At 32.9% G+C, this 51,473-nt stretch overlaps 2 protein-coding genes across 3 annotated transcripts; both read left to right on the top strand.

Annotated features, from left to right (window-relative positions):
• Positions 1 to 12,027: 12,027 nt before the first annotated feature.
• On the top strand, positions 12,028 to 31,841 carry LOC139511481 (uncharacterized). Of its 2 annotated transcripts, none has more exons than XM_071298257.1 (17): positions 12,028 to 12,254; positions 14,762 to 15,030; positions 15,665 to 15,843; positions 16,231 to 16,468; positions 17,672 to 17,786; positions 18,388 to 18,484; positions 19,467 to 19,556; positions 20,150 to 20,200; positions 21,697 to 21,781; positions 22,291 to 22,350; positions 23,254 to 23,430; positions 24,188 to 24,332; positions 25,180 to 25,288; positions 25,597 to 25,669; positions 26,246 to 26,401; positions 30,109 to 30,242; positions 31,500 to 31,841. In XM_071298257.1, the coding sequence occupies exons 1-17, from the start codon at positions 12,197 to 12,199 to the stop codon at positions 31,798 to 31,800; spliced, it is 2,337 nt and encodes a 778-aa protein (XP_071154358.1). In that variant the 5' UTR covers positions 12,028 to 12,196; the 3' UTR covers positions 31,801 to 31,841. The 2 variants fall into 2 exon arrangements, with proteins under 2 accessions (XP_071154358.1, XP_071154357.1); XM_071298256.1 differs by lacking the exon at positions 12,028 to 12,254 and adding an exon at positions 14,571 to 14,675.
• A 3,093-nt stretch (positions 31,842 to 34,934) lies between these two features.
• Positions 34,935 to 38,730, top strand: LOC139511480 (uncharacterized). The gene is made up of 3 exons (XM_071298255.1): positions 34,935 to 35,053; positions 37,006 to 37,139; positions 38,389 to 38,730. Exons 1-3 carry the CDS (start codon positions 35,003 to 35,005, stop codon positions 38,687 to 38,689), a joined length of 486 nt encoding a protein of 161 aa, XP_071154356.1. The 5' UTR covers positions 34,935 to 35,002; the 3' UTR covers positions 38,690 to 38,730.
• Positions 38,731 to 51,473: the final 12,743 nt, after the last annotated feature.

Below are 51,473 nucleotides of genomic sequence, written 5' to 3'. Positions count from 1 at the left end.
CGAACCCCACCAAAAACTAGGGGTGATCTCAGGTGCTGCGGAAGGGTAAGCAGATCCTGCTCCACATGTTGCACCCGTCATGTTGCTCATGTTATATATAACAAAGCCGGTAAATAGTCTAACAAATGTGTCCCGGCATTGATCATAGGATAAAATGCATGCATTGTCTATAATCTTGTAAACTGTTAAAATCGAGTGACAACAATCTGACTGCAGAACAGAAATGTTCAGAATATCAATTAATTTATTCCCAAAACTTTAGACGGCTTGCTTAATACGTTACAGTATGGAACGCCAAAACTGTCTTGTTATGACCATTTTCATTATATGATGTGCATTTACCTTTATATGATGTGCACTTGTCATTATATGATGTGCATTTACCTTTACATGATGTGCACTTGTCATTGTATGATGTGCAAACACCTTTATATGACGTGCAAATATGCTTATATTATGTGCAAGTATCTATATATGATGTCCAAACATCTCTATATGATGTGCAAATATACTTATATGATGTGCATAAATACTCATATGATGTGCATACATACTCATATGATGTGCATACATACTCATATGATGTGCAAATGTTCTTATATGATGTGCAAACATACTTATATGATGTGCAAACATTCTTGTATGATGTTCAAATATCCTTATATTATGTGCACATATACTTATATTATATGCACATATACTTATATTATGTGCAAATGTACTTGTATGATGTGCAAATATACTTATATAATGTGCAAACATCCTTATATGATGTGCATTTTCCCTTATATTATGTGCAAACATCTTTATATGATGTGGTTGTGTCATTATATTATATGCTTGTAATCTTATATCATGTGGTTCGATTAACTTCATTATATGATGTCGAAACGTCATTATATGATGTGCTTTCATCGTCGTTATGGTCAATGAACATGATTACGATAAGAATGATTACTGTCTACGTCATAACTGATTCCGATCTGCTTCTGCAGAATTAATATAAACCCGGATCAAATATGTAGTTATCGTCTGGAAAATGATTGAGATGTAAAAAGAAAAAAACCTTAACATGTTTGTTTCGAGATTTAAGATGAAAAAAATCACACCAGATATTATTGGAAAATTTTCAAATTGTGAATTGCAAAGTTTAGTTTAAATCAATGGGTCTACAATAATGAACATACGAGGTTTGCAATAATCGGCATACAGTTAAAGTTATTAAATTAAAGAAATGATTCTTTTATGCCATGCTCTATGCTCATTGTACTAGGCTTATATTTGACAATATCTTTATATCTTGCGTTAGCGGCTTTTGTTTTTTAAAGAAGTAAATATATGAATTTCCAGTATGTTCATTGTTTTGTAAAGTTTGCTTTGCTGATCATTTTAGCTGTGGAAGTTTGTCTTTATATATCACTTTTCTGAAGAAAGACACAAAAATGGACAAAAACCGGACATTGATAGGGTAATGACTAATATGATGGACCGGTCATTTGCAACACCCATAAAGAGGGGATAGGAAGAAATTCAGGGAGCCTTTAATTTTGATTTTTTTTAAAAATAAAATGGTGGTATTTAATTGTTTATATTTATAGATTTGACGCAGTATAATGTTTTTGCGATGTGTTCGTTGTCCGTAAATACTTTGTTGCCAGACAAAAACTTTTTAGAAATAATGGGCCAAAACGGCACTTAAAACAAGCAATTCTTATGGTTCTTTGATATGCTGAATCTAGCAATATATTTAGATTTCGGATATTGGACAATATAATAGGTAATTGCCAAATTTCAACTTTTGGAAATCTTAGACCACATTTATTATGTGTCACAAACCTATGATGTGTCAGATATTGAATGATAAATTAATTCAAATTCAGACCTGTATAAAGCTGGAATGGTTATGTCCATACTTGCCCTAACTGTTTAGGGTTTGACCCTCATCGTATTCTGTCCCCCCCCCCCCCCCAAGTAAAAATAATAGTTTCGACTCGAAAGACGTCAATTTTACGCATAGCTCCGCTAGCCTCATCTGTTAAAATCTAAATCCTTATTTTTTCAACAAATACTTTCTTCTAGCAGAGTATGGTTTCATCTGAAACTAGTAATATTGAATGAAGGTGTGATAAATATCAATGAGACCATAACCGGCATATCCAAATTAAATTCAAAGTCGCAAACAACTTCTACACTTGAAGTTCTAGATCCACTATTGACGTGCTATTTTAAACTTATATAATGCAAAAGGAATTTAATGTGTTTTTTTTTGTTTTGTTATTACGAACAAATGTATTGAGAAAGGTGTATGTAATTGTTCTCTGGTGGTTTTTTTTAGGGGGGGGATGTAAAGTTTATGTCTATGGAATGATTGTGTTTTTTTCCCCTATTTCACGGTAATTCCTTGGAAAAAAATAGAGGAATTTCCATCTTTCCTACCCCGTCCCCACCACCAATGGTGAAAATGACAATAATTATAATATACTTATTTTTAAATCTGTTCTTACAATATAAAAAAAAAGAAAAGAAGATGTGGCATGATTGCCAATGAGACAACTCTCCACAAGAGACCAAAATGACACAGAAATTAACAACTATAGGTAACCGTAAGGCCTTCAACAATTCAAACGAGAAAACTATTTTGCTAAGAAAAGGTTTCTCTATAAATAAGTATCAAGATAATAGGCAATAAAACAACAAAACTCATAAGGGCCAAAATTGCCCAAAATGGGACCATAAAACTTACCATAGAATATATTCAGACACATTGCACTATTATTATTTTAATCTATTGAAGTTTAAAAGATAAACGCAAAATATTAAAAGTCACCGCCGTAAATCTTCACTTAGAAAAATTGAAAACACAACTCTCTATCTTTCAGAGACCACCAGGCCTCAGTAAACAAAAAATAAATACAGTGTTTTTATGTTCATTCAGACACAAATCTAATTAAAGTACAGATATTGTGTGTCCAAGCTATGCTTACGCGGATCTGAAAACGCTCCATTCTATTTTATGTTTAAAGACCATTGGGATTCTTGGTTTTGTCGGATTTATATACACCTTCAAAAATGTGAAGGCTGAATTTCATTGGCTGATGTAATATTTACTAGAACAAACAGTATCAAAGGACTGAAGTACTGAAGATCGGATGACCGCAAGTTCTCGCGGATGGTCACACGCACTTGTCTAAAAGAAAATTACATCTCAATACCTGAAAGTGAGGTTAACTTACAGAAATATATTTTTTCTGAGACAAGTTCGTGCTTGGATGATGAATAAATGACAGGGAATTCAACCTCACTATAATCACAATTATATTGTAGTGATACAAATCAGTATACTCTGGTTTGTTGTTATATATTAAATTAATACTTGTATATAACAGTTACATGTATACATAATTTTGATTCAAATGCTATAGCATTCTATTCTACTATTCTAATAATAGTGCAGTGCAAGTGCATGGTGAAAACTCATCTGTAATAATTCGGATTTTCTAATAGTTTGGATTTATGTAGGCATTCATTTTTCCCGCATAAACGTTCTTGAGATATTCTTCCGCATGCGTTAACACAAAAAACACAAAAGTCAAAATATCTGTTGCGACAATACATCGGAATGCCCTCACGGTCATCGTGATGTAAACATGAAGTGTGGGCAGGAGGACGTGTACTTCCTTGTTCCAGGACAAACATATTTTTCGACTTTAATGAAAAAACTCTTTTTTTTTAAATAATATGGTTATCTTTTTGAATTTCATTATTGTTTTATTTTTTCTCTCATTTTCATGGAAACAATTATTTTGATTCCCTCCTGAAAAAGATAAAATATCTTTCAAGAAACTTGGAATCAAACATTTACAAAAAACATGCCCCCCCTTTTCCCCCCAATCACCCCCCCCCCCCCCCCCCAAAAAAATCAATGGTCAGTATGTTAGCCCTGTTCACGGAGTTGTATATCTGAACGGCTTTCCTTTTAAATTACGGGTAACTGTCTAGTGGCGGTGCTTTCATGGTAGCATGTTAGCATCTAGTGTTGATGGTCGTAGGTTCGAATTCCGGCCGGTTCAAAACCAAAGAATTTAAAATTGGTATTTGCTGCTTCACTGCTAAATTAAGGAGTAAAATCGAAGACTTGTTCGGCTCGGAATCAGAATAATCTGTCCGGGTAACACCGTAAGGTAAAATGGATTTCTACGAAGTAGCATGTTAAAAATCCGACTCAGGGTGTCGGTCTATTACAAAACAGGTTAATATTCATTTCACATTAATATGTTCCCATACGAATATGCACCTGTCCCAAGTCAGGAGCCTGTAATTCAGTGGCTGTCGTCTGTTGATGTGTTACATACCAGTATTTGTTCTTCGTTCATTTTTTGTACATAAATAATGCCGTTAGTTTTCTCGTTTAAATTCTTTTACATTTGTCATTTCGGGGCCTTTTATAGCTGATAATGCGGTATGGGCTTTGCTCATTGTTAAAGGCCGTACGATGCCCTATAGTTGTTAATGTCTGTGTCATTTGGTGTCCTGTTGAGAGTTGTCTCATTGGCAATCATACCACATAGTCTTTTATATATATTGAGAGCCCAGGTGGTCGTGTGGTCTAGCGGGACGGCTGCAGTGCAGGCGATTTGGTGTCACGATATCACAGTAGCATGGGTTCGAATCCCGGCGAGGGAAGAACCAAAAATTTGCGAAAGCAAATTTACAGATCTAACATTGTTGGGTTGATGTTTAGACGAGTTGTATATATATATACAACTCTATATATACAACTCTAGCGGGACTTCAGCCGTCCCGCTAGACCACACGACCACCTGGGCTCTTATATATATATATATAAATAAATTTTCCGCTGGACGTCAAGCACACATTCATTATCATGTAAGTGTTCAATAAATGCATGAAAACATAATAAAAAGATGCAAGCAAATGTCATGCACCGAGTTGAAGGTCATCCCATATCTCCTTTAATTCCTTTGGGGGGGGGGGGGGGGGGGGGGGGCGCTCGGTGGCCGAGTGGTTCAAGTATCTAGCCTGTCAACACTTACATGTAGGTTGTGAGTTCGACTCCCACACGTGTCAGGTAAACTCGACTCCAATCTCCATTGAATAGAATTATTAGTTTTCCTACCGAAAGTCGGTGGTTCTTTCCGGGGACTTCAGCTTCCTCCATCAATATAAACTCACTGCCACGAAATGCCACATGATAATGTTGAAAGTGGCGTTAAAAAGCAATCAATCAACAAATTAATCATCCAATCAACCATACCGGTATAATTATATATGCAAGAGAGGACAATTTTGTAGCTATCGTTATAAAATATTTTTAAAATTGACTTTGAGTTCATTGGTGTTTTTGCAATGAATAGAAATAGGAAGATATGATATGAGTGCCAATGAGACAACTCTACATCTAAGCCATGATGTGTTAAAAGTAAACAATTATAGGTTAAATTACGGCCTTCAACAAGGAGCGTTTACTCAAACCGAACTGCAAGCTATAAAAAGAGCCACACAATTTGTTTTGTCATATTTCCGCCGCTGCCGAGAAATTCTTCAACTAGTTCCTGCATTAATTGATCTTAATCTTCCGCCGAAATGTTTGAAACGTTAATTTTTGTTAAAATGCACTGTCTCACTTTATCTTAAAAATGCACTTTCGATTAAAAATTTTAAAACGTAATAAGTTAACTGTATGGTCATTATTGTAGATCCCGTATATTCATTATTGTAGACCCATCGATTAAAATTCATAATTTGACAATTTTCCATCAATATTTGGTGTGAATTTTTTCATCTTAGATCGAGGAACAAACATGTCAATGTTTTCCTCTTTTTAGATAAAATAAGATTTGATCCGGGTTTATATCAATTCTGCAGAAGCAGATCGGAATCAGTTATGACGTAGACAGTAATCATTCTAATCGTAATCATGTTCATTGACCATAACGACGATGAAAGCACATCATATAATGACGTTTCGACATCATATAATGAAGTTAACCGAACCACATGATATAAGATTACAAGCACATAATATAATGACACAACCACAACATATAAAGATGTTTGCACATAATATAAGGGAAAATGCACATCATATAAGGATATTTGCACATCATATAAGTACATTTGCACATCATATAAGGATATTTGCACATCATATAAGTACATTTGCACATTATATAAGTACATTTGCACATCATATAAGTACATTTGCACATCATATAAGTGTAGTTGCACATCATATAAAGATGTTTGGACATAATATAAAGATGTTTGGACATCATATAAAGATGTTTGGACATCATATAAAGATGTTTGGACATCATATGAATATACTTGCACATCATACAAGTACATTTGCACATAATATAAGTATATGTGCACATAATATAAGGATATTTGTACATCATATAAGAATGTTTGCACATCATATAAGTATGTTTGCACATCATATAAGAACATTTGCACATCATATAAGTATTTATGCACATCATATAAGTATATTTGCACGTCATACAAAGGTGTTTGCACATCATATAATGACAAGTGCACATCATATAGAGGTAAATGCACATCATATAATGAAAAATGGTCATAACAAGACAGTTTTGGCGTTCCATATTACAGCCTTTAAATGGTGACGTTTACCATTATTACTTTTTTTATTTGACTTTCTTGAAAAAGCATGAAAATAATTTTTAAGAGTAACATTGAGCAGCAGGAGTTGAAAGAAAACCTTACATTTTTTCTGTATCTTTTAATAGTAAAAACTGTTATTGGCAAAACTTATCAGCAGAACAAAATCTATATAATAAGTCAAAATGGCCAAAATCATATGTCAACTTAGGGAGCTACCATTTGATTTTTATGGGGGGGGCTAGGACGAAAAATTTTGTCCTGCATTTTTTTTTAGCTGTATTCTCTGTCCTGCCTTTTTATTTTTCACTCTGTTCGGTCCTGCCTTTTTTTTTTAGTTTATCCTGACTTTTTTTTGCCTAAATTGTCGTCCTGAGTTTTTTTTTTTTGCAAGTGTCTCATCCTGCCTTTTTTTTTACTCAAAACTCCTGTCCTGCCTATTTTTTTCAAATTTCATCCTAGCCCCCCCATAAAAATCAAATGGTAGCTCCCTTATTAGACGATCGAAGTATTTGCCTTGATCAATAACAAATGGAAGATAAATCATAATGGCAGACAGACATGTTCTGAATGGTGATATATACCTATTGCCCATTTACATCAAAACTAAGACAACTTCTTATATGTATGGAAGCCGGATACGATCAATTTAGTGAATTCGTCTTTGAAAATACAAAGGGGAAACGCACAAAAGCGAAATTGACTGCATCCGGCTTCCATATATAAGAGTTATTTGCATTGATATTCAAATATCCTATGTTTTGTCATCTACTTTTCTATAATTTGTTGAATCATATAACAGTTTAAATATCCGATATTTTGAAGCATGATTTAGTTTACATATAGTATGATATTTCTATTGTGTGATATGTAGTAACAGATGTATTTTTACAATTGAAGTTTCTTTCTTGAAACTTATCTTTACACATTTTTATGTACATGTATATATTACTGAACGCTTTCTATTGATCATGCACATGTGTACATTATGGTACAAGTGAACCTTTATAGGTATTAAACGACAGCTATAAGTTTCATATTTATAAATTAACTGTTTCCAAACTCTGAAATATTCCAATTATCATGGACGTATAACTTATATTACTATGGATTTTAGTACCCCGGAAATATATCAGCTGTATTAAGCAAAACCATTTGTAATTTCTGGGTGCCCAATGCTCACCAATATTTTATTTGGCCTTCTAAATCTTAATTCGGGCGTCACTGGTGAGTCTGATTTACGTCTGTTGTAGACAAAACGCTCGTCGGGGTACAAGGATGTGTTTTAAACCGCGTTATAACCACACTGGTTCATTTCACGTAAAGATATATATAAGTCTAGTATGTGCATTAAACACAGACAAGGCGAATTCAAAACAGTATTAATTCTCTGAGATATATAATGACTTCATCATATTAATAGGCGAGTGATATGAGAGCCAAATTTACATTTTTAATGCACCTACCTAACACACGGCTTAATTATATATCACTAGAAAGCTAAGAATGTGTACTTTCTAAATATCCCGGTCGTCAAAAGAAATTATGGTGCATTTTTTTTTAAATCGAGGTCAAAGGTCATGGGTGCAATTTCAATTCACGGATACTTCCAGTTGTAAAATCGAGTCAAAACAAATGCAAAAACGAAACAATTTTATAGGAATGCTGTATTACTGTTGGGAAAATATATTTCTATCATAATATTAATTAATTTTGGTTGATTGTAACAGTAACGCATGTTACATAACGTTTTCTCTCGGAGTCTTTGAAAATCAACATTTAAGTCACACAAATGTATCTGTAGTCGCCCTTGCATTATCTAAATCATATAATACCTCCATATCATTTGATTGCACGTATTTACAAACATATATATCTGCAAATTTGATATAAATAATCCGAAACAAAATATTTGAAGCAAGGGGAAAATATAACATATGACGTATTTTTAATTGTTTAGAAAAGTCCCATGATGAGCTGTTTATTAAAATTGAGGAAGCGTATGGTCATCTGTTAGTTTGAAAGCCTGAAAACCATGGAGCAGATTTTCTTTTATATATGTTGCAATATGTTGATATATAAAAAAGAAGATGTGGTATGATTGTCAATGAGACAACTATCCACAAAAGACCAAAATGACACAGACATTAACAACTCATACATCACTAAATCAGATATGATAAGAGTACTAACAAACATAACTAAAATGAGTAAAGTGCTACTGGTATATTTATATCAACAAATTGACAATTTTAATATAAAACATCACAAGGAAAATATGATCACTCATTGTACGTCAAAATGTGTTTGATTTTACTTCAGTCGGCCGCCGTGTATCTTGAGATATATATAATTAATCAAACAACACTTGACAAAGTAGTTTGTACTCTTTTTAAATATTACACTAGTGATGACATTCGGCTACTTTGGCACTAAGTATAACGTTTTTTATCTTGTTTCACCGCTTAAAACGGAGGACAAGGCTATCCTAATATTGAACCTTTTATTTGGCTTTCTAATGTTAAAATCCCGTGATCGAAACGTCGGACCAATGGGATGTTGGACCATTTAGGTGTCAGAATATTGCGATATCGGAATATTATAGCTTCATTTTAACTTGTAATCTCATCATTCTTATCGGTCAACATATCCATACAAAGACAACTTCCCTGGCATGGGCATATATCAGTACAGCAGAGGTTTTGCTCAAAGCGGACACAAGATCTACTATATACAGATTGAATTAAAAATTTGGAATAGACATGAGGGATTTGTCAAAGAGACACCAACCCGCTAAAAAGCAGGCAACGGCCAAAAACCACCAATGGGTCGTCAATGCAGCAAGAAACTCCCAAACCCGGAGGCGTTCTTCAGCTGGCCCCTAAACAAAAATGTACTACTTTGAAATGATAATGGACGTCATACTAAGCTTCGAAATATACTCAAGAAGTTAAAATTAAAAATCATACAAAACTAAGAAAGGCACGATGCTCCTGACTTGGGACAGGCGCAAAATTGCGCGAACAGATCAAATCTTGTAGAATGTTGGATGACATCATACCGGACCGATGTTGCCTTTTAGCCAACCAAAGTCATACGGAGATCTTTTATTGTTTCTGTAGTTGGGTCGACATTGTCTTGGATAAAGTTTTAACCCCCAGAAGAAAAATAATGCCATGTAGAATGTATGCCCCATTTTCATTGTTTCTAATCTCCTGATCAGTCAAACTTGTTAATAGTTATCAAAGGTGTGTCCATAAATACGGTGCATTGGTAGTGATAAACCTAAATGAAAAAGAGTAAAAACAATATTTATAGATAATATACATTCTACTAAAGCCATATATCTAAGAACTTTGTCAATAGGAATATCGTACGCTTTATTAACTGCCGCAGATGTGCCATCATCCAAAAGACAACCCAGAAATGTTTTTAAAGCAGGTGGCATAATTTCAATTGAATGATAATGGATATTCATCTGATTGGATTACAACTTTACCCTATATCTGCTTCAGAATTTCAGAAAATTGTCAATTAGATAAGTGCTTGCAACCAGTTTCGCAGTCACTGCTCAGATCTTTAAATTTTACAGACCGAATATCACAGTCATTTTAAACGGGTAATTTTCCGTCATTACGGCATAAGACAAAATTATAGAGCTACTGTATACAATATTGGATGTACCTTGGCCTTGTTGAAGCTGTATACATGTAACTATAAATTGACCATGGTTTTTTAGTTTTTGTTGAAGCTGATAATATGTTGTGTAGTTTTCTCGGCGGCGATCCTCGGGCAGAAATTAAGCCCGGTTAACTGATCAAGTAATTAAAGTTGTTAACCAGAATACTTCCTTGTGTACAGGCACGTCATCTTTAATCGTCGAAATGTTAGTAAAAGCTGTATTATGTTAAGAACTAAATAGCTCTTTAATTTCTGATTTCAAATTTTGTAGCAAATATTTAGTGATGCAAGCTCGATTGTATAAAGATTTAATAGTAAAATTATCATGAGTTATTTTGTAAATCAGATCATTGTAGGAGATATATGTAGGAACACTCAATACAGCTTGAGTTTGCTCCTCAGAGGATACCTTATGAAGTTGTGTAACTTGCTTATAGGCTTTATACATTTGCAAAATATACAAACAGACAAATCAGAATGAGTTGTAGATCTACTGTCCTCGTTGATATATGAGAAGATCTACTGGTCGGTAGAATTGGTACATGTAGTACAAAGTCTTTGTACAGACAAAACAGAAGTTGATAGGTTGTGCTTACTTTTGAAATATTTATAGCAACTCTTATGATATTTTGTATTTTCAAATGGGATGTTTTCATTTTTTACATATTCATCGACCAGTCTTCTGTAAACTTCATATTTTCGTTTTCCCACTGCGGCACTACAACTGTATCTTCATTTAAATGTTAACTACATAGTTTCTATGTAGTAAATATATGACAGACTATGCATCTGTGTCAATAAATGGATAGTTTTTTTGCTTTTTAGCAAAGGAAGGGTTTCATTGTGAACTGGACTGTGAAAATTTGACACGACTCGGAAGATTTTCTACAATTTTCCGATACGATTCCTTATTTAGAAAGGGGTGAATTCCACAGAACTCAAAAACTATGTTTTACTTTGATTTGATCTTTATTTTGGACGATTTTATATCTTTTTAAGCTTCACTGAAGTTAAAGATAGAAATAGAACCGTTTAAATATGATTTATCGTACTCTAATAGCACTATTAAGTACACGGAAATCGACTAATATATTCAGTAAAAAACGATAACGAAATAGATAAGGGATTCCGGAAATTATAGTGATTTTACCCAACATCATAAAATTACAGAAATTCGTGATTTTAAGAAATGTTGAGATAAAGTCTTGATCTTGAATGAAAAAACGATAACTGATGAGTAATTTGGTGTGATCTAAAACGGATAGATTGCAAAAACATTTAATAAAAATTTAATTGTAGATCCGAAAAGGTCGGGATTATGAAAATTTTCGTACAAAATGTCAAATACTTAGAAGGAATGCAAAAGCATGCGGACTTACAGTTGTAAATATTGTTTTTCATTATTATAAGAATCTAATTCACTTAATTTCTTTGTCTAAAAGAAGAGATACGACTAATTTCCTTTGCTTGAAAAACATGTCGTAATTATATAATTTTCAACTGATTTCTGAAATAAACGTCAATTTTACAAAAACTGCACCGTACGATTTTGTGACGACCGGGCAAAAATCAAAGTTTAATCATTATTCTTTCATTTAAAAAAAAATTAGCCGTGTGTTAGGTGGGTGCATTAAAGTCCTTAACTAGACGTCTTTTTCAAATATTACACTCGCCTATAAATCGATATTTAAATGTAATGGGGAGATAATTTTATTGAAGCATAACAAACTATACCTGTACACAAACAACACATGATTTAAATTGTTATATATCATGTGGATCTGAAAAGGTTTGTTTTTATAGACGGTCATTTTCTACATATAAATTAGATTGATGAGAAGCGACAATTACTTGTATAAAACGTCTGATGTTATCCAAATTTGGAGTATTCTTATTTCTTGTCAAATTATGCTCATCGATAAATCGTAAGTATAATGTTGCTCAATCACTGTTATTTATACTGTTATAGTCTATTGGTTTAAACTTTAAGGCATTAGACACTGTACATGCTGCAACCCATGCCTGATTGAAGCCTGATTATTAAAGCCAGAGGGTCCAATGATCCAAATTACACACCCTTTCCCTCTTTTCAGAGAAACCATATGGCTATGGGCCTGCATACAGTGTTGTCTTTAAACTTAAAGTCGAATCAGCTGAAGTTTTACTTTCGCTGTCACAGATGTGAGGCATACGTATGCTAATCCGGTAAAACTAGTATTTACAATAAACTTTATATTGCTGAAGGTGCTTTGCCAAGTCCGATACATGCATACGGGCCCTGGATGCTTAATATTTTAATTACAAACCTTATGTTGTGAAGTTTCCGTCTAAATATGTCAATTCACGGTCCTTAACCTCATTTTCATGATTCAAGCAACTTCGTAAAAACCGCATAGTTTTTATTAATCACGTGAATATTTCACTTGTCTCAAATAATAATATGCATCCTATATTTGGTATATGTCTCGATTGGAAAGGTGTCAATAGAACTTAACCCCATTTCAGAATCAATGGTCAAGGTTAGTAGGTGTGGTCAATTCCGGATACTATAAGCAATTTGTTTTTTATTATTTATGGTATATGGAAAAATTGTGAGGTGTACATGTTCATGTCTAGCTGATATGTTTAATCTAATCTCGACCTCATTTTCATGGTTCATTGCTCAACGATACATTTTCATGATAAGGCCAATTTCTCAGATACTCTGATAAGCAATCTACAGTCAACTATACATGTCCGTCTGGCAGGATTCATATGACCTTGACTTCAATTGATCATAATTTATAATAAAGTGTATGTGATGACGTTAGTAAAATTGTTAATCGAAGATTTTCAGCAAAAGTTTGAAATATTGATCAATAAAGCAGGCGAGACATTTCAGCGTATGCACACTTTGTCTGTTCATGAATTGTCCCTACGTTGTAATATACACAATCACTTTTAAAAATTGATATACTTTTACTTGTTTTTTTTCTTCTAAAAGAGGGACGAAAGATACCAGAGGGACAGTCAAACTCATAAAATCGAAAATAAACTGACAACGCCATGGCTGAAAATGAAAAAAACAAACAGACAAAGTCACAAACAATAGTACACATGACACAACATAGAAAACTAAAGAATAAGCAACACGAACCCAACCAAAAACTAGGGGTGATCTCAGGTGCTCCGGAAGGGTAAGCAGATCCTGTTCCTCGTGTGGCACCAATCGCCTTGCTAATGTGATAACAAATTCTAAATTATCTGGAGTTAAGGGACACTTTTTCTAGAGCATAATTTATGAGAAACAATATCTGACAATGAAGACTTAGATCTGCAAACTCGACGTCTGTTCCGTTCTAATATCTACAATGGCAATATTATGCCTTATCATCCGGAAAATGAAAAATAGTTCAACCTTTCACCATGATTGAAGTCATAGGGTCATTATATGTTGTTAAAGTAAACAATCTCTCTGAAATACTAAACTAAATATTTGTACATTGAACACTAAAATAAATATAGTTAAATGACATATAGATCATTTAAATCTTAAAAGTAAAACACTACGGCACTTTTCTGGATAAAAAAAAAATGAATAATGTTTGTCTTTCAGATGGTCAAAACAGTTATATTTAGGAGATAACTGTATTGTATTTTAAGCTCCGACGGCATCAATTGGGGATATGATGGTCGCAAATTAAGTTTACTGGCGACGCGTTAGCGAAAAAAGTAAACGGGTATTTGCGACCATCAAATCCCCAATTGATGATGTCGGAGCTTAAAATACAATATTGTTATCTCCATTCTAATGAAACTGACAGAAAACAACGTTAAAACATGTAATTAAAATCTGTCATATGCCGTCTGCGCTTGCGCGTACGTACCATAGCAGCAATTGTCAATTCATGCCATGTAAAAAAGTGACGTTATCCAATCAAAATGAACGTTACAAACGTTGTTGCATTAGAATTTAAAATCATATTTTGGAACTCATTTGCTAAGTAGGATGTTAATTGTAATTTAAGAGCAATTCATAAAACACAATCTTTTTGAGGGAAATTTTGGAAGCTTTTAGCGCGCATGAATTTTAGTTTACGTCAAACTAAACAGATACTCATGGAATAACATCATGCTTATGAAAAGTTTGAATTTGAAACACTGAAGAAATATTGAGCAATCTTGTTCAAGTTAAAGAACTGTGGCTTATCATCATTACCTAAAGGTATGAATAATCTTTTGGATAACCCAAATATTTCGCATATATACTTATGAACTGTAGGTGTAGTCTATACTAAAAGATAGTATGTTGTTACTTTATCTAAATACCGTTCTATTGTTGGTACAAGAATCGTTAGCAGTCGAATGTAAGTATCGTGAAAGTATTCAACTCTAATTGTATCTAATTTCTTACTAATCGTCCATGATTAATTTTTTTCTTTCAAATTTTCAGTAAATCTTAATACATCAACTAGTGGATATTACAATGTCAACTTAAATTTTTTCCGATGGCTTCAAAGTGCTCCTACATATTTCATCGTGGATGGGACACGGTACAACTTAAGCGATAAATCGTTATATAGCAACGCAAGCTATGGTGGGAATGGTGTCGACGAATTTGGATTCTATCAATCAATCAGATATCGATACTATGTCGGAAAGACGATAATCGATTGTTCTATAAATACCTACGATACTGGAAATCATATTGTGTTTGAGCAGGTGAGTAATTTCATCTTTCTTTCTATGTTTATATCATGGATTATACATCTATGTAATAATTTAAGTATTTCACCAGATAAAGTAATAAATTATTGCTTACTCTTGAGTGAATGCATATATATATATTCCCATAATCACTTTCTAATAATACGGGGGTTACAAGGCTGCGACAAAAAAAAAACACTCTAAGAATATCATGATTCTTGATGAAAACTCTTCAATCTTTCTTGAACATTTTTTAGGGTTTGAAATTCAACATATCAGAATTTTTGGCTATGAGAGATTTAGTTTATTGTCCGTACACCAAAATTAAGAAAATAATACTCGATCATTGGTTAAATTTATATCGTGAAAGTCTCTATTAACCAATCACAACATTGAGGTATATACTTCAACCAAATATATTTTATAAGATTCGGAAATTGTGTAAGTTCTGACTAAAGTGCCCCGTCTGCTTGAAGTCACTTGACAACTCATAAGTCATAGTAAACAGGGACGAGATAAGTGAAAGCAATTAACCGGAATCCCACAGCGATTCCAATGACACGTCGTCTTCCAAATGAGAGTAGGTTATTAGAGACCGACTATCCATGCATATTTCAGTTGACATGAAGGTTTTCACCGCTTATTTTAGAAATTTGTAACTGGTGTTACGAACTCGAGGCCACAGTCATGTTCTGGAGATTTGCAATGTTATCAACAAACGACAGGAACCTTTCCATCATTCTATTTAAAGAAAGGTCAAGTGAAAAACCTTGGTTACTTGAACTTTGGAGGAAGCATGCTTGGTACCAGTGGAGTACAAACGGGACAGTACGTATTTCTTAATTCATTTTGAAAGGGTTTGACTATTGACTGTCATCTTAAATTAGAAAAAAAAACTATTTCTGAACTATACAATGCAGATTTTTTTAACTATACCTTTCGATAATTGTGAGTACTAATTGACAGACATTGCTTTCAGTGTTAGATATCTTCGATTGACAAAGTAATTTGAAGTTGCAAAATGCCAAAAATGTCAATACGATGAAACAAAACCTAAAATAAAAAAAGGCACACAATTGGTTACTATTTTGATTTGACATAGACATTTACTAGAAGACTTTTAGAAAAATTATAATTTTGCTTTTGTAAATTCGGGAAATGTGTTGAAAACCATACTAGTAACCATTTTAAATCGAAAAAAACCTGGTATTTCAGATGGGATACGACAACAGCAAATCTAACAGATGGAATGGGAGGCGGACCGATTGCCATCTTTGATGAAATGGGGAATACAGTGATCATATCACCGTTGGATAATTTTATGAGTTCATCGTTCTGGCATGAAGACCAGCCGGGAGGACGTATCAATTTCGGTGTTATGGGTGGGGCTAAATCCATTCCAGCCAATTACAGACAACGATTTATATTACTTGCTTCGAGTTCTATCAATCAGGTAAAAAATAAGTCGATTGATTGGTTGAAATTTGTCTTCTTGACGTCCAGTGGCCAATATATCTTGCATGTTCATGACTATGAATTTAAAAGTTAACAATTTGTTAAATAGGAAGGTCCGGAGGAGGGGCATGCAATATTTACTGCAATTGGAAAATGCGTATGGGTTTATTTTGTATAGGGACAGAAACGCTGCAAAAGGCCACATACGTACCCCTTTAAGTGTTGGTTCTACCGTGCAGATAGCGTGACACTCAATACATGAGGCATTGGATTAAACGTCACCATTCTGACAAGCATTACACATTTTCCCGGATTTCTATTTCTTTCAACACAAGGCGATATGCATACACATCTAAAAGACAGTACCAAACTAAAAATAAAAGTAGACCACCATACAACAAGATTTGAACCGCAAAGATCGTGATGCTACAGAATTTGTAAATACAAACAACATTTGTTGCAACCTTTGAATTATAGATAGACAGAAAACAGATGTCACTAATTATCTTAAACAAATATAAAAATGCAAAATATATAAATACTGCACACTATCTTATTAAAGGATGATGAATATAACTGAAAGCATTCTCATATAATTTTTAAATCTGTTGTAAATGGTTGGTCAAAAAGTCATGGCTTACCTCCTAAAATATTACAACATTACTTCTTTTTCACGCAGTAAAGATTTATAAAAATAAGGGGATGTGGTTGGATTGCCAACGACACAACTATCAACGAAGTTCAATTGATGTGGTTTGATTGCCAACGAGACAACTATCAACGAAGTTCAAATGATGTGGTTGGATTGCCAACGAGACAACTATCAACGAAGTTCAAATGATGTGGTTGGATTGCCAACGACACAACTATCAACGAAGTTCAAATGATGTGGTTGGATTGCCAACGACACAACTATCAACGAAGTTCAAATGATGTGGTTGGATTGCCAACGACACAACTATCAACGAAGTTCAAATGATGTGGTTGGATTGCCAACGAGACAACTATCAACGAAGTTCAATTGATGTGGTTGTTAGCAATTATAGGCAACCGATCGGTCTTCAACATTGAAAAAACAACAACATACAGTTTTGTCGTCTATATAAGGCCCCGACTTAAAAAAATGAAAAAAAAATTTTGCATACCGATTAATTCGGTTTATCATATAAATCAATTCTATATTATTATTTACATTCCAAAGGCATTCCAAGACCTTGGCAAAGCCCTAAGGAAAGTGTCTGGTGCTTCACCTAAGAAAGAATTCTATCGTCAAAATGATGTTACCCTGAAATACTTAGGTTATTGGACTGACAATGGTAATTATAATTGTACAGTAAGACATAGATCTGTTTAACTGTAGATTTTGATTAATAACATACCAGCTTAAAACACGAACGACAATATTTTTATTGAAGGATTACAGTTATTGAAAAATACTTTTTGTTACTCGAACTTATCCATTTAATATTTTCAATAAAACAGACTGTCGGGACCGATGTAATATGTTTATGGTAATCTTAATAAACTGAAACACATGAAAATGTGTAATCTTATTTTACTTAGCAATGCCAAAAGAGGGGAGAAAGATACCAGAGGGACATTCAAATTCATATGTCGAAAATAAACAGACAACGTCATGGCTCAGGGCCAAAAGTGAAGACCAATATACAAACAATAGTACACAAAACACAACATAAAAAACTAAAGACTGAGCAACATGAACCCCACTTAAAACTGGGGTGATCTCAGGTGATCTGGAAGGATAATCAGATCACGCTTCACATGTGGCACTCGCCAACATATTCATAGAAAACAACATACTAGTATTAGTTTTTTGTCCAACTATAAATATAGAAGTGTTTCATTTTTATTATAATGTGGACCTTAGTGGAAACAGATCATTTATTTTATTTATAGGTGCTTACTACTATTACAACACAGAAGCCAATAAAACATACGAACAAACAATGAAAGACGTATTTGATTACGCACAACGTGAAAACATACCATACAGGTTTGTGTCAATTATAATCATATCAACTTCATTTTCATAATTGGTGGAGGTACAAACACTTTCCTGCTTAGGGTTTACCTCGCAGTATTCATACTGGGTTGATGATGTTTTTGCAACGTGGTAGAACTTATGTATTAAACAGCCTGGAAATAGTTCTTAAAAAATAGGAAATTTTCTAAACCTAGTTGAATTTTGATTGATGTTCATCTTTCTGAAGAGTAACAGTTTACATTACCAAAATTCTGAAAGAATTGGATCAAAATTCAAATGCGACCTTAATTTTTTTGCTTTCGATCCTTTTAAAAAAATCCTTGAGTGACATAACAAAAATAAAGTCGACCATGTCTAATGATGTCACATTGATTGAACAAACATTTTTTAATATCATAGAAAAAAAGGATAAAGTATAAATCCATTTCGTCTGTAAATCATTTGAAAAACAGTTTTCACCACCGAAATTCGTGCCATTCGATATATCTCCACTGTCGGCAATTAACTTTTAATAAACAAATATTTTTAAAAATGTTAAACAGGCTTCGTGTGGTCAATTCAATTCAGAAATTTAACCGTCTGTGAGTGGGAAAATGTCGCATCACTACAGATACAGTGGTAGGATCTATATTTTAATTTTTGAAATTTTAATTTTTTAATTTGGAATATTCTTCTTATTCTTTGTCACAATTACCTAACAGTTGTCATTTAATCTATTAATATTATTTTTCTGAATCATTTTTAAGCATAAATACATCGACTTCAAGCACTGGAATACATCCACTAAAAGTTTAGAAATTTAACACCATCATGTTGCTATAACATTGAGAAAAAAACAGAGTGAACATGTGAGATAGAAAATTTTGTTGTAAAAAATATCCACCAAGTCTTTTTTAATTCAACATTGTTCACATATAGTTTAAACTAAATTCTGCTATAGTTGTAGTTTTTTTTATTATTTACTGTATAGTACTATTTGTTCATTTACCAGATATCTTCAGTTAGATTCCTGGTGGTATTACAAAGAATTTGGTGTAAAAGAATGGACAGCCAGACCTGAGGTCTTCCCTCATGGAATTCAGTAGGTTTCTTGGTATAGTTTTTCATGTTTCTTGGTAAAATACATGTATATGTTCATTAATGTATCTTGATTTAGTTTAATGGTCTATGGTATAGATTTTATGTTTTGTGAAACAGTTAAAATATTTAAGTTTCTTCGTAAAAATAATCAATCTTTTGATATAGTTCTTATGTTTCATGGTACAGTTTTTTTATCTCGTGGTACAGTTTTCAATATTTCTATGTTAATATTTTATATTTGTCATATTTATGTTTCTTGTAGAGCGTTGTATGTTGATTGGTATAGTTTATTATGTTTTTTATGGTATAGTTTTATGTTTCTCAACATCGCTAGTCAAGGGTAACGACCCATTCCCCTCCTCTTCTAGTGAGTGGATCGTAACCCTTGGATAGCGAAGACAAATGTTTCTTGGTAAAGCTTTTTTTCTTGAATATTCTATTATAATCTAAAGCACTCTCCGATTGAAATATTTTTTTGTACGTTTCTGAAAATAATAATAACTTAATGGTACAACTGCTTACACCCACATTATTTGAACTCTGGTGGATAGTTGCTTCCATTACTTTAATTGTATACTGCATGCTTACTTTTAGATCTGTTCAACAGTATACAAGATGGCCAATGGGAGCACATAATAAGTATTGGTGAGTAAATCAGTTCGTTGAGAATTTTTTTTTAGTTTACACAAAGATTTGTATACCTTGGCTGCTATTCAAATTCTTCCAATACATTTATAAAATACTAGAGTCTTTCAAATAGTATTGCAACGGCAATGGAACAACAACACTGTGTCTCCAAATACAATGATTTTTTTACCCCAAGCGCCCGATGGTCAAGTAGTTGCGCGCTCTCCTTAACCGTGAGATGACGTTGTTCGATCCACGGTATGTTCAATCAAAAACTTGAAAATTAATGCTCCTCCGTTTAGCATGTGACATTGAGGGGTAAACACAAATACTGGTCGTCTCGGATTCAGAACACCGTGTTCGCGTTCGGTGATATTTCAACTTGCCGACCTTTACATTGTGGACTAAGTTAACTCATAAAAAATATGAGGCTCAGGGTGTCGGTCTAGTATACAAAGTAGGGTTTATATCCATTGTATCATCGACCTGATCTTGAATATACATATAACTTGTAACTGGAGGTTTAGCAACCATCAATCATCATCCGATTTCTTGGAGAAGATATAACCCCGTGAATTCCCGGTATCACTCCGTGAACTTCGGCACGGGTTACATTAAAGTCTGTAGGTCTATAATCGACACTATGGCTGCTTTAAACGCAAGACCGTATACAATATATACAAATTTATTAACACAAGTTTACAGCTTGAAAGCTAGGGGAAGACTGCCCCAGCAACAGTTTACAAAACATATAAATTGAGTCCAAGATAAGGGTATTAAAACATTATAAAAGGTTCTCATGAAATATATCTATCATTGTCTAATCTTATGTAATAATAAACGGATTATTGTCCTCCGGCTTAACTTAGCAAAATAGCGATAATTGCTTCTTTTGAAGTTGAGTGTAAGTTAAGCACTTTTGACAGCCATCGGATTAAATTGTAAAATAGTAAATCTATAATCTCTTTGGATATTTGAAATAAGAAACATTATATTTAAGAATAAAGAAACATTTAAAACAAGAAATATTCAACCATGTCAACTTAAAACTAAAACGAGAAATAATCAATTTAAAACGAAAGTTCATATAAATATTCAAAACGAGAGTTCATATAACTATTCAAAACGAGAGTTCATATACATATTCAATTCAAACGAGAGTTCCTATAAAGCACTTTGAAAATTATAGTAAAAGTTTCCAATGTCACTTTTCTTCCGGTTATAAAGACGTTACTAAGTTGTTAAACTTGTGTCTGATCCTTTTGTCATTTTGAACAATAAAATATGTTTAAACTATCCGATTTCTTTTTGATATCGTTGGGTCCAAACCGTAAAATGCTCATGAAAAGGACATGTATGACGTACAGCAACTAATGAGACGGAAACCCTAAACGAAATGAGATTTTCGGAAAAAGAACATTTGTTATAATATAAATTCTTGATTCATAGAAGTTGGACAAAATATAAGACATTCGTATCAGTAATATCATTTTAATAGAAACATCGAATTTTAGGTCAGTTGATAATGTGTACGCAAAACAGAATGGAGGAAAATATAATTTTGTGATGTCCCCCATAGTGGCCGTTCCTAACGATACTGTAAGTTAATAGTACTAGTATTATTATGTTTAACCCTTAACAGCGAATGTTGTTTATAATTTTGATACATAAGCTAAATCTTGTGATCCATTTATTGGTTATTTCGCAATAGCACGGTACTCATATCTGAATCAGAACGATACTGTTAGTAACGAAACCGTATGATATATATACCATTTTAAAACTACTACTTATTTGTCCTTAGTGCTGTTTCTTCTGATATCCTAATACAAATTCGCATAATATCTATTTTTAACTATTTAAAATCAAACAAATTTAACAATTTGCATCTTGAAAGACTTCTTGTAAAAGTTGGAAGTTTGTCGTGTTGTAAAACCTGGTAGTACCATGACAGTCAACCACAAACTAGCTGTTCCTGTAATGATCGTTTGAAGAGTTTTTTCCTAATCCATTTCATAATCCACCAGTTTACATGAAATTGTTTGTTTCTACTTTGAAGTTTTATTACATTTGTTCTTCTTTGTTCTCACATCAAAGTTTATTTCCAGAGTTTTTGGTATGATTTGATGAAAAATGCTACCAGCTGGGGTCTCAAAATGTATGAACAGGTACTATTTAAATTTAGTGGCTGTCTATGAGTCGGTCATGAATTATCATGTACCTTGAATTCTAATAACCAACTGTTAAAGGGGACATGTTTTTAACAAAATATGTAATTTGTTAACGGTTTCATATAAAATACGGAAGTGTGGTTTGTTGCTAATGAAACAACTATTTAAACGAGTGAAGTTGATTTAAGCAACGATATAGGTCACCTTACGGTTTTCTAGAAGATGCAACAAAATAACATATACTCAAATAAAAGTGATGGCTCTGACATGACAATTAATGAAATACATTCGACGGTCTAATTTATGAGTATGCTTTACATAAATTTATTCTAATGCACAAACTCCAATTTATAAACAAATTAAAGTTCCGTCCACGACAACTTGTCAGCTACATCGTTATTTATCAGCATCCAAACAAATCGGAAACGTCACTGTTATCAGCTTGTAAATAAAAACAGATACAGATAAACAAAAAGACGCTTCGAAGTCAACATACACTCTTCAATAAAAGACATGTATTTATGGCAAATGGCAAGCTCTTCATCACCCGGTTCTTAAAAATTTGCGAATAATCTGAATATGTGAACTCTGGTCAAATCAACCAATCATACCACATCTCCTTATTTTTCGCCTTATGATTATCGATTTAAAACAAAATCAGAAAAATTTCCTACATAAACACGATGACTTAATGGTGATTAACAATGGTTTAACACATTCTTTACTTTACGGAGAAATACAGAACCAAGCAGGTTTCAAATTGTATAACCTCCTTGTATGTATGCATTGGTTGAAATATATTTTGTTTAACATTGTTGAAGGATCTTGAAGTAGTACTGATTAGTACATAACATGAAATTAACCTTTTTAGAAGTAATTATGTATTTTATCATTTAAAAGGATTGGCTAAACATTGAGACATTATTTTCGAATGACTTGGCGGAAGATCTATCTTTGGGAGAACGATGGTTGACAGAAATGGGAAACGCAGCAGAATTCAATAATATAACTATCCAGTACTGTATGTCCTTGCCTCGACATGGATTGATGAGCACTAAAATTCCAGTAGTTACACAGGTAAGTTGTAAAAGCAATAGTTTGTTACATCAAAGCAAATAATGCTGCATTTAGACATTACCATTTACGTCGATACAAGAGTGCTTTCTTCTTGGTATCCGGTGTAAGTTTATTGACTTTATAATCTTATTCATTAAAACTGAATAATTGACTTTTCTAACTCATAGTTTTGTAATGTTTCGATAATTTAAATGTTTCAAGTGTTTCCCATATGCCTTTTTATATACAGCTTCAAAGAGTTTTAATTAGCTTTCCAATTAACATTTTACAGCAAAAAATGAAAACAACCCTTCATAAACTCATGCGTCCGAATGTTCTAGATTTACCTTTATAATGAACGATCAACGCTGAATATTTGAAAGTCAAGGATGTATAAGAACAGAAACAGTTGACGAGCTGAGATATTATGACCATAAGGACATAAAAATAATCCATCTTAGGTCAACTTTGCCCTAAGAGGTTAAAACGTTAGTTTCTTTATAATTTCTAAAGTGATAAACGAATATTTGAAGGAAAGTTTGTTATAAAAGAGGGGCGAAAGATACCAGAGGGACAGTCAAACTCATAGATCGGAAATGAACTGACAACATGGCAAATAAGAAAAAGACAAAAAGACAAATAGTAGTACACAAGACACAACATAGAACACTAAAGACTAAGCAATCCGAACCCCACCAAAAATATCATGTCAGTACCAATATATCTTCTAAAATAATGCCCATAGGCATGAGCAGTTTGTATAATCTTTTTCTGACAGGCACGTGTTAGTGAGGACTATCATGTTCAAGAAGATCAGTGGAAGATAGGTGTATCATCTATGTTTGCGTATGCACTAGGTTTGGCTCCATCAAAAGATACCTTCTGGACATCAACTATACAGAACGGAAACCCAAAATATCCAAGTAAGTCTTAAATTCGCAAAGGATAATAAGAAATGTCTGTCAAATTGGGATAAATATACATCATGAAATTAAAATTAACACAGATAAGTTCTGACATAATAAAAGTTATATGGTAAATCAGGAGCCTGTAATTCAGTTTTTGTCGTTGGATGTTGTCTATGATATTTTTTTTTTATTTTTTTTTATTTTTTTTGAATTGTTTTGTCAGATTTTTTATATCTAACTGTGCGGTATAGGTTTTGCACATTGTTGAAGGCCGTATTAAGGCCTATAGTTTCTTGCTTCTACGTCAGTTGGTCTCTGGTGGACAGTTGTCACATGGTGGATTATATCACATCTTCTTATTCTTATATCGGTATATCGGTAGCCTGGGATTGATTTTTTATGCCCCACCTACAATAGTAGAGGGGCATTATGTTTTCTGGTCTGTGCCTCCGTTCGTCCGTCCGCTTCATGTTAAAGTTTTTGGTCAAGGTAGTTTTTGAAGAAGTTGAAGTCCAATCAACTTGAAACTTAGTACACATGTTCCCTATGATATGATCTTTCTAATTTTAATTCCAAATTAAAGTTTGGACCCCAATTTCACGGTCCACTGAACATAGAAAATGATAGTGCGAGTGGGGCATTCGTATACTATGGACACATTCTTGTTTATCCATTGTTCAGTGATTGAAAGGAACTCTTCTATCAAATGTGTCACTTGACTCAATACATTTGTTTGAGAACTTTTGCTGAATCTCTTAAACAGTTACATAATCATTAATAAGAATTAATAATGACCGTCGACTATTGTTGTAACTTGAAATATCATATATCTTATGTTAAAGTGATTTGCATACATTTCTAGAGAAGCAAGAACTATGGCCTGCTTTACAAACCGTAGTTGCTACATTGAGCATGGGTCCAGTTGGTCCGGGTGATATGATTGGAGCTACTAACAAAGATCTTTTAATGAGGTAAGATGAAGTCTAATCTGAATAAGTCATTTTGAATCTGGTTTTTTTTTAAAGAGAAGAAATGAGACGTTTCAATCAAGTCACAGACATCTTCCACAATAGACAAATACTTTTACCATATTTGAAAAAGCATAGTGATTATTAGTTGTGTGCATGCATTGTGTTTGAGTAAATTTATAATCTAAATATACGTTACTTTAGTTTCTATTAAAGTATGGGACGGTTTTAGGCTCTATTCTGATATCATGTGAATTCCCATTTGAATTTTCATGACCTTACTTAAAATGTATTGCTTATGTTTTGATAAGATGCTGTAACATGGAAGGTTTAATACTGAAGCCATCTAGGCCAGCAACGGCCATGGATCTTCAAATTATAAAGGTAATTTATATAAATACGTTACATCAAAAAATATAATTTTTTTTTATTTATTACACGCAAACGAAATGAAACAAAACAGTGCCTACATGTAATCATTCAAATTACTATTTGGTGAAAGAAGGTTTAAAATGTAAAACTGTGATTCATCAAAATGTTTAAAAAAATGGCTATTACAGCAAAATGCATTGAGTGTGTAGGTAATCTTTGATTAGCTTGCTTGTTTGTCATTATTAGTATAATTAACCTTATAATGACTTCACGGTTCAATTAACAAGCTAGCTAGTGAAGATATATATTACCTTTACCTACACACTCAATGCGTTTTGCTATTATGACAATTGCAACTTTTACTGTTAATTCAAAATTCTCTGAACTTCGTTTAAAGTGCAGCGCACAACCCTATTAGAAATACTTAGCCAAGTTGTTTGTGGACAGATATATGGTCAGCAGCATGCATAATAAAATATAGCATTACATTGTAGTTTAAAATGACGCTCAGATAGATATTGGGTTTGTTGTTGTTTACCATAGAAAATTACACTTTAAATTAATTGATTCGAAAAGCAATCATTATAGGCAGCATTTCCAGACTTTAATGGCCCAGACGGTCAAGTTTGGACCTCCTTATCAGAGATATATGGTGACAAAACTACTCAATTTGGTATACTATTAGCTGCTAATATGTCTAAACCGTACAAACTCAGAGCATACCAAACAGAATTCCCGTATCAAGTAAGTAAATGGAATAATTCATAATGAATATCAATAAAAATCTACTAGATAAAATTTAGAATTGAAATGGGATAAGTGTCAAATAGACAACAACCCAACCAAGGAGCAGAAAACAGCCTAAGGCCATCAATGGGTCTTCAATACAGCGAGAAAATCTAGCACCGAGAGGTATGCTTCAGCTGGTTCCTAAACAAAAATGTGTACTTGTTTGAAGTATTAATGGACGTCATACTTAACTCCAAAATATATAAAAGAAACTGTGAAATTAAAAATCATACAAGACTTACAAATGCCAGCGACTCTTGACTTGGGACAGGTGCAAAAATTCGGCAGGGTTAAACATGTTTTTTGAGATCTCAACCCTCCCCTTATACCTTAAGCCAATGTAGAAAAAAGACAACAATACGCACAGTATACCGACTCAGTTTAAAAGAAGTCCGAGTCAAATGAGTAACATAAGAACTTAACGAAATGACAATCAGTCACATGCCAGCTCAAGACCTCAAATAAATTGATTGAAATATTATATCTTCAACATATGAATATTCAGCACAATCCCTCATTTAGGAATTTATTATCATACCATCATCAAATATATGAGAAGAACATAACCCGTACCATGACAACAACTGGTTTTGAAATAAATGTGTTTATTTATAATGTATACTTCAACACCGTGTATCATCAGTACACCGGATATAGGTACTAAGCAAGCGGGCATGATCGATTTTGACCTTACACGGTAACGAAAATCTTTGTTTTGCTTGATCAATATTCAATGTACATTTCTCAACATTTGAAATTCCTGCTCCCAAATAATTTTTGCATCGATTTTTTTCTATTCATAAAACAAATTTGATATTCTAATAAGAACAATTAACTTGTACAAGCGCAAATAGTTGTGAATGTCAACACCAACTTTCAATTTCGATACAGTTGTTAAGACATTTACATGTTTTATCTGAAAGAAACCTAATACAGGACAACAGTAATAGTCACCAATCATAAACCTACCTGTGATTACTCATTCCTTGAAACATTTTGGGTAATAAACGAGTATAAAAATAATGTTTATGTGTACGGTGCACAAAACATAACTATGCACCGTACATAAGGATTTATGTGGTCAGCTAAACACCGTACACAACACTTTTTTAGGGATAAAATATCGAAAAATAACATATGTATGAAAGATTTCAATTCCGATTATTGAAACAGCTATACTTATTACACACACACATTGACTTTCTATCAGAAAAAGAGTTGCAATGAATATAGAATTATATTGGATGAGACGAGGGCCAACTTCTTTGACAAGTATTTGCACATGCTTTCACAATGTTTTAGTAATCCCTCTTGCTTTGGGAAAATAATGAAACATCTCTAACCATCAACCTACGACCAAATCATTTCTTAAAATAGCAATTATGTTTAGATTGAAGTACACATTGATATTATGTGAACAAAACAAAGATTTTCGTTACCGTGTAAGATCAAAATCGCTCACGCCCGCCTGGTTAGTACCTATATCCGCTGTACGATGATACACGGTGTTCAATGAGACAATACAGTAACACATAACAGGAAACACCGTGTATCATCGTACAGCGGATATAGGTACTAACCAGGCGGGCGTGAGCGATTTTGATCTTACACGGTAACGAAAATCTTTGTTTTGTTCACATAATATCAATGTGTACTTCAATCTAAACATAATTGCTATTTTAAGAAATGATTTGGTCGTAGGTTGATGGTTAGAGATGTTTCATTATTTTCCCAAAGCAAGAGGGATTACTAAAACATTGTGAAAGCATGTGCAAATACTTGTCAAAGAAGTTGGCCCTCGTCTCATCCGATATAATTCTATATTCATTGCAACTCTTTTTCTGATAGAAGGTCAATGTGTGTGTGTAATAAGTATAGCTGTTTCAATAATCGGAATTGAAATCTTTCATACATATGTTATTTTTCGATATTTTATCCCTAAAAAAGTGTTGTGTACGGTGTTTAGCTGACCACATAAATCCTTATGTACGGTGCATAGTTATGTTTTGTACACCGTACACATAAACATTATTTTTATACTCGTTTATTACCCAAAATGTTTCAAGGAATGAGTAATCACAGGTAGGTTTATGATTGGTGACTATTACTGTTGTCCTGTATTAGGTTTCTTTCAGATAAAACATGTAAATGTCTTAACAACTGTATCGAAATTGAAAGTTGGTGTTGACATTCACAACTATTTGCGCTTGTACAAGTTAATTGTTCTTATTAGAATATCAAATTTGTTTTATGAATAGAAAAAAATCGATGCAAAAATTATTTGGGAGCAGGAATTTCAAATGTTGAGAAATGTACATTGAATATTGATCAAGCAAAACAAAGATTTTCGTTACCGTGTAAGGTCAAAATCGATCATGCCCGCTTGCTTAGTACCTATATCCGGTGTACTGATGATACACGGTGGGAAAGATGTACAAATAATTTAACGTTAAAAACTACTAAAAATAGCACTGTGCAACATTCATAAAACGTTGCCTCTCAATGAACAAAAATAACTGGAATGGGATTGCTTCGAAATGCATTCTTGAAATTCACCTCATATAAAGTGAGAGATTAGAGCCTGTTGAATTATACAATTTCTAAATTTAACTGCCACATCATTTGTACTGTTCTCATCATTGACCATAATCAATGACACTCGGGAAAGGGCCAAAGTTAATAAAATTACAAGACCAAAAACAATGTGCACTAGCACACTCAACTGATAACGGTCGACCAACTCTAAAGGCAACCATATCCGTGACTAACAATTAAATATGAGAGTGTTTGTGGTCTAGCTGTCATGTCAATACATGAATTAAAAATAAGATATTGCGTAGTTGGTAAACTGTACAAATTATGACACCATATGATGGTGAAAATGGAATGTAACTGTCAGAAAAAGGAAATGTAAAATACGTTTTAGTTGGGAGACTGAAACCTTCACGTTTGTCATATATAATTACGGGTCAAGGTATAAACAAGATTTGGTTAATTCAGTAATGTCTACAATGTCCTTCTCAGCATTAAAGATGGGAAATATATCGTTTTTAAACATTAATTGATGCGGATATTGCAAAAACTGAAATACATGAAATAACAACGCAAACTTCTCTTCATTCTTTTATAAAAACCCATTGCACAATTTTTGATTTTACGATAACAGAAAAAAAAATCCACAATGAGGCTGTATATATTCCTGGAACTAAGGATAGTAAAGTCCAGATTCCTTACAATGCATGTGTTTTTTATGTGAATTGGAGCAGTTTTGGGAAGAAATACTGTTTAACTACTGTCCAACTCACATTTGCATTACTTAGTTGCAGTAAACATGATAAGTAGAATTATAATTTCAGAAGCTTTTACAGAGAGTCATATTATGAAGTGTCGAGACAAAACTGCAGTTACCGTAATACGTGTGTTTTGATTACAAATGACTCACCAGTGACGCTAGAATAAACAAAAAATCACCCTTCTGATTGACAAGCCCTCCCCTGACTATTGTGAGCACATATTAAGAACGTTCAAAATAAGTTTTTAAACATATTTAGACAAATAAATGTACATTTTCGTAATTTGCTGTGTCTGTGTTGTTACGGTTTACACAGAAGGCGTCTGTTTCATTAATGATTTATCCCAGCTTTGTCTGTTATCCTTTTCAGTTTTACGACAGCATAGTGTTTCCGTACAACAAACCAGAGGCTACAATGCCTTTCAATGGTAAATACCCACTCAATCTCAACGGATGCACTAGTGATCAATTCTGTTTGTTTTACCTATCACCAATAATAATTGTGTAAGTTATTTATATATAGGGTGATGTCGTATGAGTGCCAATGAGACAACTCTCCATCCAAGTCAAAATTTATAATTGGCTCACACCGAACAGCAAGCTATAAAGGGCCCCAGAAAATTACTAATAAAAACCATTCAAACGGGAAAACCAGCGGTCTACACTATATAAAAAAACACAATCGAGAAATGAACAACACTTATAAACCACTTCAATAAACGACAACTACTGAACTTCAGATTCCTGATTCGTATATTTTGCTAAGGATCTTTAAAATGAGTTGTTGCTTGCGTAGTATTTTGTATAAAGGCACATAGAAACTGTATGCAAGGGAAACATGGTCGGATAGTCTACAAATACATTTTGTACTTACTTGATATCCCATCGAATTTATACTTTTGGTAAAAAAAAATAACAATTTACGTCCAGTGGTCAATCAAAAGCTGTTGGACTGTAAATAAAGGCCACAGTAGTATACCGCTGTTCAAAAATCGTAAATCTATGGACAAAAAACAAAATCGGGGAAACAAACTAAAACTGAGGGAATTAAACGCATTAAATATAATAGGAGAACAACGACACAACATTCAAATGTAACACACATAGCAACGGACTAAGACAAAATCCGATGAGAATAACCAATATAACATCAAAACCAAATACATGAATTTGGGATAGAAAAGTACCGTGGCACGTCTTATAGTAACGTGAATTCACACTGAAATATAGGAGAAAACAAACGACACAACGGAAACACAAAGTAAAAATGTTACACACACAGAAACGAACTATGATATAACAATGGCCATTTTCCTGACTTGGTACAGGACATTTTTAAAGAGAAAAAAAATGGTGGGTTGAACCTGGTTTTGTGGCATGCCAAACCTCGCACTTTCATGGCATTGTTAAATATATAACATTAAAATGACAACATAATAATACAGGACTTCAATACAAAAAAATAGGAGAACGTATTCATGTTGTATTAGGCAAAGAAAAACATAACGTATTAGGCAAAGAAAAACATAACACTGTAACATAGTAGGACAGAAATATTATGACATATATATATGTTTATCATGAGATGCCGTAAAGAAAAATAATACTCCACAGTAAAACATTGTAAATAATTTTAAAATAAAATTCCTGTTTAGAGCATATGGAAACAAATACTATTGTCTGTCTCTTTAACGTACATTTTTTAAGTCACCTTGTTCATGTAAATGTATTAACGAATTGCATGCCCTTTTGTTATCGCAGAGGACAACATACCATTGCGATATATGGTGAACATGACAAATTTGTTCCAATGTCTCCACAACGAGTAACAGATATCATATATACCGAGAACGATATGGTTCTCCAATTGGTTGGTGTACCATCTGAGAAGGTTGTCGTATCGTATCTGTTGGACGGCATGCAGAAAAATGTCACTACAGTTTTCAGTACTTCTCGAACTGCTCACATCAGCCTCGTTTTAGGAAAGACTAAACATGTGACAATTGCACACCAAAGGCCATTCACAGGATCGTTTAATGGATTTGGAAAGAGGGGAGTATGATTGTTGAAACAACTATAGAAATAAAAATCATGAACAAACTAGATGATGTTATCTTAATTTATGACCCAATGCAAAATGAAAATATACGACTTGTATCTTTATGGTTTAATTATTGAAATCTGAATAAAGATTGGAAGAATTATTAAGCTTAAGATAACAAGTTTTTGCACCTCAATGCAGTATTTACAATACTTACCTAACTTAAATCTGATGACACATTCTGTTATTCAAAACAGAGAAAAATTGAGCTAAATTTAAGAAAAAAAGACGAAACTACAAACAAAAGTACTAAAACATCCCTTGCAACAACAGCACTTTCAGGAAGATAAATGCCAAGCAAAACCAGCCCTACATAAACAAGAGTGTATACACTGAAATGTCTCGCCTTCTTTACTAATCATTGATGTTATGTTGATAGTCCTATATAAAGCTTTATTACAACTGTCACATAAACTTAACATTGGCCATTGAACCGTGAAAATGTCAAAGTCAAATAAAACCTGTGCGACTGACATATATATCATACAATATTTCCATACACCAAATAATTAGTTGTTCATATAGTATTAAAAAAAACAAAAAAACTCAAATTTAACTTTGAACACTGAACCATGAAAATGAGGTCAAGGTCAGATGACACCTGTCAGCTAGACATGTAAACCTTACAATCATTCAATACACCAAATATAGTAGACCTATTGCATACAGTATAAGAAAAACAGACCAAACACAGCAGCTTAACTATAATCACTGAACCATTAAAATGAGGTCAAGGTCAGATGACACCTGCCAGCTAGACATGTACACCTTACAATCATTCAATACACCAAATATAGTAGACCTATTGCATACAGTATAAGAAAAACAGATCAAAACACAAAAACTTAACTACAACCACTGAACCATGAAAATGAGGTCAATTTCATATGACACCTGCCAGTTGGACATGTTCACATTACAGTCCTTCATAACACCGAATATACAAGACCTATTGCTTATAGTATCTGAGATATGGACTTGACCACCAAAACTCAACCTTGTTCACTGATCCATGAAATGAGGTTGAGGTCAAGTGAAAACTGTCTGACATGCATGAGGACCAAGGTATGCACATACCAAATATAGTAATCCTATTACTTATAATAAGAGAGAATTTAACATTACAAACAATCTTAACCTTTTTTTCAAGCAGTCACTGAACCATGAAATGAGGTCAAGGACATTGGACATGTGACTGACGGAAACTTCGTAACATGAGGCATCTATATACAAAGTATGAAGCATCCAAGTCTTCCACCCTCTAAAATATAAAGCTTCTTAGTGGCGGATCTAGAAATTTTCATAAGTGTGGGCCCACTGACTGCCTAAGAGGGGGACCGCTCTAGTCACACTTCGGTGATTCCCTATACTAAGCAACCAAATTATTCCCCAAAAAGGGGGGCCCGGGCCCCCTGTCCCCTGCCCCCTAAATCCGCCTCTGCTTCTAAGCCGAATCACTATCCCTATGTCAAACTTTCTGTTTTGTCGCAGGCTCGACTAAAATACCTTAGAAATCCGCTGGTTTATAGAAAGAAACCGTGCTTGCTCCGCTAGACTTCATGTTAATCATGCCTGAAAAATTCAGTGACAAACATGTAAACAGAAAAAAAGATGAATAATTATACTACAGCTAATATCATATATTAATGGATCATTTGTTACACCTACATTTTATAAGTGTAAAGGAACCATAATGGCGTTCATAGAAATAACTTCAACTTAAATATTGACAAATTTGTGTACAATGGCTTCTTTTTATGCTGCAACCGTAATTCCGAAAGAGTATAAACACATATTTATTAAGGATATAACACTTACACAGAATTTGTTCAAATACCCTAGCTGTTGCTTTGAAATGTATATTTCTTATTCAGTTACCTCAAATTATTGAATATATTAATATAAAAAAGATTTTACGAACACATTGGCATGAAAAAAATGTATGAACAGTTTAAAGTTTTATCGTTTGATATGCTTTATAGTTTGTATGTCAAGCCAAACAGCCAAGTTCTCAATCAGCACAAGACAGTGATCAATGGCGCTATCTCCACATGGAAACTATCATATTAAGTGAACATTATCATGGGGAAATTATGTATGGCGTCTGTCTCTCAGATTGTTAAGGTGTTCACCAATTCCCTGTCTTCCATGTAAATAGTTACTTTATAATAAATCAAAACTGACATAAATCATTTCCCTTAGGTCAAAATAGTTATCGAAGTTTACACAAACATTAGAGACCAGAAGGATGCTGTGATTAATTCAAAGCAAATTATATATCCTTTTGTCAATACTATAATCCCAGTTCACACATACAAAGCAAAACGTTCTTCGTATTCTAAGTTTCAAATGAATAACACTGGCTTAGTAATAACGATATCAAAGATACGTGTTTGATTTTATTCGTCATTTATCCGTTATTTTATCTGTTGACTGCATATATTAATTATAGAAATGCGACCACACCAATCTTATTTTAATGTCCATGTATTTTGAATTGTTCGGGTGAAGAAAAAAAAATCTACAGCATTTGTGGATGTGAGAGTGTAATAATCAAGATGTACGATGCTTAATACAATAAGCACATTCTGAAAATATTTGCAACACTGTTTAACTTGGAAACTGATAGAGATTTCTTGACATCTGTTCACTTACTCGATGCGTTATCTCATTCAAATAAAATCAAAAGTAGATTTCCCAAAAATTCAATAATCCTGATAAGCGCACGAATTGTTTCAATACTCTTTCTCGCTTGGAATTTAACTTATCACTAATGTTACTAGCTAACTCATCAACCCATTATATCCTATTTATTTGTAGTGCTTCTTATGCGTTTTGTGAAATAAAATATAAGATGAGCTATTGCAATTTCTTGGCGTCCTTCATCGATAATTTACTCTTTAGAAACCGACCACAGTCAGGCTGAATTGGGTATAAGTAATTAAGTGAGTAAGGAAGGAAGGAAGAAAGGAAGGAAGGAAGAAAGAAAGAAAGAAAGAAAGAAAGAAAGAAAGGAAGGAAGGAAGAAAGAAAGAAAGAAAGAAAGAAAGAAAGAAAGAAAGAAAGAAAGAAAGGAAGGAAGGAAGGAAGTCAAGTTTGGACCTCCTTATCAGAGATATATGGTGACAAAACTACTCAATTTGGTATACTATTAGCTGCTAATATGTCTAAACCGTACAAACTCAGAGCATACCAAACAGAATTCCCGTATCAAGTAAGTAAATGGAATAATTCATAATGAATATCAATAAAAAATCTACTAGATAAATTAAGAATTGAAATGAGATATGTGTCAAATAGACAACAACCCAACCAAGGAGCAGAAAACAGCCGAAGGCCACCAATGGGTCTTCAATACAGCGAGAAAATCCCGCACCGGAGGTGTGCTTCGGCTTGTCCCTAAACAAAAATATGTACTTGTTTGAATTGATAATGGACGTCATATTAAACTCCAAAATATATAAAAGAAACTGAAATAAAAAATCGTACAAGACTTACAAATGCCAGCGACTCTTGACTTGGGACAGGTGTAAAAATTCGGCGGGGTTAAACATGTTTTTTGAGATCTCAACACTCCTCTTATACCTTAAGCCAATGTAGAAAAAACAAAAAAGACAATAATACGCACAGTATAACTCAGTTTAAAAGAAGTCCGAGTCAAATGAGTAACATAAGAACTTAACCAAATAACAATGAAAATGATAAATAAATTTACAAAGGACTACCAGCTCCAGACCTCAAATAAACTGATTGAAAACATATGAATATCAAGCACAATCCCTCACTTAGGGATTTATTATCATACCATCATTAAATATATAAGAAGAACATAACCCGTACCATGACAACAACTGTTTTAAAATAAACGTGTTTATTTATGAGGGGGTCATTTATGATGTATACTTCAATGAGACAATACAGTAACACATAACAGGAAAGATGTACACATAATTTAACGTTAAAAACTACTAAAAATAGCACCGTGCAACATTCATAAAACGTTGCCTCTCAATGAACAAAAATAATTGGAATGGGATTGCTTCGAAATGCATTCTTGAAATTCACCTCGTATAAAGTGAGAGATTAGAGCCTGTTGAATTATACAATTTCTAAATTTAATTGCCACATCATTTGTATTGTTCTCATCATTGACCATAATCAATGACATTCGGGAAAGGGCCAAAGTTAATAAAATTACAAGACCAAAAACAATGTGCACTAGCACACTCAACTGATAACGGTCGACCAACTCTAAAGGCAACCATATCCGTGACTAACAATTAAATATGAGAGTGTTTGTGGTCTAGCTGTCATGTCAATACATGAATTAAAAATAAGATGTTGCGTAGTTGGTAAACTGTACAAATTATGATACCATAGGATGGTGATAATAGAATGTAACTGTCAGAAAAAGGAAATGCAATATACGTTTTAGTTGGAAACCTTCACGTTTGTCATATATAATTACGGGTCAAGGTATAAACAAGATTTGGTTAATTCAGTAATGTCTACAATTTCCTTCTCAGCATTAAAGATAGGAAATATATCGTTTTTAAACATTAATTGATACGGATATTGCAAAAACTGAAATACATGAAATGACAACGCAAACTTCTCTTCATTCTTTTATAAAAACCCCGGTTGCACAATTTTTGATTTTACGATAACAGAAAAAAAAATCCACAATGAGGCTGTATATATTCCTGGAACTAAGGATAGTAAAGTCCAGATTCGTTACAATGCATGTGTTTTTTATGTGAATTGGAGCAGTTTTGGGTAGAAATACTGTTTAACTACTGTCCAACTCACATTTGCATTACTTAGTTGCAGTAAACATGATAAGTAGAATTATAATTTCAGAAGCTTTTACAGAGAGTCATATTATGAAGTGTCGAGACAAAACTGCAGTTACCGTAATACGTGTGTTTTGATTACAAATGACTCACCAGTGACGCTAGAATAAACAAAAAATCACCCTTCTGATTGACAAGCCCTCCCCTGACTATTGTGAGCACATATTAAGAACGTTCAAAATAAGTTTTTAAACATATTTAGACAAATAAATGTACATTTTCGTAATTTGCTGTGTCTGTGTTGCTACGGTTTACACAGAAGGCGTCTGTTTCATTAATGATTTATGCCAGCTTTGTCTGTTATCCTTTTCAGTTTTACGACAGCATAGTGTTTCCGTACAACAAACCAGAGGCTGCAATGCCTTTCAATGGTAAATACCCACTCAATCTCAACGGATGCACTAGTGATCAATTCTGTTTGTTTTACCTATCACCAATAATAATTGTGTAAGTTATTTATATATAGGGTGATGTCGTATGAGTGCCAATGAGACAACTCTCCATCCAAGTCAAAATTTTTAATTGGCTCACACCGAACAGCAAGCTATAAAGGGCCCCAGAAAATTACTAATAAAAACCATTCAAACGGGAAAACCAGCGGTCTACACTATATAAAAAAAAACAATCGAGAAATGAACAACACTTATAAACCACTTCAATAAACGACAACTACTGAACTTCAGATTCCTGATTCGTATATTTTGCTAAGGATCTTTAAAATGAGTTGTTGCTTGCGTATATTTTGTATAAAGGCACATAGAAACTGTATGCAAGGGAAACATGGTCGGATAGTCTACAAATACATTTTGTACTTACTTGATATCCCATCGAATTTATACTTTTGGTAAAAAAAATTAACAAACGTCCAGTGGTCAATCAAAAGCTGTTGGACTGTAAATAAAGGCAACAGTAGTATACCGCTGTTCAAAAATCGTAAATCTATGGACAAAAAACAAAATCGGGGAAACAAACTAAAACTGAGGGAATTAAACGCATTAAATATAATAGGAGAACAACGACACAACATTCAAATGTAACACACATAGCAACGGACTAAGACAAAATCCGATGAGAATAACCAATATAACATCAAAACCAAATACATGAATTTGGGATAGAAAAGTACCGTGGCACGTCTTATAGTAACGTGAATTCACACTGAAATATAGGAGAAAACAAACGACACAACGGAAACAAGTAAAAATGTTACACACACAGAAACGAACTATGATATAACAATGGCCATTTTCCTGACTTGGTACAGGACATTTTTAAAGAGAAAAAAATGGTGGGTTGAACCTGGTTTTGTGGCATGCCAAACCTCGCACTTTCATGGCATTGTTAAATATATAACATTACAATGACAACATAATAATACAGGACTTCAATACAAAAAAATAGGAGAACGTATTCATGTTGTATTAGGCAAAGAAAAACATAACGTATTAGGCAAAGAAAAACATAACACTGTAACATAGTAGGACAGAAATATTATGACATATATATATGTTTATCATGAGATGCCGTAAAGAAAAATAATACTCCACAGTAAAACATTGTAAATAATTTTAAAATAAAATTCCTGTTTAGAGCATATGGAAACAAATACTATTGTCTGTTTCTTTAACGTACATTTTTTAAGTCACCTTGTTCATGTAAATGTATTAACGAATTGCATGCCCTTTTGTTATCGCAGAGGACAACATACCATTGCGATATATGGTGAACATGACAAATTTGTTCCAATGTCACCACAACGAGTAACAGATATCATATATACCGAGAACGATATGGTTCTCCAATTGGTTGGTGTACCATCCGAGAAGGTTGTCGTATCGTATCTGTTGGACGGCATGCAGAAAAATGTCACTACAGTTTTCAGTACTTCTCGAACTGCTCACATCAGCCTCGTTTTAGGAAAGACTAAACATGTGACAATTGCACACCAAAGGCCATTTACAGGATCTTTTAATGGATTTGGAAAGAGGGGAGTATGATTGTTGAAAGAACTATAGAAATAAAAATCATGAACAAACTAGATGATGTTATCTTAATTTATGACCTTGTGCAAAATGAAAATATACGACTTGTATCTTTATGGTTTAATTATTGAAATCTGAATAAAGATTGGAAGAATTATTAAGCTTAAGATAACAAGTGCATGCAGTATTTACAATACTTAACTAACTTAAATCTAATGACACATTCTGTTATTCAAAACAGAGAAAAATTGAGCTAAATTTAAAAAAAAAGAAGACGAAACTACAAACAATAGTACTAAAACATCCCTTGCAACAACAGCACTTTCTGGAAGGTAAATGCCTAGCAAAACTAGCCCTACATAAACAAGAGTGTACACACTGAAAAATCTCGCCTTCTTTACTAATCATTGATATTATGTTGATAGTCCTATATAAGGCTTTATTACAACTGTCACATAAACTTAACATTGACAAAGAAAACTTAACATTGACAAAGAAAACTTAACATTGACCAATGAACCGTGAAAATGTCAAATAAAACCTGTGCGACTGACATATAGATCATACAATATATCTATACACCAAATAATTAGTTGTTCATATAGTATTAAAAAAAAACAAAAAAACTCAAATTTAACTTTGAACACTGAACCATGAAAATGAGGTCAAGGTCAGATGACACCTGTCAGCTAGACATGTACACCTTACAATCATTCAATACACCAAATATAGTAGACCTATTGCATACAGTATAAGAAAAACAGACCAAACACAACAACCTAACTATAACTACTGAACCATAAAAGTGAGGTCAAGGTCAGATGACACCTGCCAGTTGGACATGTACACCTTGCAATCATTCCATACACCAAATATAGTAGATCTATTGCATACAATATAAGAAAAACAGATCAAAACACAAAAACTTAACTATAACCACTGAACCATGAAAATGAGGTCAAGTTCATATGACACCTGCCAGTTGGACATGTACACATTACAGTCCTTCCATACACCGAATATACAAGACCTATTGCTTAAAGTATCTGAGATATGGACTTGACCGCCAAAACTTAACCTTGTTCACTGATCCATGAAATGAGGTTGAGGTCAAGTGAAAACTGTCTGACAGGCATGAGGACCGTGGTGCAAGGTACGCTCATACCAAATATAGTAATCCTATTACTTATAATAAGAGAGAATTTAACATTACAAAAAATCTGAACTTTTTTTTCCAAGTAGTCACTGAACCATGAAAATGAGGTCAAGGACATTGGACATGTGACTGACGGAAACTTCGTAACATGAGGCATCTATATACAACGTATGAAGCATTTCAAGTCTTCCACCCTCTAAAATATAAAGCTTCTCAGTGGCGGATCTAGATATTTTCATAAATGGGGGCCCACTGACTACCTAAGAGGGGGACCGCTCCAGTCACGCTTCAGCGATTCCCTATATAAGCAACCAAATTTTTCCCAAACTGGGCGGAACGGGTCCCCTGCTCCCCTAAATCCGCCTCTGCTTCTAAGCCGAATCACTATCCCTATGTCGAGCTTTCTGTTTTGTCGCAGGCTAGACAATAATACCTTAGAAATCCGCTGGTTTATAGGAAGAAACTGTCACTTGCTCCGCTAGACGCTGCCTTCGTGTAAATCATGCCTGAAAATTCAGTGACAGACATGTAAACAGAAAAAAAGATGAATAATTATACTACAGCTACTATCATATATTAATGGATCATCTGTTACACCTACATTTTATAAGACTAGTGTAAAGAACCAATAATGGCGTTCATAGAAATAACTTCAACTTAAATATTGACAAATTTGTGTACAATAGCTTCCTTTTATGCTGCAACCGTAATTCCGAAAGAGTATAAACACATATTTATTAAGGATATAACATTTACACAGAATTTGTTCAAATACCCTAGCTGTTGCTTTGAAATGTATATTTAGTTACCTCAAATTATTGAATATATTAGTATAAAAAGATTTTACGAACACATTGGCATGAAAAAAATGTATGAACAGTTTAAAGTTTTATCGTTTGATATGCTTTATAGTTTGTATGTCAAGTCTAAGACAAAAAGCCAAACAGCTGGGTTCTCAATCAGCACAAGGCAGTGGGCAGTGGCGCTCTCCATATGGAAATTATCATATTAAGTGAACATTATCATGGGGAAATAATGTATGGCGCCTGTCTCTCGGATTGTTAAGGTGTTCACCAGTTCCTGTCTTCCATGTAAATAGTTACTTCAAAACTTCATAATAAATCAAAACTGACATAAATCATTTCCCGTAGGTCAAAACAGTTATCGAAGTTTACACAAACATTGGAGACTAGAAGGATACTGTGATTAATTCAAAGCAAATTATATATCCTTTTGTCAATACTATAATCCCAGTTCACACATACAATCAAAACGTTCTCCGTATTCTAAGTTTAAAATGAATAACACTGGCTTAGTTATAACGATATCAAAGATACGTGTTTGATTTTATTCGTCATTTATCCGTTATTTTATCTGTTGACTGCATATATTAATTATAGAAATGCGACCACACCAATCTTATTTTAATGTCCATGTATTTTGAAGTGTTCGGGTGAGAAAAAAAAATCTACAGCATTTGTGGATGTGAGAGTGTAATAATCAAGATGTACGATGCTTAATACAATAAGCACATTCTGAAAATATTTGCAACACTGTTTAACTTGGAAAATAGAGATTTCTTGACATCTGTTCACTTTAATACTCGATGCGTTATCTCATTCAAATAAAATCAAAAGTAGATTTAAAAAAATTCAATAATTCTGATAAGCGCACGAATTATAACAATACTCTTTCTCGCTTGGAATTTAACTTATCACTAATGTTACTAGCTAACTCACTTTAACCCATTATATCCTATTTATGCGTAGTGCTTCTTATGCGTTTTGTGAAATAAAATATAAGGTGAGCTATTGCAATTTCTTGGCGTCCTTCATCGATAATTTGCTCCTTAGAAACCGACCATAGTCGTGCTGAATTAGGTATATATTTGGTATTAAGTATATTTTTTTTTATCTTGCCATTGGGTGCCAATTAACAAGCATACTAGAATAAGAAAATATTAAAATGCTAGTCATTGTGGAATATTGGGAAACCATATATATAAACATATGTTAGCGGCAATAAGTAAAATTAGGCATTAAGCTTAAATCCTAGGCAATAAGCTTATGCCTAGGCATTAAGTTATTGCCTGAAATGTTTAGGCATTAAGCTTATTGCCTGAAATCTGATGATGATTATTCATCCTATTGCCGAACATAATTTTAGGCAATAAGTAAACTCTAGAATTTATGCATATTGGGTGATTTATTCTTGATATAGAGTCGTTTTTATTTATATTTCTAATTCTACATTTATAAATATACATTCATTTGACAGATCTTCAAATTAGGAAGTTTATTTAGTAATTTTATCAGTTGAAAAACAGAATTAACTAATACTTTTTTTTATGTTTGTGTGGTATTACTAAGTATCAAAAAGACTTTAAAAAAAGTAATTGTATCCAATTGAAAAAGGGGGGAGATTCTATAGAATAATTATAATTATATATTTTTTTTAAATTTGTACACTTCATTAGTCGAGCTGGTTTGAACTGGTCAAATGTAGCCCAAATTAAGATATGTCTTTTTTTATCACACCATTTTTCATTTTTTATATTGGATAAGTAAATTTTCTTTGTTAATAGTTCCACAATTTGTCATAACAAAATGATTTTTTAACACAAATTTCTTTCAAGTTTTTATATTTCTAAATTATTATTTGAAGCATTTTAATATAAATAACATATTTTATTAATGAATTTATTTCTGGTCTCTTGTGGAGATTTGTCATATTGGCAATCATGCCACATCTTCTTTTTTTTATATTTAGGAGGACACTGGGCCCTGCACTTTTGCATCATTAAAATCGCTGAAATTCGATTTTTTTTCTCCTGCTCACTTTCAAACGTACATGTATGTTATTTGCAGTAATAAAATAAAATAGTCGACATATTTATATGAAAGATGCACGAGATTTTCCTATGAACTTTTAGGCATGAAACCGTGACGCTTCGAATTCAGGTCCCTCAAAAAATAAAATGATTTTACCGATTATATATTTAATTTTAACTATTTACAATTATTTTGTTCAATTCTAATATAAAACGTAGTTATATTTTTTTACTTATATTTTGTTTCAAAGAGTTTAGATCTACAATTATAATATAAAAATTATTTATAACCTTTCATTTAAAACTAATAATTATTTTCTAATAATTAATCGGTTTATGAATTAAAATTTTTGGTCGAATTTGATACAATATTTCATTTTTTTTATTTGCTATTTTTTAATGTAAAACTCAAGTTGAGCAAAATGTCATTTATTCAAAATTTATCATTAATTGTCATGACATATTAACAATATCAATAGTAGCAAATAAATGACTGACATTAAAAAGCAAAGGTGGGGTTAAGAAAATGCCACAAATCCCCAAAGGGGATCCCCACCCGAGGACTCCCTGTCCAGAACTAGGGAAGGCATATATATAAGGAAAATGAGCCCTTAATGACCACTTAAATGCAGAGCCAGCCATGTTGAACTCTACTGTCCATATAGACGAAAATACATGTGAAAATAAAAACAAATTGTTAATAATAGTCATGTAAAATTGTTCACTAGAATACAAATATAGAAAAAACAACACACAAAAAAAAATAAAAAAATATTTATTTCACAAAACACCATGTATTGGATGTTGAATAAAAAACAAATGTAGAGCAAGCCATGTTGACCATGTTGTAATTATTTAGAAATATTTCGGATAACAGATATCCTTCGTCAGTCAGATTCTGATGTTAAATGAATCATCTTTAAGTCTTCTTAGATTAAACTTTACTAAATCTTGAAATTTATACAATAAAAAAGTCAAACCGAACATTTTTTATTGTATAAATTTCAAGATTTAGTAAAAGTTTAATCTAAGAAGACTTAAAGATGATTCATTTAACATCAGAATCTGACTGACGAAGGATATCTGTTATCCGAAATATTTCTAAATAATTACATTTATAGTTCCCTTTATTTGTATTTGGAGTTGTTGTGTACACTTTTTTAGGCGTTTATATAATTTATTTATTGTGTACATGTATCGTTACTCGTAACGATCCAGCGCCCTCGTGGGGAAAATCGTTGACTACTATTTAGACGTTTTATATATATATAAACGAGTCTAAATTGAAAACTACGTTCAAACTTATGATTACGTTGATATATGTAAAATAAGATTTGGAAATTAGAAAGTCAGTTTCAAAAGATCCAAAAGCAGTGTTCCTTTGCTGTGCGTGATTTTGTGTCACGGATTGATACCCTAATTCCTTTCATTTCTGTTATAACAGATTGAAATAAAGATGAATACGAATATCATTTTATAAATATTCAAAAATTTTGGGATTTTTTTTCTTCACAATAGGCTTATCTTTTAAAAACTTGAACTCTTCAAACCTGTATCTGCTCCAGTCTTTACAAAACATTTTGCAAAATTCAATGGTACAAGGTTAATTAACTTAAGATTCATGCTTGAATAAATACCAAAGAGATATAAATGAATTATTATTTTTATTGGCAAAATAAAGGCCACGGCTCACAAATTAATCAAACATTAATTTATCATCAATAAAGATGAAACATTAGCATGATCATGAGTCACAAATGATCAAAATTAACACATTAGCGTGGATCACTGTTGATCAGTTATAATATAAGAATGGATCACGATTGATCAATTAAAAACTTTAGCATGGATCACGATTGATCAATTATAACATTAGCATGGATCAAGAATGATCAATTGGAACCATCTGTACAAAAAGAGCACTTTATCATTACTGTCCAATACTGACATTGACTTTAAAAATACTGGCCCTGGGAACAGAAGCTCAGTAACGGATATTAGAGTCCATTATGTGAACATGAAGCAAGATGTTTGGCGTTGTGTCGCTTTCCCCCAAATTTCTTCAGATAGTCCTTCAAGAAATTAGTTGAAAATTAATAGAATGAAAAGTTCGTTAATCCAACGCTTCTGTGTCAAAATATTTCAACAGTTGTCCATTAGTTAAGGTGTACAAAGTTCAATTATAGAATCACGATCAAAAGTTAAACGGAATATAGCGAATAAAATCTCATCTTGAGTCATCTTGGAATTTCTACACTTGGTGAGCCATGACGAATCATCATACAACATCGGGTGCAAGGAAATAAAAATGTCCATAAAACCTGAAAAATAAATCAAAACAGCAGCAGTATATCGCCAAAATACACGTTTTGAAATCAAGGGGTGGGAGGGTGGGTTTTTCTTACATTACATAGAAATATATTAATACAAAATCCAGAATTTACTCTGACGAAAAATGTCTGCCTTTTCTTCTGAAATCTCTGAACGCCAATGCAGACGATATATTGACGTCACAGACGATATTGGTCCGCTAGGCCACATGACCCTTTTTCGAGAAACTTAGTTTGATTTTAAGAAAATTGCAAACCTACATTATAAAGAAACTGTATAAAGAAAGGTAACTCGAATAACTGAAACGGCAGCTTCACAGAGTTAGGATAGATTGAAATATATTTACTTAGTGTAAAGATAGGTAAATGTTATGTAATGCAAAAAATACTTTTATTTACATGTATCATATTGACTCGTACTAAGAGACATTCCATTTATAGGAAGTCAAGCTCGACAGCTATCATCTTCAGAGGACTGGTGTTCACAATATATATTTGTTAACATCTACGATGTTTTGTAGTTGAGCGTCTAATTGTGTAAGAACAATCTTTAAAAAAGTAGATTAACATATAATTAGAGTTAAAACTGTTTTTTGAAGAAATAATTATAATAAGGAAAATTCACTAACTCACTCAAAAACTGAATAAAGCCCCAAAAGTTTTATGTTTATTCTGTGAGTGAAATGTTATTGATGTATCATTCGGCCAACTCACCCACGAACTGAAAATAATCCCAAAAAACTTTATTATACTTTTGTGAGTAAAAGACCGAGGTTGCATATAAACAAACATCGTAACATGACTTTAATAGCTTATTTTCTATAAAATTCACTAAAAGTATCATAACTGAATTAACAGTAATTGTCAAAATGAGTATCAGACGTAAAAAAAAAATAACAGCGTTTTCTATCTTTTAAACTAAGTATGAATTTTATGTCGGTGCTTTTAATTTGCGTCAATTGGCATTTCATTTGTGCCAAAATAAACTTTCATTTGCGCAAAAAAACATATTTCATTTGCGCCTATAATACTGGCACGTATTTGTGTGTTACTTTATACACTGCAGATCGTGTTGTGCAGTTTTTTCTTATTTATCTACATGAAAATTATCAGAGAAATGATAAATTGTTTTATTTTTCCTTCTTTTTAAGTAGAATTCCAATGATAACATTGAACGACACCGTTGTCTTTGTCATATTTGTTTGACTACTTACCATAAAATGTATGTAATGAAACAGACATTTCGGAGTCAATTACTATTGCTATATATATATATAATGAATTACTTATAAGATAGACATTGTTTTGTTTTATTTGTACAGTCTGCTGGTCAGTAGGTCAAGTCCAATTACCATCTTTATTGCACTTGAAAAGGATTTTAGCGTAATTATTTCGTTATTTTGTGAATTTGATGTGACCATCTTAAGTACATGTTCAATGCATCAATATCATATATTAAGGGGGGAAGGGAGAATTAGTAAAGTAGTAACTCTTAAAAATTTGGTCTTCCTGTAACAAAAATATAATGATGAATACTATTAGAAAATTAAAGAATGCGCGGCTGAATATAAGAATATGGCATTAAAGAAATAAAGAAACCTGATAACGTTATTTTTTGTGCCTGTCCCCAGTCAGGAACCTCTGGCCTTTGTTAGGCTTTTGTGATTTATTTGGTTTTGGTCCATTTCTATGTCTCTGAGTTAAGAGTGACGTCCATGTTCGCTGAACTAGTACATATTTTGTTACGGGGCCAGCTGAAAGCCTGTCTCCGGGTGCCGGATTTTTCCGGTGTGTTGAAGACCCTTTAGTGACCTTGAGCTGTTTTCTGCCCTTTGTTCGGGTTGTTGTCCCTTTGATATATTCCCAATTGCCATTCTCAATTTTATTGTATATTTGTAGCTCGTTCTGATGATGAATAGTGCGATACACACATGTTAAATTTGTTCTATTCTAGATTTAAGGACTAAATATATTAATAATGTTTTCATCTTTAAAACAAAACCGATGTTAATAAGTATAACCATGGCTTCTTATATAACATAATGTAAAACATAGAATTGATCATTTCTTTTCTGAAACAACTAGATAACTCTTAACAACGAGTTATGTTTTAAAACCATCTCGAGACATGACTAAAATCTCCCGCATCTTTCAAAAAACAGCGTGAGTGTTCAGACTAGTCATTAAATATTTGTATTTAGAATCTATAGATAAAGGAAGATGTGGCGTGAGTGCCAATGAGACAACTCTCCATCTAAATAACAATTTATAAAAGTAAACCATTATAGGTCAATGAACGGCCTTCAACACGGAGCCTTGGCTCACAACGAACAATAAGCTATAAAGAGCCCCAAAAATTACTAGTGTAAAACCATTCAAACAGGAAAACCAACGGTCAAATTTATATAAAAAACGAGAAACGAGAAACACGTATAAATTACATAAACAAACGACAACTACTGTACATCAGATTCTTGACTTAGAACAGGTGCAAACATTTGCAGCGGGATTAAACGTTTTAATGGTACCAAACCTTCTCCCTTTTTATATATGTTTTACCTTTACCATCTTCTATACTTCGTCTTGTATATCAGAGTAAAATGGAACTCGTTTGCAATTATCAGATCATTCCATAATGTACAAAATATTACATTTATATTTACATTATAAATGCACCTATTAATTACCGGTTATTAATGGCCATGCATTCTTAATTTACTATTTAATGGCTTAAATCACATAATAGTAAAATAACAAACAAAAAACGAACTCCGAAGAAAATTCTAAACGGAAACTCAATATAATCAAATGGCAAAATAAACATCTCAAACACATCAAATGAATGGATAACAACTTTCATATCCCTGACTTGGTACAGGATTTTTCTAAATTGAAAATGGTGGATTAAACCTGCCTTTGTAGCTATCTAAACCACTAACTTGTAAAAATGACAGTCGCATAAAATTCAAAGTGTGACTCTTTTAAAATGAAACTGCAAGCCATTTGCATAAAATACTTTTTGATGAGTCTTAAAAAAAGATGTTTACACGGTTTACACATTCATAAGGTTATACACAGTTCTTTCGTAAGGAAAGTTAAAAAATGATAATGACACTACCTATATGGTATAACCTCATAACGAAAACAAGGGCTGACCCAGGATTTATTTTCTTTAAAGATAGCGCAACGAGGCGACATTTTTCAACTTTGTTTTTTTTTTTCAATCAAAATGTGGATCTATACCGTCTTCACACTCTGATTTTGTCACTTTTTACTTTTAAAGCGCAAGAAGTTAACGTGTACGATGTCAAAATGTAGTTTTGACTCTGCATCGGCAAATATATCCCAAATTTCTTATTCACACTACATTTCTAGTTCAGAAATGAAGGTTGTTTACCTCTAAACTGCACAAGTATTTAATGATCGATCTATGCAACCACATCTCCTTATTTGAAAACATTATTATGTTATTTATAATTGACTTTCAGTGATAAATCATTGTTCTACAAGAGAACATCTTTTTACAAACATCACAACTGAGTGTTACTTAGGGATCTTTCTCAATTTTTTATGCTTTCTATTTGTACTTTAGGTTTATTTTATTGACCTATTTATTATACACTTTTTGATGTCTATTTGTGCATTTGTTAGATCAATTTGTAATTTTGCACTAGGGAGAAGGAAGACTACTCACTCTACGCTTTATGGGACAACGAGATGAGCCAATTAAATGACACCTCATAAGTCAGGCCTCCCACACTAGCCAAATCTTTCAAATGATGTGCCACAAACTAGGCAGATAAGCAAATTCCTGTCTTTTCTGTTATAACAGATTGAAATAAAGATGAATACGAATATCATTTTTTAAACAATTAAAAAAATTGGGAGATTGTTTTTTTTTAACACTTATCATTTATCATTTTCATTATCATTTATAAACTTGAACTCTTCAAACCTGTATGTACTCCAGTTTTCACGCCAACTTCAATGGTACAAGGTTAAATATATTGACATGGTGTAAAGATAGGTCAATGTTGTGTTTTGAAAAAAATACTTTTATTTACATGTACTATATTGACTCGAACTAAGAAACATTCCATTTGTAGGAAGTCAAGCTCTACAGCTATCATTTCCAGAGGTGTTCACAATATATATTTGTGTACATCTACGTTGTTTTGTTGTTGAGAGTCTAATTGTGTAAGAAAAATTCTAAAAGGGTTGACATATAATTAGTGAAAAAAATGTCATTTTGAAGAAATTAATTGATGAGGAAAATTCGCTCGCTTACTCAAAAACTGAATAAAGCCCCCAAGATTGTGAGTGGAAAGTTATTGATGTATTATTGACCAACGCATCCACCAACTGAATAAAATCCGAAAGATTTTGTTTTTGTTTTCGTGAGTAAAACGCAGAGTTTACATATCAATAAACATCGTAAGATAACTTTGATTGCTTATTTTCTATAAAAATCAACTGAAAGTAACATAACTGAATAAACACCAATTGTCAAAATGAGTAGCAGATGCAAAAAAATAATAATAGCTTTTCTATCTTTTGAACTATATATGACTATTCTGTCGGTGCTATGATTTTGCAACAATGGGCATTTCATTTGTGCCAACATAATCTTTCATTTGCGCCACAAACCCTATTTCATTTGTGTCAATAATACAGGCACGTACTTTATACACTGGTAATTTGCAGTTGTTCCTATCTATATGATGAATTTTCAGTGAAATGGATTGTTTCATTTCTCTTTTTTACTTTTCTTTTATTTTTAAGAAGAATTCCAATGAAAACATTGAACGACACCGTTGTCTTTGTCATATTTGTATGACTACTTACCATAAAATGTATGTAATGAAACAGGCACTTCGGAGTCAATTACCCTAGTCAATATTACTTATAAGGTAGACATTGTTTTATTTTATTTATACAGTCTGGTGGTCAGTAGGCCAAGTCAATTATCATCTCCATTATTCTCAAAACAGATTTTAGTGTAAACATTCTTTATTTTGTTAATTTGATTTAACCATTATAAGTACAATACATTAATATCATAATTAAAAATAAAATAAAAGGTAAAGTAGTAACTTTTTAAAAATCGTGCACCCCTTTAACTAAAATATAATGGTGAATACTAATAGAAAATTAAAAAATAAAGAATGTACGGATATATATTAGAATATGTCAAAAACCCACCGTTAACGTTTATTGACCTTGATTTTTAAGTTTCTGTATTTCTAGAGGATGTACAAAACATGTTTAACACCGCCGTAATTTGTTTCGTCAGTCCCAAGTTATGAATGTTTCGTCAGTCCTAAATCATGATGTTTCGTCAGTCCCAAGTCATGAATGTTTCGTCAGTCCCAAGTCATGATGTTTCGTCAGTCCCAAGTCATGAACCACTGGCCTTCGTTAGCCTTAATTGTGTGTTTGATTTAATTTTGGTTTGTTTATTTTTCGGGGCTTAGTGTGACGTCCATTTCGCTGAACTAGTACACATTTTGTTTCGGGCCTAGCTAAAGCCCGCCGCCGGATGCGAGATTTTCTCTGTGTGTTGAAGATCCATTGACGATCTTGGGCTGTGCTTCCGCACTTTGGTCTCTTGGACACATCCCCGTTTCCATTCACAAGTCTATTGTATATTTGTAACTCATTCTGATGATGAATAGTGCGACACACACATGTGTAATTGTCCAATGCTAGGAGGACTAAATTGTTATCTTTTAAACAAAATCGATGTTAGAAAGTATAATTATATATAACTTCTTATATATCATAGAGTTGTTAATTTTTTATCTGAAAAAAAAACCAACTAACTAATCCTTATCAAAAAGTTTATTCTTAATACCATCATGAGACATAATTTACATTTTTACCACATATTTAAAAAAAACAACAAAAAAACAGCTTGAGTTTTCGGACTTTTTTTTAGACACGATATAGTTATTTCTATATAATCTATATTTTACCTTTTCTACATATCGAAGTTAAATGGTATTTGTCTTCAATCAACCTATCGTTCCACAATGTACAATATGTTATGTTTACATTATAAATGCACGTGTTAATGTAAAATTGAGAATGGAAATGGGGAATGTGCCAAAGAGACAACAACCCGACCATAGAAAAAAACAACAGCAGAAGGTCACCAACAGGTCTTCAATGTAGCGAGAAATTCCCGCACCCGGAGGCGTCCTTCAGCTGGCCCATAAACAAATATATACTAGTTCAGTGATAATGAACGCCATACTAATTTCCAAATTGTACACAAGAAACTAAAATAAAAATAATACAAGACTAACAAAGGCCAGTTGCTCCTGACTTGGGACAGGCTCAAAAATGCGTCAGGGTTAAACATGTTTGTGAGATCTCAACCCTCCCCCTATACCTCTAGCCAATGTAGAAAAGTAAACGCATGACAATACGCACATTAAAATTCAGTCCAAGAGAAGTCCGAGTCTGATGTCAGAAGATGTA

The sequence above is a fragment of the Mytilus edulis genome, chromosome 2 (assembly GCF_963676685.1).
Source record: "Mytilus edulis chromosome 2, xbMytEdul2.2, whole genome shotgun sequence".
Taxonomy (NCBI): domain Eukaryota; kingdom Metazoa; phylum Mollusca; class Bivalvia; order Mytilida; family Mytilidae; genus Mytilus; species Mytilus edulis.
The sequence above is the reverse complement of the archived record's forward strand: the minus strand, read 5'-3'. Positions and strand labels throughout refer to the sequence as shown.

Coding starts and splice junctions, on each gene's coding strand:
- LOC139511480 (XM_071298255.1), top strand. CDS start 35,003: ATGTCTAAACCGTACAAACTCAGAGCATACCAAACAGAATTCCCGTAT. Junction 35,054..37,005: donor AAACAGAATTCCCGTATCAA/GTAAGTAAATGG, acceptor TATCCTTTTCAG/TTTTACGACAGCATAGTGTT. Junction 37,140..38,388: donor CTATCACCAATAATAATTGT/GTAAGTTATTTA, acceptor TTGTTATCGCAG/AGGACAACATACCATTGCGA.
- LOC139511481 (XM_071298256.1), top strand. CDS start 14,615: ATGTTGTTACTTTATCTAAATACCGTTCTATTGTTGGTACAAGAATCG. Junction 15,844..16,230: donor AGTGGAGTACAAACGGGACA/GTACGTATTTCT, acceptor CTGGTATTTCAG/ATGGGATACGACAACAGCAA. Junction 16,469..17,671: donor CTTCGAGTTCTATCAATCAG/GTAAAAAATAAG, acceptor TACATTCCAAAG/GCATTCCAAGACCTTGGCAA.